We start from the raw sequence: 72,089 nt of genomic DNA, 5'->3' as shown, positions 1-72,089 counted from the left end.
AACAAGGGGTCTTGAGTCATACTTGTAGATTTTTATACAGGTTCCCTATCACCAGTTTCACAAAAGCTCTCATGCTTGCTTCATTAGCATCAGGGTAATCAGCATAAAAATTCAGATAATCGTCGCCACCGATGCTAAATAAGTAGACAGCATTGGTCAAAACCCTCTCGGCTTCTGCATCGCCGACTTCCTTTTTCAATAAACCTATCATTTGCTTGAAGAACTCACCTGGACTGGAAGATCGTTCTGAAACAATGGAGAAATAACTTTTTTTCTGATCCATGGAGATCGAAGAAGATGAGGAAATTAAATTAAAAGCTCATCAAGACTTGAAGCCTTAACTAGGGAACATACATCAGTGGTTGTGCCAAAAAGAACACAAGCTCCACCAGTAGCAAAGTTGGCTCCATCAGTGAACACGTGGCGCGTCGGCTCCGTGTACGGTGGAAGGATAGGCAAGCCCGCATACGTAGCTGCGACCCACAAATGTACAATTAATTATAGAAAAAACTAATTATTAGAACGTGTTGATGTTTTGATAAATTTTTAAAAAATGATTTGATAAATTGAAGATGTTTGAATGATTTTTCAAAAATTAATTTTAAATACATAAATAAATAATAAAATAGAGGAGCTAAATGGAGTTTTGCAAACGAAAAAATTTTAACTTCTCCAAATTAAAGTTTCACAAGCCAAATAGTGTTTTAGAAAATAAGAATGTTTGGATACATTTTTGCAAAATTATAATTTTGGTCCTAGAATTGATTCTTAATAAGTATCCAATCAGCCCTATTTAAGTAACAAACCATTTTGATTTGTGATATTAAGTAGGGGTGTTTAATTTGAACCCGTCTTGATTGACCCAATATCGTCTCGATTATATTGCAACGGATCTTATCCTGGCCCAAAAATAATCAAGACCGGACTTTACGGGATGGGACAGGAAAGAAATTCAGGATGGGATGGGACACAGAATTATCATTGGGACGTCCCATTCCGTGAATATTATATATATTATTTTTTATTTTAAATATATTAATTATGTTAATATAATTTATTCTTATATTAATTATATCAATTATAATTTCAATACTTACAGTTCTTATTTAAAACTAAGTTTTTTTGTATTGATAATTTTAATGGCATAGAGTAAACATGACAATATCTTTCTTTATAATATATTAATTATATTAATATAATTTATTCTTATATCTATCTATTTAATAACTTTTATTTATAAAGTATTTTTTGCTTTATTTTTAGAAGAGTAATTAACTTAGTGCATCTCCATGAAGCAGAAGAACAATGATTTGATATTGTACTTGACTTGTCTGTTGTTGCTACTCTTATAACATAAAGATCACTTGTATTTTTTATTATAATGTGTAGTTGTGATTAATATAATTTAATAATTGACTTTAAATTGTTGTGATTTATGTACTTGTATTGTTTTGATTTTAAATTCAATAAATTATATGATTTAAAATTTTAATGAATATTATTATCCAGATCTTTCTTCAATATTATCTCATTTATCAAGACGGTAGGACGCCCCAATCTTGTCCCGGTCCAATCCCGACTCTAACGAGACGGGACAACTTTCGAAACAGGACAGATACGAGATCAAAATTCAATCAATCTTTTTTTGGGATGGGACAAAAGATGGGGTGTCCCAATCTCGTCCCATCCCGTGAACACCCTAATATTGAGTCCTACAAGTATGCACCTTTATTTAGTCTTTATCAAATATGAGATTTCATGAATTGTTTTTATCTTTAACTAAATCAAAATAAGTAAATTTTAATGTATTAATAATACTAATAACAAGAGTATGTTATAGAATAAAAATTTATAAAAGATTCACATATTTTGATTTAATTAAAAACATGTACTTTTAAGTTTATAAGACTAAATATACAAGTTTTTGCCATCAGAGATGGACGAGATTACCGATGAAGTCCGGGGGGATACGTCCATCGGAGAATCTTCCGGTAGCACGATGGAAAAAGGTTTCGCCATAAGGCCAATAAAGAGTGGGCAGTGGGGAACTTGCCTTCACATAACGATCGTTTCCAGGATCAAACAGAGAATCCCCAAACACGAACAGTGCTTTGCGTTCAGGCTGCTGCTTATACTCAACATGGCACCTTTCTAAGTTTATCGTCACAATGCTCAGTAAGCAACATATCACATAACCAACACTTGCCATCCTTTATCATTAACCTCTTCTTCCTTCTATTTCTTCCCGTCCCATAGTGTCTATGCGTGGATATATATATATATATATATATATGAGTTTGTGTGCTTTTCTTTTGTATATGAAAACTACCCATAACAACTACAAACTCCTTGTTGATTATTTGGCACGTGCATCTGCCAATCTAACTGTCAAACATGTAGCACGTCTCCAAAAACAAAGAAGCAAGCTATGTCGGTGACAAAATTGGCTTGGTCAGGGTATTACATGTACATTTTTTTCATTTGAATTGCTTTAAATTGTTCATCTGTTTGAGAATTAATACATTTTTCTTAAAAATATCCAATGAATTAGTTGCAAAAGAAGAGAAAAGGCATGTAGCATGTTAGTTTGAACTTTGAAGAGTAGAAGGACAAAAGAAGTTGTGGTGGAGAAACAATTAATGGAGGAAGTAATACACTTGAAGCATGCACTTGAATGAATAAAAAGAGGGAAGGAGAGCAACTTGAAAGGGTAATGAAGAGAGAGAAGATAAAAGCAACGTCCACCACTAAATTCACCGCACAATATAAATGCTGCATCAACTAGCTTTGCTCAAAACGCTCATTCTATAAGCTTTTAATATCCCAGTGTAAGTTTGGGCCATTTCAATTTTATTTTTATCTATACAAAATTTTATGAACTATTAACATCCTAGTCTATGTTTGAGCCATTTCAACCTTGGTTGGAATGTTAACCAAATATAGCCTGAATCTCTGAATATGAATAGGGCAACATGTTCTCTTGCAAACAAAAGAAACAATGGTAGATACTCTTTTTGGCTTTTATTATAAGATATCTCTAACTATTTTATTAGAATTTATAAGGGGTTAATAACTAAATAATTTTTTTCAGAAGGTGCTCTATAATAGAGGCTGAAAAGAGTATAAAGATTGGCATTTAAAACAAAGAAACATAACTGAATCGTTGAACTTGCCATTCTGTATTTGATTTCACAGAGGGTAATTAAAATTCAAGGAAAATTCTTGGTGATATAAGCCATTGCGTTATTAGCACTTAGCGGATTATCTGTCTTTCCATATTGTTTGTTTTCTTCAAAATTTCATAAATTTTTACTGCATGAACCTTGAGTATGTCTAATAGCTGCCATCATATTTGGGTCTGGTTTCTATGCTAGGATGAAATCTATGATCCAAATTTAATATATTATTATATATTATATTTATTAAAATAAAAATTTATAAAAATTATAAAATAATTTTAAGTAATCTTTTATTTTTAATTCAGTATAAGTTTAATTTAGTGGGTTCAATTTAATGTTAAAATTTTATAGTTGATGTATATTAATTGTGCAAAATACATAAGGATAATTAATATACATCAACTATAAAATTTTAATATTAAATTAAACACGCTAAATTAAATTTAGATCAGATTAAAAATAAAAAATTATTAAAATTATTTTTTAATTTTTATAGATTACATTTTAATAAATGTAATATATAATAATATAATAATAATAATTTAAATTTAAATCATTTAAATTAAATATTTAAGTGGTTCATATTTCTTTCAAGGAGGGATGAGTGGGACCAATTCCCGCCATATTCGCGTGTACAGCTTTTGTCTCGTCTCTTTGAGTGGGGAACCAATTCCCACCGTATTCACGTGTACAGCTTTTCTTTGTCTCTTGCCGTTTTCTCTTGTCTTCAAATTCGTGCACTGGGCAAGCGTTTTGGAATACTGATAAATTAAAAGCAAGAAATGGGGTATGCAATGGGCTAGAATTTGTTTTCGGAGCAAAGTCTGAACAGTAAAAACAACCCGCTGCAAACAAAAGCTTAAACAATTCCTCTCTCATTAAACCCCATCTCTGTTATGAAAAATGGCTTTTTGAATAAAGAGACAAAATACGCTATTAGAATTAAGCACTACAAACAAAAAATATTATTTAGAAAAGCTCAATAATCTGCCTCTAATTAATAAAAAATTTCTCTCTAAATAAATAGAGACAGATTTAAAAATGAGCATTATGGTATTTCAAAAAGGGACGTTACTAAATAATTAGAAGTGAATTTTTTAAGCTGTCGTTGATTAAAGATGAATTTATTCTATCTCTGAATAAAAAGATACTACTCTAATTTTCTTAAAAAATTTATTGTTATAAAATATTTTAAAAATTATATAAAATGATAGAAACGAAATAAAATAATCTCTAAATCCTTCTCTAGAAAAAATAAAAAACTAAATTTTTTAGATCTGCACTGTCATGTCAGTGTCATGTCACCCATCACATGTAAATCAACTAATGCCACATCACTTAACACCTCACCAGCCACATGTGGATTTGCACTTGCCAGCTCACCTGCCAATATGTGGGTCAATTAATGTCACATTACGTTATAAGTCATATTGTCACATTACGTCATGTCAACCTCCACCACATGTCACATCACGTATTATCATCAATATATATTTACAAATCTTATAAAAGGAAGGTGATTAGTGATAAATCTTTTCTCTTCCATTAATCAACATACATTGATATAATATTAAGTATCTTATTCCATTGGTCTATTAATTTTTGTATAATTAATTTAATATTACTACTTCAATGGTTGGTGTGATTAGATTTTTTTTATTGTTGTCAAAATTTCATTTAATTTTTCATTTATTGTAATTGATTAGAGTCATCTATCATGAGAGCATTAATTATGTTATTTCTCATGCTCTCAAGTCTTGCTAGAAAGTTTATGTTCCCAATACAGGAATATCTTTATGTCTCTCAATCTTATATGCCTTAATGGATGATTGATCAGTCATTCTCCTAAATGAGTTTGTTGCTAATGGTGAAGGGTTGGGGGCTCGGAGTAGAGGAGTTTCGCACCTCTTTCCAGCCAATCTCAGGAAGAGAATGTTGGGTTCATCCACATACTTCCTGAAGAATTTGAATCTCACAACTTCAATCTGATTGATTAAAAAAATGACTCTCATCAGTTAATAAAATTTAGGCCAATGTTAATATGAAAATATCTCTTGACTCATTAATGAGATTTAAATTATTTTTTTATTTTTCATATATTTTTAGTCTACTTTTATGAGAGCATTGATTTAATAGTAGTCCTATTTTTAAATTTCCCTTATCGTTAATATAAACTCCATTCGACTATCCTTTTCTATTTGCTATACTTTCCCATGCCTTTTCAAATATCCTAATTAATGAAATTTAATTTATTTTTCTATTTTCATATATTTTCAGTCTACTTTCACAACAGTATTGATTCAAGAGCAATTCCATTTTTAAACTTCCTTGATTGTTAACATTAGCTTCATCCAACTATCCCTCTACATTTGTTGTATTTTTTCATACTTTTTCAATTTTCCTAATCAATGACATTTAATTCATTTTCCTATTTTTCATGTATTTTTTTTGATTTTTTATACTCAATATCAATCAACTTTCATCAAATATCATTCATAAACATTATCTATAAAAAGAAAAAAATAAAAAAAAGTTTAAGTTTGATTGGGATCATCAATCCTTATTTCATAGCCATGGCCCTTCAAATTGTGCATGTTTCACCATACATTTTGAGTTGACAAGATAACACGGCGACTCTTCATCTTTTTACATCGAAAAAACAAGATGGGAACGATTTGACGAACAATATATATTTAATTCTTTGATCATACATACATACATACGTATAAAAGAAAAAATATATCTCTTTCCTTTTCGGTGAGGAAGATAAGAGTGTGCTTTCTTATGCATTTTATGCACAAATCCTTTTCTTCCTTCTAACCTTTTAATATTTATATTTATAATATTAATAAAGATAAAAAATGTTTAATAATTTAAAATATTAGTAATAAATTTTAAATTTAGCCAAAGACAAGATGTGTATAAATAAAATATCCGAGAGGCAAAATGATTGAATAGAGAAACTCTAAAAAATATAGTCATCTCATATGTGTCAATATCAATTATATAAATGATATTTGTTTTAAATTTCTTTACACACGAGAAACTATCGAGTTTATTACAAAATATGCCAAGATTAAGGTTTGATCCTTTAACCTTCCCACATTTCAAACTTTAAATCCTCTTTTGCTCGTTGAATTGAAATGAATATACAATTATTATATGCAAAATTAAATATATATTACTTAACTACATACACATATATAAAATAATATATTATTAAAAACATATACTCTTTTATTAAAAAATATAAGGTATTTTTAACTGTAACATCTTGATTTTTATATAATAAAGAAATTGTGGAATTTAGGTTTTGAGGAAAAAAATGATAATAATAGGAATTTATATTATTTGAGGTTATTTAAAAATAATATTATGATTAGGTATTTAATTATAAATTTAAAAATTTAAATTTAAAACCACATAAGCAATATTTAGTTAAGATATAATACATAAATAATTTTTTTATGTGTGTGTTAAAAAAAAGAAAGGTAGAAGGAACAAAAAAAAGGGGGGGTGGAAGGTTGTTGTTTCTAAGTCCCACATTGGTTAGATGAGGAAGAGAAGAGGTGCCTTCATGTATAAAAAGGAGGGGGTGTGTGCATTAGGAAGCATGAGAGGCTAAGATGCAATTTAGAAAAATTGCAACTTTTGGCCCAAAGGTTTGAATAATTAAATTCAAACCTATAGTTTTTTTTAATATAATTTTGGGACTCACAATCCCATTTTTATATTATTTTTCTCTCTTCCTCTCACGTTGCTCGGGGTTTTTCTCGCAAGGGAGGATTATTTTCTTTTTCTTCAGGTATGTTCTAACTTTCCTGTTTAGATTAGCATTTAAAAATTTATTTAATTACAAAATTAATTTTATAGTTATTTTCTAAATAATATTAGCTTTCTAGTGATATGATTATTTTGTAGGATAGAGTAAATATTTTGATTAGATTTTTCTATAGGATAGTTAATCTGATGATATGATGGATTAAAAATATAGGTTAAAACTCTTAGGATATAATAAATATTATATAATATTTTCTTGAGGTTGAAACTCATGTTTAAGAATTTTTGAGTTAAAATCTAGATCTATATGGTTGAATTTATGTGCAATCTGAGATGTAGGATAAACCTATGATTATTAAATATTTATTTAAATATGAATAGGTATTTTTGAGGTTATAGAAAGGTGATTTGAGGCTTCAGGATAATTTTAAAATTTTTAATTTATTTTTAGATGAATTTTTAGAATATAGAAGGATGAAATTGTGATACTAGAAGTGATTTGAGGATAAAAAAAATAGTTTATTAGGGTATGAGAATTTTAGAAAAGAATTTGGGAAGTTAAATGAGGCATAAATCTTAAATTAGTGTTAATATGGATTATAGATCTAAGACTTTCTAACTATTTAAATTAGAGTTATTTATTTTAATGTAAAATTAATATATAGTATTGTGAAATAATTATGTAGATTATATTGACAAAGATAGTGGTGAAAAAGGAGTTGTGAAGGGGAACTTGTTATTCAAGACACAAGGTAACCATTATTAATGTGTTGTGATGGGTGTGTTTGTGAATGGTTATGTGTTGTTTTGTTGTTTGGAAAAATTATGAATTATTAAAAATAAATAATGTTATATACTTCCGTGAAATTATTGCCAAGTGGGTTAAAAATTTATTTTTTGTTTATCATGATGAGATATTATTGTTCGGATATATTTCTGTTTGGATATTTGAATGATGCATGACTTGTCAGGGTTTTTAATGTATGGTGTTAATGGGAATTTCTGTTCGGTTAATTATTACCACGTGGTAAGCCCTCATTGGACCCAATGAGTGGCATGTCGCTTGGTCCAACTCACCTTTGGCCGGGTGATTTGGCGTCCGAGCATGGCGAAAGGAGGATATAAGGTGCAGTCATGCAAAATAAATACTTGTTCGGTTTGTTTGAAAGTATTGTTCGGTTAAATGTTTTGTGTGCCCACTTAGCAATCACATGATTAGTTACATCCGCATGCATCATTACATATTAATTTTTGGTTACTGGGACTTTTAAGTCTCATTCCCTGTTAATATTTTTACAGGAGCGAGTCCGGCTGAGAAAGCACCAGAGGTGTAACTGTGGTGTATGAGACACCATCTTTTACGTTGCCTCTTATTTTAGATTATACAATGTATCTTGTGCCAACTTAGGACATATCTTCTTTGTGAAGCATGTAAACTCTAATCCTTTTTATTAAAAGTATTTATATGACCAAGAGGATTATGTCTGTCCCTCTTGATTTATGATCTGATTTGAATAACATGCTATGAGGATCATGTCTATCCCTCATGGTTCTAATTTTTTTTTTGAGATATTTTAAGACCTGTGGTATATTGTCTTGGATGTATCGTGGTAGAAATTTTTCTACCATGATAAGGGTTTAATGAAAAAAAATAAAAAAAAGGATTTGTTGAATTAATAACTTGTGAAAAATCGGTCTGTAAATTTGAGGGTGTTACATTAACCAAATCTTACCCTCTAATAAAGTAGTTACCTACTTTTCAACTAACTCTATCTTTTCATATTTACCTCTATTAAACACCTTACAATAAATATAAAGTTATTATTAATAAAAATATTTTTTTAAAAAGGTAATGATTATACCTCAAAAGATTAAAAATGTCTTATATTTTTTAATATTCAACTCCTCAAAAAAATGTATTATATTTTGGAACGAATGGAGTACATATATTATATTTTATTTTCAATTATTAATATGATAAAATTATGTTTATGACTATTTATATTATATTTGAATAAAATATTATTTTTTTAGGAAAATGAACTTAAAATGAAACAAATTTTTAATAAAAAATATTATTTTCCAAATGACAATAATTAATTATATAATTTATTTAAAATATGTATTATTTTACTTTATATTAAATATTTTTTACTTTTATCTTTTCCATATTGCTCTCAAAAATTAATAAATAAATAATTAAATTTTTATCTTCTTTCAAAATGGTTAAATCTTTCTTATTCTTTTCTTACAAGTAAATTTTATCTACAATTTTTTAAATATTTTTAAATTATTTTAATGAAAAATTAATTTTAATCATATAATTTTTTTAATTGTCATTTTGAACAATTTTTAATTTTTTAATGAATACTAATAACTTTTAAAAAAAATATTTAAATTAAATATATATTTATATAAATATTTTCATTTAAAAATTATTTTTTAAAAAATATTTTTTGTCAAACTTATTTAATTGGGAACAAATTGAAAATTTTAAATCTCATATATATGCTATATATATGCATATTAAAATTTTATTCTATTTATAATAAATTAAATATTATTTTATTTATATAATTATATGCTATACTATATATCAAATTTATTTAATACGGAACAAATTTAAAAGTTTAAATCTTATAAATATGTTATATATATTAATACTTTATTTTATGTTATTAAATATTATCTTGCTGTTTCAGTTTGGTTTGGTTACTAACCTCGGTACTATCTTTTCTGACTTCCTTTCTCTTCCACTCAGTAGCAGGTGCCTTGCCTTTGCTGTGGAACCTTTGGTCTGTTGCGGTGTTGTCTTCTTTTAAATAAACATTTTTATACTTTTAATTTAAACTTTTAAATATTTATTTAAAGTTATTTGAGCTTAATTAAATATTATTTAATTTTATTAATCTACCTTCAATTTTTAGATTTTAATTATCTAAATTTTTTATTTTAAAAGAAACAAATTAATCATTTAATTTCTTTAGTTTTGACCCAATTATAACTCAATTCTTGAACTTTAACTCATTATAATTCAATCCCTCAAATTTTAATTAAATTATAAATTAGTTCATAAACTTTACCCCTTACAATTTAGTCCTTAAAGTTTTAAATTTTTAAAAATTGATCCCTACATTTTAAAAAATAAAATTACAAAGATTAAAAATATTTTAAACTTTTAATATTTATAAATATTAAAAGGGTCTAGTAATTTAAGTTATTAGTAGTAAATTTTAAAATATTTTAATTATTATAATTTTATTTTTAAAAATATAGGATCAATATTTAAGAGGTTGAAACTTTAGAGATTAAATTACAAGAGACAAAATTCAGGGATTTATTTACAACCAAATCAAAATTTTAAAGACTGAGTTATAAGAAGTTAAAATTTAAGAATTGAGTTATAATAAGATCAAAATTATAGGGACTAAATGATTAATTTATTCAAATATAAAAGATATCTTTAATATTTTTACACAATTGTTATTTTATTTTATTTTATTTATGCAGATCTTATAGATTCAATTTAAAAAATATTAATAAAGATTATTTTGAATAAGAATAATATAGATATATTTAAAGATCAATTCAGAAATTAAATCTTATAAAGTTTCTTTTAGTATACTTTTTATTTAGGATTATTTAGGAGAGTTTTATTATTTTTGTTAAATTATTAGGTTTTATTTTTTATGAAGAGACGCATCACATGGCTACAGGAGACGCAATTTAAACTGGAGAAGAGAAAAGAAACGGAGTTAGCAGCGCAGGAGGAGCAGAGATGGAAGTGCGAGTTCTGGCATTAGCGATGGCCATTCTTCTTTCCTTCAATGCGGGCGATGACTTCTCACACTCTCACATCATGCTGTTTGATTTTTAATTACATGAAGAGCTAAATTTTATATGTAATTAATCACAAATTATGACATTAAGTTATAAAGAGTTTTTGATATTTAATTTTTTTATTTTAATTTATTTTTTTGTCTCTAAATTTTATACTTTAATTATTATTATTGATTATAGTAACTTTAATGTATAATTTTTGAATTATAAATTTTATCTAAAATTTTATTTGTTATAATTGATTGATATAGTAATTTAAGAGTAATTTAACCTAGCTCGGATGATAATTCATGTTTTATTTTTGGTATGGCTAATTTAGAACAGTTAGGTTGTGGATTAAAGGAGATTTCAATTAATCTATACCTTAATTTTTTGTTTAATTGTTAAATGATGATTTAAAAAATATATAATAAAATTAAAGTAATAAAATTAATTTATTTTGTAAATGAAAAAGATTAAATTTAGGTGATTGAGTTATACTGTTTATTCTTAATAATTTTTTCAATTGAATTTTTTTTATTTATTTAATTTTAATTTAATTTTTTCAAATTATTTCATCATAAAAAACCATTTTATTATTTACCTTTTTATAATTATGATTTAAATAATTAATCCATTAATTCTTAAAGAGATAATTTAAGTTGTGTTTTATTGTAAAATTTAATTTAATTAATTTTGGTGTTATTATAACAAGTACTCCCTCTGTTCAAAATATAACTCATCTTTAATAAAATAGTTACCTACTTTTTAATTAACTTCATCTTTTTATATTTATTATTATTAAATAAATTATAATAAATATAAAATTATTATCAATAAAGATATTTTAAAAGATTAATAATTTTATTTTAAAAAATTAAAAATATTTTATATTTTTAATAGTTAACACTTTAAAAAATATTTTATATTTTTTCAATGAAAGGGGTACATTTAAGTGTTGAGCTGGGACATTCTGATCTTTAGTGCTTGGTCCACCCTCGCTAGTCTGCTTCTTTAGGCCACTTTTTTCAGGCTGAGTCTCCCAAGCTTTTTGTCTGATAGGTCTTTTGGTGCACATCCAATGGCTCTTCCAACGAGACTCTGGGCATGCTCACCACCGGATGCTTCTCGGACTGCACATTTTCCGGTGACTGTGGGCTACTCTATTTTGAAGTATTGACTTCTTGCGAGGTCGTTGCATTCTTTAACAGGGGGCAGTCATCTTTCTCATAACCATATTTACCACAATGAAAGCAAATCATATCGAACCCTTCATATTCCACTATGAAGATCTTCCTACGTATGACGGACCTGGATTGAAGCTACTGACTTAAATCTACTTCAACACTGACTCACGCATATCTTCCTCTTTCCACGGTCATATTTGAGTTGCTTTGTTGAGCTAGAGTATTTAAATCCACTCTCGGTACTTTACCAACCAGATTCCCCAACTCTAGCATAAACTCCTTAGAGTAACAGTGCGTAGGAAGATTAGGTACTCTTACCCATATCGCTATCTTCTTCACTCTGATGCAATACAGACTGGAATTTGGACTCCATCTCTGAACCGCAAGATAATGTCCTTGAATGAGCCAGCGACCTTCAAATAGCAGCCTCCTACAGAGTTTTAGATTCTCAGATTTGAAAACAAAGTAGTTATTTTCAAGGTCAATGACTTCGAACTTATCTGTCTTCAACATCTACTTAATTCCGTCTCTCATCATTTTTAGGTCCATTGGTTCACAAATAAAGTAATAACAAGAGCGTCTTTTCATGCTAAATACAATTCTCTCAATCTATCGTATGTCATGTTGATCTTGGGGAGACTATCTATGATGCCCTGTTGTTCCTTAGTTAGGACATGGGCGATGCCCTCTTGCTCAGCTAGCCATTCTTTCATTTGTTTCTCAAAGTCAGTATGATATTCGCCTTCCTCTTTACCAACCAGCTTCTCTTTATAGGAGATCTGCGTTCTGTTAGCCTTAGGGATGCTGTTTTGAGCATCTGGATTAACTCTGTTCTTCAGTTGTTTTTTCCGCTTCTTTCAGAGACTCTTCTTTATCCACTTTCTGGTCAACCATCACTACATCCTCCTCCATTTTCTTGATATTCTTAACCAAAAGATCTTCCTCTTCCTCTGACAAGCCTCCACTGTCAACACCCATGGCCATCCCATCGTTGATCGTCGGAACCTTGTGCACACCAGTTTTCTCGCTCTCGCTCTTGCTCACTGTTTCTCTTCAATCTCATGACGAGAATTTTCTAATTAAATTAAATTATGAGTATCACGTTTATATTTATTATTCTGTTTTGTACATTGTGCAAGGCCAAATAAGCCTCCAGGCAAATGAGGCTACTGCCATAGGCCTAAAAAAAAAAATCCTAATGTGTGTGTATCATGTGTATAATTAATGTTTGTATTATTATATATTTAATTATAAGTTAAATAAAATAAAAAGTATTGTTTGTTTTTTCAAATGAAAAGAATTTTAAACATTTCTAATATAACTTCAATTATTGGGTTAAGCCCATTATTTACTTGAAAAAAAGTAATGAGATTTATGATATATTAATTTATATTATATTATTTTATTAAAAAAAATTACATTGTAGCATTTTGCTCAAACTCTATTTTACCTTCGCGCTTTTAATTTAATTTTTTATCTTTCTATATTGATTTATAATAATGGATTTATTATTTTTTTTTTGTATCTGAAAAGGACAATTATACATGCTAGACTTTGCTAAAAAATTTGCCTTGGGCCTCTAAATTTCTTCCCACATTCCTGACAGTATCTCGGTTATCTTTGGATTAAAATGTCAGTTATGAGAATTAATTTTAAATTTTGTTTAGCTGTCCATTGTTAATTTGGGCATATATCCATAGAAAAGTTAATGAAATTTTACTCTATTCTAGAGCATCTCAGCAAACTTATCTAGTTTCATATGGTGCTAAATTGCCTTGACATTCGTGATTGTGTTTCATGGGACATCCAAAAAACTTGCCAGATGACGTCTAGTTTCTGCAGAATGAGAATAGACAGAGGAAGAATACACAGATCGAGTTGAAGGCCTAGAAAACTGGAATTTATTTCATGCAATTCTTGAACCGAGATGAGGCATAGAAGCAATTTATGTGATTGGCAAACTCAGTGCCAGGAAACTTCTGGTGTTCTGTTGATTCAAAATCCAAATAGCTGTCTTAAATTGTAAGGTTTGTTGACTCTGAGATTTCCACTCCACATCAGCTGAGAGAAAAGTTGATTAGCCTTATCTGTAGGGTGAGCAGAATCGAAGAACAAATATTCACTCGCATTCTTACATAACTTGTGTTTCTTTATCCCTCGCTTGCCTCCACAGCTACGATCTCCTCTGTAAGGGCCACCCCCACAACAAGCCACACTCGCTTCTTTGAAACCTTTCAACAAACCAGAGATCAGCAAATTGGTCGGAATATGCCAACAACTAAAGCATTTGAAGCACCATTTTCTTGACCTTTTAAGCCCTTTACATGTCTCTATTTGATATACTAGTGTGGTGCAATAGGATAACTACACATCCCTTTTGAGCTTTCTCAACTCTTGATAAAAGAAGCAACCTCTTAGATGCAACATTTTAAGTATCCGCTTTTGGTTTCCATGATATGGAGAATTTTTAATATCTTAGTACCACAAATTCAATCTTCTGAAGAGATTCATTTACATATTATGATTTGAACAGAGAACAAGTTTGCTTTAGAAATGGACTGGACGCCTATATTTTACGTCCCTTCCCGTGATATTTAAGATAGACATAATAGTGCAGCAAAGGCTTTCTAAGAGTAATTTTCACAAACAGTTTCAAGGCATACCGTATTTTGAAGGGTATTTCATCATTTGAAGAGCCGAATCGTAGAAATCGAAGACAGAATATTTGAATCCCTCGAGCTGTTTCTGCAGCTTCAGAAGCACTGTCGAGAGTTCATCATTGTGTATCCTCGCAACTTCTAACAGTTTTTCATTGCAAGCACCTTCATTTCCATTCAGAAGTATTTTCGCTACAGGAGAACAACCCGCAGGACCCACATTAACAAACCCAAATTTCCTTCCACCTGTGGCATGAATCTCCTGAAATGAACGTTACCATGAAGTTTTAGAATGATGAGGACAAAGTAAGAAGTATTGAAGCAAAAACAAAAAAAAAAAAAAACAAAAAACAAAAAACTGAAATTTAGTTAACTGATAACATACTCTGATGGCGGTCGTAAGGTTGCCAATCACAATATCAATGAATTGTTGTTGAGAATATCGAGAAACACACTTAAATTCGAGACGAAACGTGCTCCGTAGTCATTGGCTCCATGCTAACCAAGTGCACAGCTTTTGACAATAAGGCCTTAGCTTCTGTACTGCCCAGTTTCTTCCTCAACGCATCGCTCACATTCTTGTAATAGCTCACCTGGGTTTTCAGGTCTAACACCTAGAAAAGACAAGTAAGGATCTCTTACATTTTCCTTAATGACATAATCAAGCCGCGACTATATATATATATATATATATATGTTGCTGATACAGTGTAAAGTGATCTCACATATTCTGGAGGAGAAGTTTCGATCAGAGCACCCGCTCCACCGGATGCAAAATTTATCCCATAGATATAGTAATGTTCAGAATCAGGATGCAGGTACGGTAAAATCAGCGGCAACTTTGCATATTCGGCTGCTATCCAAGTAATTTCAATTACAAGTATGAGATATAAACGATATCCATGACTGCAATTTTGTGATAATCGCAGAGGATTCATAATGAATGAGCGTACCAATGAAATCTGGAATAATACGGCCATCAGAGAATCTGCCAGTTGGGTAGTTGAAGAAGGTTTGACCATAGGGAGGATAGTTGACCTTCTTTGCCGGAAAAGAAGGGCTGAGATAGTTATTGATTCCTGCGTCGAATAGCGAATCTCCAAATACAAACAAGGCAGCTTCTTTCTCACGCAACAAGCATGGATTCCCAAAACAGTTTGTGATTTGGATGCAATACAGGAACACTATCCAATACACAAACATCATCCTCAACGTTGCCATAGTTCCACTTAGCTCACTGAATTTGATATATATGTATTATTACTTTCCCGGGCTTTGGGTTGCCGTAAATGAATATAATAATAGTCAGATAATGCATCTAGTCAAGTATGTAGCAGATTTCAAGACACGTTTTCTCAAATAAGTTAAAATATGGACAATGACATAGCGAAGGCGTAAGGACTGCGCTATAGTCTGAGCTCTGAACCAAGCGTATTTAGTCGTGATTTTTCCCACACTTCTTTTAACTTCACTCGAAAAGATTTTTTATCGGTAGAATGACAAGAAAGGACCCAGTAAAATATTAATGTTAAATAAAGATTTTTTTTCAACGCTAACGTCTTCAAATTCAAAACTCCTTCTCTTATGTTTTGAGTATTAGAAATCTTGATTTAACGTTAATTTTCTTATAAATTTTTTACTCGTCATTCTCCCTTTTTTTTTTTTCTCTTATGAGTTCCCCATCAAGCCGTCACATGGTCTAGTAAGTGAAATAAGATTTAAGTATCTGGATAATTTTTGAAAGTACAATTAAATTATATTTAGGATGTGTTTTTGCTAAATTCAGCACATAGTTGGATCTAATAAACAGATTTCTGTTAAATGTAAACTGAAAACCAAATGTTCACTTAAAACTTCATCTTCTCCCTCATTTAATAAAATAGTCTTGTTTTCTTTCAAATCAGTGCTTGTACCTTTTGTGTTTTATTTTTCTTGAATGAGCTCTCTTTTTTGATTTACTCCCTTCAATATTTTTTTAATTAATTCCCTTTGATTTTTAATATTATTAGAAAAACTAAATTAATTTAATGCTTATTAAATTTATTTTAAAAATATATAATTTTTTAATTTTATTTTTCTTTACAATTAATAACTATAATAAATAATTATTTAGGAATTAAAATGATAATAAATAAAAAATAAAATAGGAAAAAATATTAATTACCCTAACTTTGTTTTATACTAAAAAATAAATTTAAAAAATTTATCTTATATTAAAAATAAAGGGAAAAACTTACTCATAATACTGCACTTCTAATTGAGGAGTGTTTAATTCAACTAGTCGAAATAGTTAAATTAGCTTATTTTAAAATTTTGAGTTTGACTTTAATGGGATATAGTTGTATTAAATAAATATATCAAAGATATTTTTAAAATATTTATAAAACTTTCATTAGTAATAACAATTTCATACAACAGGATTTATATTAATCTAAATAGGAAGTGATAATATTTCAAATTTTTAGGATACTATATAATGAAATAAATAAAAAAAATCGGCACTTCCATGCACTCCGTCGACTGGATTACTGCATGTTGGATTGGAAAAATCTGACAGGGAGTTGAAGGCTAATTTTTGGCCAAGTGGAGGCGGTTAAATAGAAGAACCATGACAATCCCGGAAACACTGATTTTTGTTTTCCTGAGAGCCGTCTCACTAGTGCTGACGTTGACTAACTATAATTCATTATTAACTTTGACCAACTTAGAGGGCTAAAAGCCTAAAATCCGTATTAGCTGGGAAGGAAAAAAATATAAACATGATTTAACTAACTATAAATTTTTTATTACAACAAGCAGCTTCATCTCAAACATGGGAAGCAAACATTTATTACTAAATAATGAATCAACGGAGAAATTAAAGTTGGAAGAGTTGCTTCAAATTGTAAGGCTGAATGAAGGTGAGATTGGAGGACCACATGAGATTGGAGATATGGTGATTGGCCTTGTCAGTGAGATGCGGAGAGTCGAAGAACACGTATTCATTCACATTCTCACATAACTCATACTCTCTTGTTCCTCTTCTTCCTCCACAGCTGTCATCTCCCCTGTATGCTCCTCCTCCACAGCACGCCACTTGTCCTTCTTTGAATCCTGCTCCTCAAAATTCAACCAATTCATCAACTCATTCATTAAAAAATAGGAGAAGAAGAAGAACCTTCCGCTCCCCAGAATTCAACCCTGAAACTGAAACAGGGGGATCCTCCTCTGTTTTTCTTTGTTAACACTCTGCTTAGTAGCTCTCTCCTAATCCAATTTCATCAACAAAAAACCTACTGTTGGAAATAAGAGTTTCAAGACACGTACCATATTTGGAAGGGTGTTTCATTAATTGAGAAGCTGAGGTGTAGAAATCGAAGACTGAGTATTTGAACCCCGCGAGCTTTTTCTCAAGTTTCTGGAGCATTCTTGGAAGTACAACGTTGTGTAGCCTTGCAGATTCTGTCATGTCTTCGTTACATTTATTCCCTTTTACGGAATACCTGATCACCGGAGTGCATCCTATTGGACCTATATTCACAAACGCAAACTTCCTTCCTCCCAGGTTGTAAATTTCCTGTAGAGCAACGTTAAATTAAATTTTAGATTTCGGAACAAACCAAATGGGCAGTGCCGACAGAGAAGAAAGTAAGAAACTCGGACATTCACACACACAACCACACATACTTTGATCGCATTTGTGAGGTTGCCAATCACAATATCTACGAACTGCTGTTTAGAATAACGGAGAAGAACACTGGATTTTGTGACGAAACGTGCTCCATAGTCATTGGATCCAACGCTGAATAGGTGCACAGATCCGGACAAGAAGGTTTTGGCTTCTTCATTCCCCATTTTCTTCCTCAGAACATTTCTTACATTCTTGTAATAACTCACCTGTGTATGCAGGTCTACCACCTGCAAAATAACAAAACGCAAGGATCTTGTACGTTAGTAGTGTTAAACTTCAGCAGAAACAACGATAACAAAGATTTTTAGCAGAACAGAATCTGAGTGGAAAACTAAAATAATAAATGGGTCTTACAAGTCCTTGGGCAGTTTCAACGAGAGCACCGGACCCTCCAGATGCAAAATTTACGCCGTACGTATAGTATTGCTCAGCATCAGGATGCATGTATGGAAAAATCAGTGGCAACTTGGCATGTTCAGCTACAACAAAAAGACAATGACACATCTTAATTCCAAAATATATATCTTTCATGAATACTATTTAAGCTCAATTTTATTTAACGTGGCACTTCTATCATTTGGCTCATGCCTACTCTATATTCTACGAGGTAGAATTTAAAAGCACTAGTACGAAAACACTATTGAATAGATTGGGTGGTGAATCATGTACCGATAAAATCAGGAATGACACGACCATCAGAGGCTCTGCCACTTGGGTAGTGGAAGAAGGTTTGACCGTAAGGAGGGAAGTTTGACTGATAATCAGAGGTGGTGTTGATGTAGTTATTCATTCCTGCATCAAACAATGAATCTCCAAATACGTACAAGCCTGCGTTTTTCTCAGGCAATAAGCACTTGCTCATCCCATAGCAGCTTCTGATTTTCACAAACAACACCATCAAATACACATAAATAAGCCTCATACTAGCCATTCTAACTAATCACTCAATCCTCTCTTAAGTTATGATGATGCATGCTTCTGATATTTATATCAATGAATGAGCTGTATTTTCCTTGTTGCTTGTTTTCCCATTATTCAAATCTGATGAATTTTCTAAGGTACCTGCTTTAGACCTCTATTATTTAGAACACGGTATAACGACGGACAAATCCACATTATCGAAGGTTTCAAATAATTAATTTGGTTATTGGGGAGAAATAACTGGCCTTATGTTCCAAATTTACCCTTTACTACTTCATTCTAGAACAATGATATTTGTGTCTAAAAAATTATTCCCATTTTGTGAATAGTGTCCTCATATCTTTTATGTGCGATATCGATGATCAATGAAGATAATGGTGGTTAATTTCAATTACCTGTTAGTAGCAATAAGGTGGGGGCGGGGAATTGTCCCATTTTCAAATTTTGCTAGATAAATAAAATAAATATGAGCATATCTAAGGCTGTGCAAAAGTCCTCTATTCCTTTTTGACTCAATTCAACTCAAGATGGTCCTATCATGTCCAGTCCTTGTAAACGTTGATCATTTAGGATTAAAAAGACTAAAAAAATTAGACTATTTCTTTGAATTGGACGAGACAGGAGATTGGACATTTGAATCACTTGGTCTAATTCAATCCTATTAATTTATTTAATATAATTATAATGAATTTATTTTTGACAAATGCTTCAAGTGTAATTTACGTTAAGGAGATGATTGCATGAAGATTTGTTGAGTATGTTTTTAAATTGTTGTTGTAATGTAGTGTTGTTGAAGTTTGTTGAATATTGTTTTTGTTGAATTTATAAATTTAAATCATTTAGATTGTAATTGAAATATTTTTTTTTGTTGAAAATTATTTTGAATTTATTATGATCATAAGTGATCTCATTATCTTAATTGAATTTATTAGGTTGAAATAGATTATTGCCTCTCATAGATAAAAAAGTAAAAAAAAAATTGCTAAGTGAGTACTTGACTAACAGCATCAGTCTTTCAATCCTATGAATTCAGTCTAATCCTGTTAATTCTCAAATTTTCATTAGACAAGACCAGGCTACAGATTATCTAATCCATTCCTTTTTATAAAAAAGACTAAATTTTAGATTAGACTAAAGTTCAATATCGTTTAGTTCTTTATGCAGCCATGAGCATAACATATATCAAGTAAATGTATGCACTTGCATGTTTTTCAAAGCCTCCCCTTTTGAATTGGTTTTGAAATACATCACAACGACTTTACCGAAAAGCAGTAGACCAGAAAGGAGGATTTCAAAATACAATTATTTGTAGAACCAATCCACTCCTAAAGAAGATTCAACCATATATGGAGGGAAGCTTGCTTGAATAGAAATGTTGGTGATGTAGTTGCTTTTTCGAACATTATAACAAATATGAATAAGCTATAAAGCTACACTATTTTTAGTTGAGATGAGCAGTATTGCTCTCAATATATATGTAAATAGTGTCCTACTTTCCTAACTGTATCTTCTATGTGCTATTTATATTGATGATTAATGGAGAAAATGGTGATTATATTAGGCTTATACGTTGGGCACCAACATTAAGGGGGAAAATTCTCCAATTTTCAAAATTTCGCCAATAAATATAACCATGTTATATATTCAGTAAATGGCTAATGCAGAGAACTTTTACTTTTTCAGAGCCGCCCCGGCCATTCCAACTTTAATTTCTTTTATGAATACAAATTAGTCTGTTTGGTGTTGTCACCTAATATGCTTTGCTTTTACGACTGAAATGTGTGATATAATATAAATAAGCTCTAACGAATTCAAATTGACTCTTTCCATTTCTTAACAACCATCTAATATATATCTAAGCAATGAATGTTAGTTTTTTTTTTTGGCGATCGAGAGAGGTTGATGTTCCTCTTGGAAAGCAATAAATAAATAAATATATATATATATATATATAAAATAAATCATAAGGAGAATATTATTCTAGCTAGCTGTCCGTAGAAGGAGAATATAATACACAGTCACACACACACACACTCTCCTCTAATTCATTCTTCTCCCCCTGACTCCCGCGGTTTATCTCTACGGTGTGCGTGGGTCGTCAACTGACTTTGCAAGGAATCATCTTGGGTGCTCATCAGAGTGATGCAATCTAGACCATTAGATTTTTAATTTTAATGGTCCAGATTTAAAAAAAATAATTTAATATTTTTATTTTATATTTTTAAAAATAAAAATTTATAAAAAAGATTTAATAAATTTTTTTGACTAATCTAGTCTATATTTAACTTAAAGTGTCTAATTTAATATTAAAATTTTTATATTCTTATATTTTGACTATCTAGATGTATTCTATACAGTTTAATTTTAAATTTTTGATTTGTAATTTTTTTAAAAACATTTTTTAAAATTTATAATTAAAATATTATATATATTTTATTTTTAAATATTATATTCATGAAAATAAAAAAATAAAAATTTTAAATTTGAACTGTTCAGAATAGATGTAGATAGTCAATTTAAAAAGTTATAATATTAAATTAAATTATTTAAATTAAATCAAAACTATTCAAATTGATGGTGAATCTATTTATAAAAAAATTATAAATTTTTATTTTAATAAATTTAAATTTAAATTAAAAAAATTTGGGCCATTCAGATTTATTCTGAATGACCCAAATTTTTTTTTTATGGATGAGCACCTCGGTGCTCAACAACTTGTTGAGCACCGAAGACGGACCCACTTTGCAAATCTTGGATTTGATAAGATTCTGACTTGGCAGACTCATTTTTCATATTATTATTTTATATATAACATCCTTCATTGGGAGAAAAATTTAGAGCCATTATTTACACTTGTACGTTTGGGGGAAAAAACATGGTAATAAAAATATGAACACACAATCTCAATCTTAAAAATAATAGAGGTGAAAATCCGGCCCATATGGGTTGAGAGAAAAATGAGTTGGGTTAGGTTCAACCTGTTTTTATATATATTAAAAATATTTCAATTCAACCCTTGAGGATTGGCAGGCTAAATGGGCCAACCCACCAACTCTTTTTTAAATTTATTTTTATAATTTTTTTAAAAATACATTTAAATAATAAGTTTTAATTTAATATTTCTTCATAATTCACTATAAATGTACCAAATTATTGTTTTATAATGTTTGTGCAAGATATATAAATTGATACAGCTAAGTAAATCATGCCTAATATGATTTATATTCATAAAAATTTTTCATTTTTAAATTTTTTTAAAAAATAATATGCGTTAAATGGGCCAACCTTGACCCATCAATATTAACCCATATAATTCACTAATTATATGTTCCGGGCTAAAAAAAACCTATTTTTATTTGAGTTAATTTTTTTTAGCCCATCTCGACCTTTATTACCGGTTATTCAGGCCAATCCACATAATCAAACTCATATTCTCTAAAAATAATTTGGCTCAGATATCAATGAAGGATATTATAAATAAAATAATAGTTTGAAAAATGAGGCAAGTAAGAGTGTTACCATATTCGGATATTGTAGAATCTATTCGACTATTCATGCTAGAGAGGACTACCAGAGTCCTTTCTTTGATGCACAACACATGCACCATAGAGAGAGAAAGAGAAGGAGAAAAGAATGAATACTGATGAGAGTAATGCTTGTTCTGGCCTCTGGGATGAGCTTTCCCTTCACCCCTCACTTAACAAGTGCATAGATATTTAATTTTTTTTAAAGTAACAGTGCATGTTATAATTTTTTTTTTTTGGGAGCAACCCAGGCTTTTTTAGGATACTAAGTGATGAATTTTTTTTTTAAAAAAAGGAAGAACTAGAGCACGTACCGTATTTGGAAGGTATTTCATTACTTCAACGAGGGCACCGTAAAAGTCAATGATCAAGTATTTGAATCTCTCAAGTTGTTTCTCCAGCTTCTGAAGCATTGTGGGAAGAGCTCTTCTGTGTAATCTTGCAATTGCTGAACCTTCTTCTTCCTCGCACGCATCTATGCTAGTTCCATTTTCAAGCATCCTTAGTATTGGAAAGCAATTTATAGGACCCATATTAAAAAACCCAAATTTTCTTCCACCTTCCTCGTAAATTTCCTGCATGAATATTAACGTTATCGTAACATACGTTTGTGCATAGCTGTTGAAAGAGAATAAGTTGGAATATCTTTTGCATACCTGGATGACGCTTGAAATGTTGCCAATCACAGCCTCAACGAATTCTTGAGGGTCTGGAAGAACAGCATTGCTTGAGTTTCTGAATAAAATGTCAGCATAATCATTGCCTCCAACGTTAATAATGTAGACAGCTCTTGCGCGCTAGAAATGCCTTGGCTTTTTCATCTCTTAGTTTCTGCTTCAATAGCTTGCTAACTTGTTTGAAGTAACTTGCCTGAGTTTTTAGGTCTATCACCTAAGTATGAGAAAATAATCTTTAAAGGCTTCTCAATCATCACAATACTCTGCAGCACAGGACAATATAATGAGATTAATTAATGACATACAGATCCTTGACGAGTTTCAACCAGAGCTCCAGATCCTGCTGAAGCAAAATTAGCCCCAAAGATATAATCATCAAAATGGAACTGACGGCAGTTACTTGGCATATTCAGCCGCATCCACAACAAAATGAAACTAAAAAAACTTGACAAAGCATCAAAATGAATGTATTATTGAATAAAGCAGATAGTTCTAGAGCGTATATATTGAGATTATCAGCCACGTGTACCAATGAAATCTGGGATGACACGTCCATCGAAAAATCTTAGGGTAGGATACTTGACGAAAGTTTCGCCCTATGGTTCGAAGTTTGCCTGACCAGAAGTGGTTGTGTTGGTGTAGTTATTGCTTCCGACGTCAAATACTGAGGCTCCAAATGCGAAAAAGGCTGCTTGATTTTTCGGGAGGCAGATTTTGCTTTCTTTGCTTCCAGTGATTTGAATTGAACCGATTACATATAAAACCATGAAATACATGGAACTTCCCATGTTTGCACCTTGTCTCGTATGTTGCTATGGCTGAGATTTGGTTGCAACTTGCAAATGGCACAACATATAGGCCTCCCTAAAGGCTTCACAATAATTATATTCTCCCAGAAATTTAAAGTTTATGCTAAGGAGTAATTCTGTGATGTAATTTTTCAATTATATCACTGTAAAAATGTAACAAAACAGAGGCAATTTGACTGTAATACTACAAAAGAAAAAAAGAAATTATTTCTCCATATGCTATACTTTCAAAGGCATTTCCCCGTATGCTATAAATTTGGATATTAGTTTGATGCAAATCGAGTTCCAATTTTTTTTTTTAAATATGAAAATATGGGACTTGGTTTCAATTAAGCTGAATTCTATACTTTATTAAAAAAAATAAGTTGATATGATAAGCTGACAGTCTTTGCTCTCCTTTTTTCTTTCCATGAATAATTATCTATTTCTCCTTTATTTTTAATTCTATTGTTTGGTATCTTAAAAAATTTAAAGGTATCATCACCTCATGTTCAGACTAATGTGAACTCCCCCAAGTGTGTGATTGTTATCTATGCAAATTTGGATATGAATTTTATATTTAAAATATCACATTTTAAATTTGACATTTTAAAATTATTTATTTTGGTAGTTTAATAATTTTTGAATGAAAAAAAAAGAGATAAGTTGATATTTGAAACAAAAATGAAAATTTGAAAGTGATGTGTTAACTTTTATTTTTTTAATTGATGAGAAACATGAATCAGAGATAAAACATAAAGACATCAATAATAAAAATATGAGAAATTTAGATTAATGAGTTTATAAGTATGTTTGTTTAGGTTAATGAGAATTTGGATTGAATCAAATCCAAATTTATCTATTTCTTATTATATTTCTTCTGTAATTTTAAATTTCTTTTATACCATAATCAATTTAAAATTTCAATCACATTAAATATTTTATTCTTATGTTTTTATTATTGATGTTTTTATGTGTTCTTATTTCTCATTCTTGTTTCTCATTAATTAAAAAATAAAAGTTAACACGTAACTTCTAATTTTTCAGTTTTGTTTTAAATATCAACTTGTCTCTTTTTTTCATTTGAAACTTTTTAAATTATTCAAATAAAGAATTTTAAATACATGAATTTTAAATGTTAGACTTGAAATGTGATATTTTAAATATAAAATTCATATTCAAATCCACATATATAACAATCTCACATGAGAGGAATTTGCATTAGTCTAAGGAGGAGATGATAATACCTCCAGATTTTTCAAGATACCAAACAATAGAATAAAAAACAAGTAGAAAATGATAATTATTCACACAAAGGAGAAAGGAGGAAGAAGGCTATCAACTTATCACATCAATTTTTTTTTTAATTAAAAAGTATAGAACTCAGCTTGATTGAAACCTAGTTCCCTACTTTCAAATTAAAAAATATATATTGGAACTCAATTTACATCGAACCGATATCCAAATTTATAGTATATGGAGAAATACTTTTGAAAGTGTAGCATATGGGTAAAAATAATTTTTTTTTTATAATGTTGTGGTCAAATTGCCCATTATAGAGATTATGTACGCATGACTTGAGATTATTTAGACAATTATCTTTAAATAACTACGGTTGGTACTTTTTTTGCCACCCATATGTTTAACATATATGTATATTAATTAAAGGATAAATTGACTTGCTGGTCCAAAAAAATCTTATATTCAAAAAATATAGATTAAATTTTTGAAAATTTAAAAGTATGACTGATTCACATTAATATATAAAGGATTTATCATTAATATATGATAATATATTATTGACAAATATAATAAATTTATCGTAATACAAAATATAATAAATGTTGACCTGTTTATTTGATTTAAAACCTGTTTGATTCAATTCCATTACACTTATGCAATGGTAATGAGTATTGCATTACCATTAGATGGGCTGTTTGGTTGCCTTTTCATACGGGCCTATGTAATCATTATTACCAAAACAATGGTAATACTCATTCATACCTCTCCCCCTATGAATGTTTATTGCATCTCACTACCATCTCTCCATTCTAAAAATATCCTCCCACCTTTTTTTGTTATACATCTCTCCCCTCTCCCTTCTTTCTTGTTCCATGATCGTTTTCTTTTGAGAAAAATCGTCCCCTCCATCCGTCTCCACCACATCAACACTCTCCCCTCATCTCCACCGCCATTATCCACCTCTCCTCCTCATCTACACTGTCAACTCCCCCCTAATCTCTGCATTCTTCTTCAGACTCATTTGCAGCGGCCTTCTTCCCTGAACCCATGGAACCTTCTTCTTCTCCAAACACGTCGGCAGCAGCGGCCATCACTTCTTTTCTTTTCTTTTTTTAAACTCACCGGTAGCAACCTTCTTTATCTTCCAACTCACTCATGGCGTCCTCCTCTTCCTTCGTCGAACTCACCAACGATGGCCTTCTTCATCTTCGAATCATCGACTGTGGCCTCCTCCGAACTCATTGGTAGCAGCCTTCTTCATCTTAGAACTCATCAATAATATCCTTCCTTTTCTTCTTCAAACTCTTCCGCGACAACTTCCTTGTTCTTTGAACTCATTGGCAATGACCTTCTTCTTCTTCAAAGTCACCAGCGCAACAACATCCTTCTCCATTTGAAATTACCTTTCCTCTTATTCTCTGATTGATTTTCAGATCTGATTGTGATTTCTTAGTTGATATTGCTGTCTGAATTCGTCACTGATTTGCGCGGGAGAAACAAAAAATGAGGGTGGAAGTTTTTTTTTTATTTTTGTGACCAAGGCTAAAATAGTCATTTAATAATTTATGGGGTATTGATTACCGAAGCATACCAAATAGGCACTAGATAATTAATATTGCATTGCATCATATTATATTACTTCACAGATGTGTGATTTAACCAAACAAGTCCTTAGTCTTATAATATGGGTTATATCTATAGAAGTCCCTTAATTAAAGAATGTGTGCAATGTGTTATGAGATAGTTATCAATTTGTATTATTGCTTATACGGTAACGGATAATGTTAATACTCCCTCCATTTAAAAATGTAAGGCATTTTTAACCGAATCTCACTCCGATAAAGTAGTTACCTACTTTTCAATTAACCTTATTTTTTTATATTTATCCATATTAAACACTCTACAATACATATAAAGTCATTATTAATAGAGGCACTTTTGAAAAAAAAACAAGAATTACACCTCGAAAAATTAAAAATGTTTTATGTTTTTAAATATTTAACTCCTCAAAAAATGCTTTACATTTTTTAAGGGAGGGAGTAATTCATTACATCTATATGTGTTTAGATTAATCGCAATCATACAATATTGTGCGGGTGTTGGTGTGGCCGTGCGTGTGTGTGTTTTGTTTTTTTCCCCCTCTTTTGGGGTCTCCAAATTAATTTTAGCCTTAGAATTCAAATAAATTATATTTCCGTTGAAAACCAAAAATTGCTGATATTATTTTTATCAACTAGGTAGATCCCTTGTATCAATATAAAATTTAAGGAGAGCCATATTATTCATAACATATGAACAATGGAGTATTTTTCTTATTTCTTTCAATTTTTTCAAACGATTAATTGCGTTTTTTTGTAGCTTAACTTCTTTTGCCCTTTGCTGGTTGAAAAACGAACTTCTTTTACTCTTTTATATATTTTAATAAAATTTTCATCTTGAAATAATGATAAAAAGAGTGGAAAATTAAAGTATTATCTATTTTCCTGTACCATAAAAAGTATTTCGTTATGTGAATTGGAGCTTTCAAGAATATAAAGGTTACGCGTGATAACTTTTTTATGTGTGTATATGCTTTGATGGATGATGATGATGCATATCAATCAGAGGTAGAATCCAGCACCAGGTACATTTCTGAACTGATAACCTGATGATACATTTATTTTAAAGTTTGACTTGACATTAGAGACCTGTTAAAACCAATTATTGAATGTGGTTTGATGGTCATTAATCTTTGAAAAAGGAATATGGAATATAAGTAGCAGTTAAAAGCTTTTTCATAAGGTCAACTTGAATTGTATAACTAATATTATTCTGGCCCTATATTTATAGGGTAGATAGAGAAAAAAATTAATTCTATTTATATAGGTTATTTATTAATTTTTAATGCCTCTCTTTACATTTCTGTTCTTATTAAATGCTTTAAATAAAAATACCAATAATAAAATTTAAGAATATTTATTTGGGATAAAGATGAAAATTTGTTAAATTTTAAGAAAAAATTAATGAGATTTCAGATTTTTCTTAGTTTAGGTGAAATATGCTAGAAGTGACTTATAAATAGAATTAGAGAAAGTATATATGAATATAGAAATTAAGCTAATAAAAAAAATACTTTTCTACATTTAGATTGTAGCTTAAAATACTCAAACATATAAAAAAGTTCATATAACCAAGTGCAGCACTAACACTTCGGGCTTTTAGACTTATTCAGATTGACTTGAATACCCAAATTATTAAATATTATACTTAAAGTGCTGCCTGAATTTTCCCAAGTTTATTATTATAGCTCGAACAAACTTGAAATAAAAAAAGTTTCTAAACTCTCAAACCTAATATAGAAATTTTTTGGATTTATTTGGGTTGATTAGTTGAGCTTGGCTTGTATCACTGTCTCTAGATCATTGTACTATTTATAACTATGATAGATGAAAGATTAATCATAGTCTAAAGCAAGGCTTAAAAAAATGGGAACCGATTTGACTAAGAACTGGCCACTGGTCCGATCTAATTGATGCTACCAAGTTCCAAATCGCAGGGTAATCAAACAGAAAAATTAAACTGACTAATGAATTCCTGGTTCAAGAAACAGATCCCAAAAAGAACATGGAAAACAGATAGAAGAAGTCTAAAGAAAAGATGGACTTCGTGAATGAAATAGATTTAAAGAAAAAGTCAAACAGCTGGGGAAGAGATGTTATTTTGTGGCTAGCCGTGTTTTTTCAGTCACAAAATCTCTAGATCTGCTATAAGTTCATTAATTATAAATGATGAACCTGTATCTCAGTACCTTAGATCCATGGCAACAAGCCAGCAAGCAAAAGGAGACGAGGAGGAACGGGAAGGAAGAAGACGAAGGAGTGCAAACAGGCTTTTGGTTTTGGGTATAAAGTGAATTTTTTTTTCGGCCAGTGTATAAAGTGATTGGAAGACCATATTATTTCTTTGCTTTACATATTTTAAATATTAAAATAGTAAATAGTATTTGTTGATAATTAAGATCAAAGAAGGAAAATGCATTTATTAATTTATTTGGTCAATGCAAAAAAGTTTTGGAAAAAAGAAATATAATTTAACGTTATTAAATGATGTATTCGATATTTTTATAATATCCATGCTACTTGTACGGTTAAGCAAATGAAATTTGATTGTTTATTTTTTTCAAATAAATTAAATAATAAAATTATAATTTATTTATATATTTAATATTTTCTTTGCCTTTGAATATTTTTTAATTTAAATAATGTTAGTTTTATAATTATTAATTATTTTATTTACTGTTTTTACATGTATATTATTAAAATTTAAAGTACATTAAATTAATCATTATTGGTCTAACCACATTTTAACTGCAGTCCAACCGTTAAAGCATAAACCAGTACGTTGTCCAGTTCAATATCCAATTCGGGTTTTAAAACCTTGGTCTAAAGTAAAATTATTTTTTAAACCAAATTATTACTTTAATTTATTATTGAAAGATAAAGAAAAACACTTGCAAACAAAATACTTTTAAATTGAATAAACTTTTCTGATGCCTTTAAAATGCGGTTCGAAATACATTACAATGACTTGCTAAAGAGTAATAGACAAGAAAAAGAGGAATACGAAATTAATTTCAGATTATTATACTTAAAGTGTCTTAATTGGTTGCGTCATTGATGATGAATATGTAAATATCAAAATGAATCTAGAATTAGGCATCTATCAGAAAATCAAGCATAGGATGAGAAATGAAACTTTGAAAAAAAAATAAAACTTCTAATTATTTAATTTTATTTCAGTTATCGATTTGGCCTTTGTAATTTGTTTACTATAGGATTAAGATTCATTATTATTCCTGGATTTTTTTTTTGAAGAGCATTGGACACCCTATATTGATATCTGGAATAATTTTCCCATGAACCATTTTTTTTAGAAGCAAAAAATCCTTACATTAGTCACCCATTAACATTATCATTTTCAACTAATATGACATGTATGTGGGGCTCACACATAGTAAGAATTAGGACTCTAATCATGTTCTTTAGTATTAATTTGTTACTGAACTCTTTTTTTATAAATGATGGACGCCTTGAAATCTTGTTAAAATATTAAATATCCTAATATTTAATAATTTAAATATTATTATTTATAAATGTCCGTCCAAAAATTCTAATTTTTTTAGATATTACTAGCTCAAACTAATTTTTCATAAATTTATAGATAACTTGTAATTTTTTATATATCAGTCATATTTTTTATATTGATTAAGTTTAAGTTTTTAGGTCTTTTTCTGTAACTTTTTTATCAACTAATGATCACCTCTAAAATATTATACTATTCAAATATAATATTTTAATATTTTGTAACTTTGTATTAAAAATGAAGGAATTGAACCTCTAAATATATGAATATATGAAATGAATCTCCGATATAACATAGAGATTTTTCCTCTCATCTCTTCATTATTCTCTTATTAAGTAGCTCTTTTTATAGAATATATTGGGTTAGGTGATATATTTCAAATAAGTATTTTTATTAGCATGTTAGTCCTAGTCTATCATGTTTTTTAATTTTATTCTTACCACTGCAGTGTACCAAGTGTATTAAACTTGGGTAGTATGATATTTTGGATGAAAATCATTAGTTAACATAAAAATTATAGAGAATAACCTAAAAAATTTAGGGAATTTAATCCATATTAAAAATATGATCATTTTTATTAAATTTTATTTTCACAAAATTTCAGGATGCCTAGCATTCCAAGAAAAAAAATGAAGAGGCAAATTAGCACCAAAGAATATTAATCAAAGTTCTACTTGTTGCTAAATGTAGGTATTATACACATGGCACATCAGCAGAAAATGACAAAATTAATAGGGTGACTGACAAAAGGAGATTTTTACTTCTTGGAAAAATGGCCTAGGAGAAAAATTGCTCCATTTATCAATATATGTAAGATGCTCGCTGCTTCTTAAAATATTTATGGATAAAAATGAACTTTAATCCTATCGTAAAATCAAGCTTATCAACTTTGCCTCTACAATGCGCCAGTCCTCCAGCATGACCTGGCAGTAAGGTTAAGTAAATACAATTAATTGAACACACTTATAGTATATGAGCACCAGCAGCAAATAAAGATAATTAACATGAACACATTTCAAGATATCATGGAAAAACATAGTCAAAATTTATTCATCACCCTATAATTCAGCTGCAAAGTAGAGATGAGGCTCTTTCCATGCATGGTGCTCACTGGGATTTTTCAAAGCCAACAATCTTGTTTGTCTCTGGCCGATGCTAGTGTGTCCTAGCCCCAAGGCATTTTTTCTTGGCTTGTGCGTTTGGGAAGTAGGCTATATCTTATATCAAACACAGGCCTACTAGACATTCTCATTAATTAAAGGCCCAAGATTTTCAATTGTAATTAAGTTTTGCATGCTAATTATTAAACCCTTATAGTTTACCAAAACATTGATGACCATTAAAGCAATAAACATAATTAATTACATTAAGTGAAATAATATGTGTGTGTGTACACACATACATATAATAAATTTAGTTTCTATGCCTTTCTATGGAAGAATTATTAATTTTAGAAGGGTTGCTTTTCAATTAGCTGCAAGTAAAAATTTGTGGAATACTTTATTCAACCAAAGGAAACAAACAACATAGTTCAATTCAATTAGAGAAACAAGAAGAAGAAGAAGCCTTATCCTAATAAATAGAATAGAATCCATTGCATGGATTGCACAAAAAAGTCAAATAAAATGGCAGGAAAAAAAAGTCAGCCAACACATGACCAGCGCAATCCTCTTAAGAAGCATGAGAACAAGGGATTTGGATTTAGTGATTATCGGCACTAAATGTCTATATTGCCTAAACCGTTGAAATTTATATCAATAGTTCAGAAAAACTCACTCATTAATCTTAAATAGAATATAAATTTAAAACTATTGATCTAGATATCAACAATTTATACGATACATGCATTTAATGCATATATTAAGTGCAATCATCTAATCTAAATTTTGAGAACAAGAGCTCCAACTTGTAGAGGAACTATCCACTGTAGCTAAAAGCTTGGAAGCCACCTTTTATTTCTCCAACTTTCTATTCTCTTTAATGCATGTTGACTTGTCATCTAATATGGTTGAGTTTATACTCTCTCAAGTTCCTTGCACAAGATGTTTCACACATTTCTCACACAGATTAAGAAAAATCATTAGATTGCTTTATTTTTTGTGTTCAAAAACATGTTGGCAACAGTGGGAAGTAGAATCACTATTTGAGTCATACTCAATAATACTATCTTTAAAAGTTATTATGCCATACTAGTGAACAAACAACAGTTTTTTAAGATGAAACAGACTCTTTTTACAAAATAAATAGGAACATAGAACAATAGAAACTTGCAGAAAATAAACTCAAGCAACAATATTGAAGAGAAGAAGGGACTTGAAACGTCAAGAGTCGGGTTATGAGTACACTGAACATTTTGAAATATATAGGCACGGACCCTGGGTGAATGTTCGGCAGCCAGAACTCCAATTAATTCACTGGTTTCAAAAAATCAAAGCACATGAGAAGTCTCTAGTTTTGAACAATGGGAGCGAAAGACCTTTAAGAAATATGTCTAAGGATTAAAGAAGACCTTTAACAAATCCTTTTAAGGATTAAGAACAATTAAGCCCAGTTAATGGCAAATAAAATTTCCACTGTTTCTGTAACCCTTCAAATTATAATTTGAAATAGCCAAAAAAAAGTTTTTATATAAGCAAAAAGTGCTGAGTAATTCTAATTTATTTTCTAAATAATAATTCTATTAAAAAGTATCAAGCATATATCTCTTTAATTCACGCAGGGAGCAAATAAAATTGACTATTTTCAACAAGTGCCTTATGTTGACTACTTGAGCTTTAATTTTTTGCAAATCTATTAACCACCCCATTTTTACTCTTTAAGATTTATACTCTTTGAGCTCTTCTTAAATAAGCGATGTGACACTTACACTACAACAAAATATGTATGTAGGCACGGTTTGCTTTTGTCAGCAGCCATGGGAAGAGATTAGCCACAATTCTGACTAAAACCGTGACTATTAGCACGATTCTATTAGTCTAACAAATACAAGCCATATTTCATTCTAGAAGATCAAATATTCAATTAATAATTTATTATCCACACATACAGTATAAAAATATTTAACAATGAATTAAATATTAATAAATTAACATGGCAAACATAAATGCGCACACTACACGGTCAAACATTGAACTATAAATAAATTAATAATTAATAAAATAACACTCAATAAAAGAAGTAATCCTAGTGCCGAGAGAAATGCCAAATATTATCAGAGATTAGAAAATTTTTCAGCTACCTAAAAACATATAATTTAAAATATTCAAACAAAATTATAACTTAAAAAGATTAATACAAGCAAATGACATGAGATCCAGCACATACCTTGACGGATTAAAAGAATGAGCACGAAACTAAATTTGAGATTGGAGAGGTTTAAATAGCACGTACAAAGCCACGGTATCAGTCAGAATTGTAGCTTTGGTTTGACAAACTGCGGTTTTCCCACGGTTTTGTCAAAAACCATGGGAATGAAAGCCTCCATTTTTTACAGAAATCAAGACAAAAGCCACAGTTTTGCTACAACCAATTTTCAGGGAAAAAAAAAAAACTTCTACCCATGATTTTTAATAAAAAAATCGGGGGAATTTTGACAGTTTATCATAATTGTGGCTAATGAACTGATGCAATCGCCCCGTTTTTCAGTAGTGTCATTCTTTTGACACGTCCACAGATAACTTCATCAACACACAACAAAACATATCAATATTCTGATTATATATACCCGTGCTTTGTACAACTTACCACACCTTGCTCAAGTTATAAAAACGCTATCAAAATTATGAAGGCAGAAATTTGAACATCATTTTAATATTCTAACTAACGTACACCTTATAATTTGGACCAGTTGTTATTCTCGAAAGGCAGCTTACACTCACACATGTATATTCATCATGTCATGGATAGATGATTTTTACAGCTATATATTCACTAGCAATATGAATATAGAATTAGAAAAGTATATGATGACTCATAGGAAAGCTTATTATCAGTGTGTGTGAGTCCTTGTATGCTCCCCCTTCTACATACTGATGACAGGTACAATATTAAGCTAATCAGCGCAATTCAAACTTGAAATTCAAAGAGTTGTTTCAGATTGCGAGAGTGAGTGAAATCATTATCTCCACTCCACATGAGGTTGGCAAAATACTGACAAGCCGTGTCTGTATGATGAACAGAATCAAAATACACAAAATCAGTGACATTCTCGCATAACTCATATTCCTCAATCCCTCTTTTCCCTCCACAGCTATAATCTCCTCTGTATGCGCCTCCTCCGCAGCAAGCCACCTCCCCTTCTTTGAAACCTTCTCAACAGCAATTATAACAAATCATTATTACTTGCAAAATTATCGCTGATAACAAAATTTAAGCATCATTAATATATATTACACACGAAGAGACTCAAGTCGATCCCACTGAAAAAGTTATTGGTTGACAAAGATTTTAGGGCTTACCATATTTGGAAGGGTATTTCATTACTTCAATAAGCGCACCGTAATAATCAGTGAGAGAGTATTTGAATCCCTCGAGTTGTTTCTCAAGCTTCTGAAGCATTTTGGCAAGAGCTCTTCCGTGTAATCTTGCAATTGCTGATGCTTCTTTTTTCTGGCATGCATCTAAGCTGCTTCCATTCGTAAGCATCCTTATTCTCGGATAACAATTCATAGGACCCACATTAAGCAGTCCAAATTTTCTTCCCCCTTCCTCGTAAATTTCCTGCAATTTATAGTACATGAGGCTCAGGATTACTGGAGGAAAATATCTCGATCGTAATAACACTCACATACATGCGGCTGTTGAAAGGGAATAACTTGGAATGATCTGTTGCATACCTGGATGACGCTTGATATGTTGCCAATCACAACATCAACAAATTCGCGAGGGTCTCGAAGAAAACCAGTACTTGAGTTTGAGAACAAAGCGAAAGAATAATCATTGTCTCCAGCGGTAATAATGTAGACAGCTCTTGCTAGAAATGCCTTGGCTTCTTCATCTCCTAGTTTCTTCTTCAGTAGCTTGCTAACTTGTTTGAAGTACCTTGCTTGAGTTTTCAGGTCTATCACCTACAAATGATCAGTAAGTAAATAAAATTATCATGGAGGCTCGTCAACCACAGTCCACAACTGTTCTCTACAATAATAAGACCAATGACATACAAATCCTTGATTAGTTTCAACCAGAGCTCCAGCTCCTGCTGATGCAAAATTAACCCCAAAGATGTAATCATCAAGAGACGATGCTGGGTGCAGATATGGCAGTAACAGTGGCAACTTGGCATATTCAGCTGCGTCAAAAACAAAACAAAGCTCAAACAAACACTTGACAAAAACATTAATTATGAATCTTAGTGAAAAAAGCCAGACAACTTGAAAAGAATGTAGTCAGATGATAATCAGTCACTCATATACCAATGAAATCTGGGATGACACGTCCATCGGAAAATCTTCCGGTGGGATACTTGAAGAAAGTTTCGCCGTATGGTTCGAAGTTTGCCTGAGCAGAAGTGGTGGTATTGATGTAGTTATTGTTTCCGACGTCAAATTGTGAGTCTCCAAATATGAATAAGGCTGCTTGCTTTTCCCGGAGGCAGATTTTGCTTTGGCTGCCAGTGATTTGAATTGAAACAATAATTACAAGAAAAAAACATGAAGTACATTGAAACCCTTAAACTTCCCATGTTTGCACCTGTCTCGTTTGTTGCTGTGTCTTAGATTTGGTTGCAAATTTCGTCACAATTCGTAGGCCTCATCAGTAGAGTTTTTTTTTGGGTTAAATTGTATATATAACCTCTTGAATTTTTGGTTAATTAATTGCAAATAATATATTTCTTTGACTGTTAAAACTTGAGGTAAAAAAATCTCCCTAAACTTTTGAATTTTTGTAGATGACTAACTTCCTGTTTGTTAGCTGTAACATGACAAAAAAGTTTTCTTTGCACATAGTCTACAATTTAGATAAATTTGTATCTACACATAACTTAAGGTTTCAGGGAATATTTACCATGAAAAAAAAATATAATATAGAAGAGTATGTAGCTGATGACATATTCCATTGGTAAAATAACAGAATAACTAATGCTAAAATATTTTTGTTCAAAATTAAAAGTTTATCAATTATTAGCATTGCGTATACGTTACCGCATAAACTAGACTAAAATAATTAAATTGTAACGGCTAATGTTAATATTCATTATCAATTCATATTGACTTTCTGTTTAGCACTCTAAAGGCATTGACTTTGTATTTAGTATACAAAAGGCGTTGACAATGAGTTTAGATTAATTGTGAAATTTCAGGGTGTACATGTGTGTATGTTTTTTATTCCCTGGGTTCCATATTTTTTTTTTTTAGTCGTAGAATTTCAATAAGTTGCTCCCCCCGTCCACGATATAGATATTTTTTTAAGTTTTTATTGATCTAAAATACAAATCTTATTTAATGATATCTCAATAATTTTTTTTCTTTTTCTATTTACCCTTGTATACAATTAAATATTATATACGAGTAGCTCATCTGTCATTTAATGTAATCTTTGACTTTTAAAAAGAATACTTTTGAAAAGTATTATTTTTTTGAAAAAATATAATGTTTGATCTCTATAGTATTAAGTTGTGCTTTTAGTCTTTAGATTAAAAACACTAAAAAAATAAAAATTATAAGAACTTTAAAACAACCCAATATTCTGAAATTATAGAAAGTAAAAACATGATAAAAAATATATAGGGACTAATAAAAATAAAACTCGATGAAATTATAAAAATTGATAATTGTGTCTTTCCTATTTTTTTTACATTTTTATTGAAAATTCAAGGAAACACACTCGCAATCAAAATATTTTTAAATTGAATAACTTCTTATACAATAATAAAATACAAGGGGCACTTGGACAAAAAGTAATAGACAAGAAAGGATGATATTCGAGATGAGTTGTGTTGTTCTCAACTTGTGAATAGTATCTTTTATCTTCTATATGCTACATATTGATTATTAATGAAAGTGATGGTGTTTGCATTAAATTATACGTTTTAATTTGTAGCAACAAGTGGGAAAATATGCCTATTTTGAAATTTTCGTAGGTAATTAAATACGATCGTATCAAATATTCAGTAAATGGCAAAATGCATAGCACTTGTACTTTTTCAAAGCCGCCTCATTCAAACCTCAAATTTTTTTATGCTATTTAGTGTTGTGACGTAATATGCTATTTGAAATGTGATATAATATATTTTAAGCTCAAACGATGTGAAAAAAACTTGTGCCTTGAGCATTTCCTACATATATTATATCATTCAAGCAAAGAGGTTTACCAGCCATATGTTCTTCGATTCTAATCTGGTAAAAGCTGTAAGACTTATGCAGCAAGGAAAAAAATCTTGCACTGAATATACAGGAATGATGAAGCACAAGCAGTAATGTTGTCTGTTTATTTAAAAAGATAACACAGCTTGGAAACATAGCCTTAGTCTCTACACGACGGCTTCAAACTTGAAATTCAAAGAGTTGTTTGAGATTGTAAGGATAAGTAAAATTACTGTTTCCACCCCACATGAGGCTGGCGAAATATTGAGCACCGGTCTCTGTTGGATGAGTAGCATCAAAATATACAAAATCAGTAACATTCTCACATAACTCATACTCTTGAATCCCTCTTTTCCCTCCACAGCTGTAATCTCCTCTGTATGGCCCACCTCCACAGCAAGCCACATCTCCTACTTTGAAACCTTCTCAACAATTCCATGAGATCATTTGTTAGTTATATAATTACAGAATTACTATAACACAAAAACAGGCTACATTATATTCTTGATTAATTCTCCCTCCTGTATATTAATAAATGGTATTTCCAGGACATTTATTTTCCACACAGATTTTGTGAAATTATTTTAGTGCTTTTTCTAAAATAATGCTTTTTCCCTCCTGTATACCCTGCACTTAAGTTTTCCACTTTAAATAATACTGCTCCTTTCGTTTCTAATTACAGGATAAAAATTTAAGGGGTGAGGCATCATTTATTATAAGACAATTTATACATTTTGAAAAGTAGTGAATATTTTTTGGAAGTTATCCACTGTTTAAATTTCTTAAGCGTTCAAGGTTAACCAAACACTAAGCATATAACATGGGCAGAATTGGAAAAATTGAAACAAGTTTAAGACATAAATTAGTTAATTTAGTTTAATTGGTAGTGTAAATTAGGTAAACTTATCCCATTATTAGGAATGGACAACCATTTGACTTCAATTCCTATATTAAATGCTAATGAGTGCATTGATAAAAGAAAAAAAAAGAAATAAACTATTTAATAATCCATTGAAATCTTGAAATGATAGTACCAGACTACTAACATTTACTTTGAACCATGTAAAAGTAGTTTTTGATTATGCTTTCTCTGTCCTAATTTATAATTTTTTTTACAAAATAAAAATACCGAAAAACATTCATTAAGTACATCTTAGAATATTAATTTTTCTATAAACTTTTCAAAATACTATATATTCCTTAATAATAGAGAGAAGTAAGTAAATTTATTTAAGAAGTGAAATAATGAGGGATAATATTAAAATAATCATTATTAATTAAATTTTATTTTTTTAAATATCTTATATTTTAAGATATTAAATAATCACCTCAAAAAATATATTATAAAATGGTATGGTTGGAATATTTTTAATGATTTATGAGCCAAGAGTACATCAATCAGGACCGCTAATGTTGCATTAATTAGTCTTACTGAAAAAGTTGTGAATTGACAAAAACTTTGAGCCTGTTTTGTTTTTATTTTTTTATTTTTAAAAATTACTTTGTAATATAATTTTTAAAATTATTTTTTCAAAAATGAAATTAAAATTTGTTTGATTATGTCAATTAAAAAACAGTTTTAAAATTAAAAAATAAATTGATAGTAATGATTATAAATAGTTATCGGTGGTGATTAATAATAAAGATTAGTTAAGGTAATTATAATTTTAATAATCAAATAGTATATTTTAAAAATAAGAAAAAAAAAATAAAAAAAATTAAAATTGTTTTTATTTTTTTATTTTTAGAAATAAAAAATGAAAATATTTTAAAAATAACTAAAAACATTTATCTAAGCAAATTTTTAAATTTTTCTATTTTAAAAAATAATTTTTAAAAATAGAAAACAAATAAGCCCTTTATCATTATTGCTCGGGATAAATTCAGTTGACTTATGAAAGATAATTCATGCCTTTATTAAAAATAAGATTTCTCCTCTTAAAACCGTCTAAATTAAATTTCTTGTGCCACGTAAGTGTTACAGTAATTTTTCAGGGCATACCATATTTGGAAGGGTATTTCATTACTTCAATAAGAGCACGGTAATAGTCAGTGAGAGAGTATTTGAATCCCTCAAGTTGTTTTTCCAGCTTCTGAAGCATTTTGGGAAGCGCTCTTCTGTGTAAACTTGCAATTGCTGATGCTTCTTCTTTCTGGCACGCATCTAAGCTAACTCCATTCGTTAGCATCCTCAGGATTGGAAAACAGCTCAAAGGACCCACATTAAATAGCCCGAATTTCCTTCCACCTTCCTCGTAAATTTCCTGCAATATTCATATGTATGTATGTATGTATATGAAGCCCAGGGTTCTATAGCAGTTGAAGGAGAAGAAAAGTTCAAGTCATTTAGCAGACCTGGACGAAGACTGATATGTTGCCAATCACAACATCAACGAATTCTTCTGGAGGGTATGGAAGAACAACAGCACTTAATGAGTTCGCCAAGAACGGAACACCATAATCATTCTCCAACGTCTATGATGTATATTGATCTTGCCAGTAATGCCTTGGCTTCTGCAACTCCTAATTTCTTCCTCAATAACTTGCTAACTTGTTTGAAGTAGCTTGCCTGAGTTTTCAGGTCTATCACCTGAAAATGAGTAAGAAAATAAAATTATAAACCATGAAGACTTGTCAATCAAAGTATGTCCGATTTGGAAAGTGACGTTTTTTTTTTAAAGATAAAATTAACTTTTCACATCTATTTTGTTTCACTTTCTACACCATCAGCTTTATACTCCGTGTAAAAGTGAACACTTTCTTGACTGTTAAATTCTAAAGTCATTTTTAATTGATGAAAAAATTGTTTTTTGATGTAATCATTGTGCGCTCTATAATAATGAGACCAATGACATACATTAATTCCTTGATTAGTTTCAACGAGAGCTCCAGATCCTGCTGAAGCAAAATTAGTGCCAAGGATAAAATCTTTCGGGTATGTTGCTGGATGCAGATATGGTAATAACAGTGGCAACTTGGCATATTCAGCTGCATCCACCAAAAAATGTAACTAAAAAAGCTTGACAAAACATAAAAATGAATGTATTATTGAATGAAGCAGATAGTTCTGGGGCATATATATTGAGATTATCAGTCACGTTTACCAACGAAATCAGGGATGACACGTCCATCGGAAAATCTTCCGGTGGGATACTTGAAGAAAGTTTCTCCATATGGTTCGAAGTTTGCCTGACCAAAGGTGGTTGTGTTGATGTAGTTATTGTTTCCGACGTCAAATAGTGAGTCTCCAAATACGAACAAGGCTGCTTGCTTTTCCGGGAGGCAGATTTTGCTTTCCTGGCTTCCAGTGATTAGAATTGAAACGATTACATAGAAAGCCAAGAAATACATGGAACTTCCCATGTTTGCACCTTGTCTCGTATGTTGCTGTTGTGTCTGAGGCTTGGTTGCAAATGTCACAACATATAGGCCGGCCACCCGAGGGGCTTCACAATAATTAAACTAAAGTATACTTTTAATCTTTTAATTTTATATAAAGTTTTAATTTAATCTTTTAATTTTGTAAAGTATCTTTTAAACTCTTTGACCCTAACATTGTTAGTTTATCATTATTATTTTTAAAAAAATTAAACTTAATATGTCAACATTTAATAATGTTTTGTCAATATTTGAAAGTTCAATGTAAAAATTTGTTAAGATAAAACTAACAGTATTAAGATTAATGGACTAAAAAAAATACTTTATACAGTTAAGGGACTAAAATAAAATGTTGTATAAGGTTAAAGGACTAGATGTATATGCTAATTAAGGAGTACTTCTGTGATGTAATTTTTCTGTTATCTCACTATAAAAATATAACATAACAGAGATTATCCACGCATGACTTGAGATTATTTAGACAATTATCTTTAAATAACTACGGTTAGTACTTTTTTTTGCCACCTATATGTTTAACAAATGTATATTAATTAAAGAATGCGTGGCAATATATTATGAGATACTTATCAATTTGTATTATTGCGTATACGTTAACACTTACTAAAAATAAATGGTAACGGATAATGTTAACAATTCATTACATTGACTCTATCTATGTGTGTTTAGATTAATCGTAATCTTACAATATCATGCGGGTGTTGGTGTGGCCGTGTAGGTATGGTTTTTGTTTTTGTTTTTTTCCTTTTGGGGTCTCCAAATTAATTTTAGTCTTAGAATTCCAATAAATTATATTTCCATTGACAATCAAAAATTGCTTATATCATTTGCATCAACTAGGTAGATCCCTTGTATCAATATAAAATTTAAGGAGAGCCATATTATTCGGAACATGTGAACATTAGGAGTATTTTTCTTAATACTTCCAGCTTTTTCAAACGACTTATTTCATTTTTTGCAGATTAACTTCTTTTACCCTTTGTTGGTAAAAAAAAAAACGAATTTCTTTTACTCTTTTGTATATTTTAACAAAATTTTAATTTTGAATTAATGATTAAAACAATAGGAAATTAAATTATTATCTATTTTCGAGTACCATAAAAAGTATTTTGTTACGATGACTTACTCCATTAATATAGTAATTACTAATAATAGATAATTAACTATTAATTAAGGTTGGTATGAATGGTAAAAGTTTTAATTATTTGAACAAGTTGGCATGAATGGTAGCCCTAATGTGAGAGAGTTCTTCACTTAAATTTCAAATTTAAGTTTTATATCATTTGGCCTGGTTGATAACGTGGATGGTGGCTTTACCTGATACTTTTTCTGACTACATACGTACATGTTTCACACACACACACACACACACACACTAGTTAAAGAATGCGTGGCAACTTATAGTGAGGTACTTATCAACTTGTGATTGTCCTGCATACGTGTGCGATACTTATTGGACAAAAATATTCTCTTTCTTTTTGGTGAGGAGGTTTCAAATTTCTCTACTTGAGAGTTCCTTCTTTTCCTTGCCGGAGTCTTGGAATTCAAATTAACTCTATTTCCATTGAAAACTACAAATCGATTGTATTAACTATACTACCTCCAACCTTAAATATAAAACAAAAGGTAATGGTACTTCACGCACTAATTTCCAACTATGTCATCCATCTTACTTGTCCTGATTTAAATTTTCATTTGATGCCTAAAGATGTCAAATTCAACATTTTAAAATATAATTACTACTGGTTTTCAATAATACCCTTAATGTATAAAGGGCATTAAATAGGCGTACGTGGTTAAAACTTAAAACAGTGTGACATAAAAAAAATTAAAACAATGTGGCATTAAATGGAGGGTAAAACTAAAACGGAAATATTTACCAAAAAAGTATTATTTTCTCCTTATTAGGTCTTCATCAGATTAAATAAAGGGTACGATGGGAAAGGAGATGTTAAATGAAATAGGTAGATGTTACCTTTTTCTTATGCATGAGACCAACAAGCCTCCCTTAAGATTTAGTTTACACTTACACATATGTATGAAACAAGAGGGAATAATAGATAAACGCTTATATCGATATAAAGAGTAAAATTTAAGGAGAGCCGTGTTACTTACAAATTATGAACATTGTAATTTTTTTTTCCTTTCAATTAACTTTCTCTGCATATTTTCATTGAGTTTCTTTTTACTTTAATTTAATTATTTTACTTTTTTAATATAAATAAATATTAATAAACTTAAACATTATATTGAAAATAAATTATCATGTGAGTCGGAGCTTGTAGAATATAAAGGTTAGTGTTATTATGAATTTTATGCATAGATTGTTGTAGAGGTAGGAATTTAGCAAAACGAAATAAAAATTTCTGAACCGATGCTTTTGATATTAAAGTTTGACTTGACATTGGAGAACTTGCCATGAAAACAACTATCAAGTTGTCGTTTGAATTACAATGGCTTAGCCAGAAAGTAATAGACCGGAAACTAAAGGAGGAATTCGCAATTAGTCGCAGGGCAGATTATTATTATAAGATGTCTTAATATGTTTGTGTCATCGATGACGAATTTGAGGGGGGACTAAAAATCATAGATGCCAATTGTTGGCAGTTTCGCCAGGAGACTTTTCACACAGATTAAGGAAGTCATTATATAATCTAAGCTTTTTCAAAATTATTTTACTTCTTTTCTAGAATATATCCCACACTTAAGTAGTGCATTTAAACAATACTCCTGCCGTTTCAAATTATAAATTATAAAAAAAATTAGGATATCCAATTATATAATGCACTTTATGAGAGAAGTAATTAATATTTTTCTAAATTACCCTAATTTATTCCTATTTTTTACACTTTATGAGCACTAAGGAGTTATAATGCAATTCTAATCACCTCATAAAGACAAAATAAATACTCCCTCTAATCCTATTATAGGATATACAGAGAGAGAAGATTTTTTATCCTATTTATAAGTTATGTTATTAAATTTTTATCACAAATTAAATTTTTTCTCTTACTTCCCATTGAAAGCTAGAGAGATAAAATAAATTATTGAAATATGTATATTTAATGAAAGCAAAGTTGAGAATTTATTAAATTTTTAGACAAAGTTAATGTGTTTTAAGTTTTTTTTTAATTCTGATGAAACATGTTAGAAATGAATTATAAATAAAACCAAAGGAGTATGGTTAAGTCATTTATTTTGTCTGAAAATTGAATAAATTTTAATTTTACCATTATTAAATATTTTTTTACTCTTTTTGCGATACATTTACTTTCATAATTAATGACTTTAAATATAGATAATATTAAAAATCTTAATTACTATACTATCCCCATCAAGTCATTTATAATAAAGACTATCAATCTTTTCTAAAAAGGGCCTTGTAATAAAAAGTTGTGGTATACTCTCTCCGTCTCGATATATAAAAATTTTTAATTGAATTATATAAATCAATAAAAATTAATTATCTACTTAAAAACATAATAACATTTTAATTTTATCTCTAATTATTATAAATTAAAAAATAAATCTCATTTTTTTAAATAAATTAATAATAGTACTTATTATTTTTTTTTTAATGTAATAAGTGTATAACGGTATATTTATTAAAAAATATATAAATAATTTTTTATATTTAAAGATAAAAAATTTTAAAAAAAACCTCTGGAGGAAGTGTGTGTGTGTGTGTATCATTAATGTTGCATTAATTAATCTCGTGCATTAAGACAGTTATGAACTGACAGACTTTATTATTATTGCCTGGGCAAAGTTATAAATTCAGTTGACTTTTAAAATAGAATTGATGTCTTTTAAAATTAAAATTTCTCCTCCAGTTAACAGCAATCTAAATTGTTAATTGTTGCCTAGCTTTTTTTACTTACTCTAGTCTTATTTACAAATCACTTTAATATATTTTTACTAAGATTAAAAAAAATTTTAAATCTCATTAATTTTATCTTAAAATTTAAAAAGTTTTCACCTTTACCCCTGATAAATATTCTTAAATCTCATTATTGGTATTTTTATAAATAAGAGCAAAAATATAAAGAGGAGCATTGAAAATTGATAAATGTCCTATAAATGAGACCAATTTTTTTTTTATTTCTCTGCCCTATAAATAAAACCAGAGGAGTATGTGTTATATTTTCTCTAATCCTATTTATAAATCACTTTTAAATTTTAATGTGTTTTATTAGAATTAATAAAAATTTAAAACTCATTATTATTATGTCTAAAATAATTTAATAAGTTTTCAATTTTGTTGCAATTAATTATTTGAAAAAACATAACTTTACACCCCTACACTTTGCTCGCTCTTTATTATAGGTTTTTATACTTTTTTGATATTTTAAATCCTTACACTTTTATTTTTAAGTGTTCTAGATTCCTAAATGGATAAAATGTAAGGACTTTGAGGGGACCTAGAATACTAAAAAACATGTAAAGATCTATAGTAAAATATAAGAAAAGTATAGGGGTCCAAAGTTATATTTTTCCTAATTATTAAATATGAAAATTTTAACAATTTATTTTCTCTTACCAACATTTAATGGGGAGTAAAAGAAATAAAACTTTAATTGCATGACTTATAAATATGACTAAAATATTTATCTCTCTATCTTATAAATAGGACGGAAGGGTAGCATACTATACCTGAAAGGGTGTTTCATTACTTTAATAAGAGAACCGTAATGGTCAGTGAGACAGTATTTGAATCCCTAAAGTTGTTTTTTCCAACTCCTGAAGCATTTTGGGAAGAGCTCTTCTGTGTAAACTTGCAATTGCTGATGCTTCTTCTTTCGGGTACGCATCTAACCTCACTCCGTTAGTAAGCATCATCAGTATTGGAAAACAGCTCAAAGGACCCACATTAAATAGCCCAAATTTCCTTCCACCTTCCTCGAAAATTTCCTGCAATTTATATATATATATATATATATATGAAGCCCAGAATTCCATAGCAGTTGAAAGAGAAGAAAAGTTCAAGTCTATGTTGCCAATCACAATATCAACAAATTCTTCTGGAGGATATGGAATAACAACAATACTTAGTCTCATTTGGTTATTAGAAAGGAATGGAATGGAATAAATTAAAAATATAATATGAAAATAAGATGATCAAAAGAAATAGGTGATCACCTTCATAAGGGAGAGGGGTATTTAATTAGTTCATAAAGTTCAGAATTATAATTCATAAAATTTTTCAAGGGTGTAATATTGATTCCCACATTTATAATACATATTAATGAGCTTTATCATGTTTATAAATGTAAATTAGCTCATTTTCTATGTTGATTTTTTTTTAATTCATTCCATTCTATTCTTTTTTGGTGACCAAATGAGACAATAATGAGTTTGCCAAGACCAGAACAGCATAATCATTACCTCCAACGTCTATGATGTATACTGATCTTGCCAGTAAGGCCTTGGCTTCTGCTTCTCCTAGTTGGTTTCCCTGCCTCAATAGCTTGCGATTGTTTAATTTGAAGTAGCTTGCCCGAGTTTTCTCAGGTTTATCACCTGAAAATGCGCAACAAAAATATGATTAAAGCCTTATCAGTCACATTAGACAATTCACCATTAATTATTATGTTAGGTTGTGCATGTATGAGTAAATCAGAGTCAATGTGAAAAGTATTGTATAGGATAAAATTGAGTTTAATAAGTAATATATAATAAAAGAAAAGACCTGTATACTTGAGCTTAGAAATTGTGAATTAAGATATATTGTAATTCCACTAATCTTTTTCTTTTCCCATGTTTTCAGTCGATCCATTCCTAATATATTACAAAACGACTTACAATTCCTGATTAGTTTCAACCAGAGCTCCAGCTCCTGCGGATGCAAAATTCCCCCCGAAGATCTTTAACTAATCCTTTTATTTTCCCATGTTTTTAGTATGTTGCGGGATGCAGATATGGTAATAGCAGTGCCAACTTGGCATATTCAGCTGCATCGATCCAAGACAAATTCACCATTAATTATTATGTTAGGTTGTGCATGTATGAGTAAATCAGAGTCAATGTGAAAAGTTTTGTATAGGATAAAATTGAGTTTAATAAATAATATATAATAAAAGAAAAGACCTGTATACTTGAGCTTAGAAATTTTGAATTAAGATATATTGTAATTCCACTAATCTTTTTCTTTTCCCATGTTTTCAGTCGATCCATTCCTAATATATTACAATAACAATGAAATCTAGAATGACACGTCCATCGGAAAATCATCCGGTGGGATACTTGAAGAAAGTTTTGCCGCATGGTTCGAGGTTTGCCTGAAGAAAAGTGATGGTATTTGACGTTGTTATTGTTTCCGACGTCAAAAAGTGAGTCTCCAAATACGAACAAGGCTGCTATTGCTTTGCATCGAGGCAGATTTTGCTGTGGCAGTGATTGATTTGGATAAAAATGATCGCATCAAAAAAAATCATGAAAACCCTTAAACTCCCCATCTAGCCACTTGTCTTTTATGTTTCTGTGTCGCAGATTTGGTTGCAAATTCACAATAGTTCACACACACACACACACACACACACACACACACACATATAGGCCTTACCAATCAATCAATGAATATGGTGAAAAAGAAAGTCATAATTAAGTGGGTTTATCTTCGGCTTCGCAGAAATGGATGAGACCCAGTGGCAGTTTAGTCAATGATGGTATTATTATGGGTAAAGCAAATTTAGTCACAGATTATTTTTTAAAAGCATCTGATAGTTTAATTATCAGGTGATACGAAATAAATCTTCAACTTTCAAAAACAGAGCATTCAGTAGCTTGGTGTTAACTTTAATTGACGAATGTTATGTGAGCCTTATAATAACATGCACTCCATAGGTACTCTACATCAGCATATATAAAGGTGCAAATTTAGTCATGAATTATTTTTTGATAAGCACTGGGTAGCCTTTACTATAAAAAATGAATTACCCAATACCTTTCCATCAATTTTGATCAAACATCATTTATTTTCATACTTATGAAACCCACAACGTATTAATTTTCCCAATCTTCTTACCCTCATTCTCAATCTCAGTTCAATAAGAAGAGGTTGAAGAGTTTTTATCTGAAGACATTCACAAAGACGAAACCAATAAAATAGAAGCTTAATTTTACTATGCGTTAAAGAAGCTTGATTATAACTTCATTTAGCCACGAATTATTTCTTCTACTTCGTTGGCATCATCTTCGTGAATGTTTTCAGATAAAAAACTCTTTAAATTCCTTCTTCTCGACTTGAAACAAGAATGAAAGTAAAAAGATTAGAGAGATTGACGAGTTGTGAGTTTTATAAATATAAAAATAAATGATGTTTGGTCAAAATTGATGGAAAGGGATTGGATGGTGGTTTTTTTTTTTATAATAGAAATTACGCAATACTCCTCGAAAGATAATTCATGGCTCAATTTACACTTTTACACATGCCGATGTGGAGTGCTTCTGGAGTGCCATGTGTCATTTGTGGGCCCCATATAACATCCATTTACTGAAATTAACAGTAGGCTATTGAATGTTCTGTTTTTAAAGGTTGAGGATTTATTTTATAGCCTCTGATAGTTTAGGTATCAAATGCTCCTAAAAAAATAGTAAGAGGCTAAATTTAATCTGCACCTTTACCCTATTATTATCTAGTTAATATAATCTTCTTTATGAGAAATTTTTGCATGGATCAGGTACACTCCATCATCTATGGGTTGACCAATAAAATCACACCATATTACACTAGTTTAATCAAATAAAATATTGTATATTATTATTTTAATGACTTTATTTTCAGAATATGGTGCCTCTAATTTTTTAGCTAGCTTTTCTTTCTCTATAATTATTAATGACAGAATCAATTTATATTTTTAATTATCTAACATGGCAAGCTTTTATTGAACAAATCGATCATAGATGATATGATGCAATTAGTCCATACAAGAATTTCTCTCTATTTTCTGTGGTTATCTGTTAATTAATAAAATGTGGGAACATATCTATTTGTATTGAGTATACCTGACGTTTACCCAGAATTGTAGCTAAGGCTCTCGGAATAAAAAAATCACACCTAAAGCCCAATATATTTTAAATTATTTTTGGAGGCCGAAAAACCCCTAATGCAAGTATCTTTCTTCATGAAAAGGCACATTTGTTTTTAACTATATAGACTATATATAATAAGTAGATATTATGTTATTCACATATCAAACTTGTCAAGTTTTTTACGGGACATTATGTTTATATATATACCTAAAAAACTCATACATTTGAGATAAATGAGTTTTTTCAAAAAGAAATATATTTGCATTAGGTGCAAATTTGTCATTCTAAAGACCTTAGGTGCACGATTCTTCCAATAAAAAAATGTGGAAACGTGAATGTTAAGATACATTATCAATTGGTATTGCATCCATATATAGTGTGTGTGTCAGTTACTTCCAATTAATCTTGTCTCCGAATAAAAAAAAAGGGCAATAATAGTTATCCTTCAAAAGTTTGAATTTAATGAAATTTAGATTCCAAAAAAATTTATTAAATGATGAGTTGCAGTTGGCCCAGAACAAAAAAAGATGAGTTGCAAATAATACTGTTTTAAACAATATTAATGTGAACGTATTATAAGATAAAAATAAAACATTTAAGGGCCTGTTTGGTTTCTTTTTTTTTATTTTAAAAAATGTTTTATAATATAGTTTTAGAGTTGTTTTTCAAAACAAAACAAAATAAAAATTCATTTGGTCATATTAATTTAAAAACAGTTTTAGAATTAAAAAATAGAATGATAGTAATGATTATAGGTGGTTAATGATAGTGATTTATGATAAAAATTGATCAACATAATTTAATTTTTAATAATTAAATATAGTATATTTTAAAAAAAAAACAATAAAATGAAAATAACATGAAGTTATTATTATTTTGAATCAGACAGGTAGCTCCCAACAAGTGAGGCCAAACTTCGAGGCCCACTCAGCACTAATGCTTTGATCCAGTGTGATCCCTTTCAGATTATGCAGCATATCCATTCTTCCAGCGTGCCTTGCAAAAAAGGCTAAGTTTATTAGGAGGGATTACATGATTCCATATCTCACGTGATAGTTTACAAAGACGAAGAATGTGATTCACATCTTCCTTGTCGACCTACAATAAGCACATATGCAGCACTAGGCGCCATATGCCTTCCCACACGCTCATTATTTGTTAGCAGGGCCCCACAAACAGCCAGCCATAAGACTACTCGAATTCATTGTCAAACGCAAGAGTTAAATGTGCTTCAAGGGTGACTAATTAATGAAGGTTCGGCATGTCTAAAAAAAATTTAGATTAGGGAGGCCTTATCCTCTCCTAGGTAGTTTCATGATCACTTTTTGAAAAAAAATTGCGAAAAAGAATCTCATCAGCAAATTAATTGGAAAAAAAATATATCCCTGATTCAATATCTCCGAATTTTCTTCTGTGACACGCATTTTATTTTTTTCCCCATGATTTTGCACTTTTCTTACTTATTCTGTAATTTAATTCCTGTTCCTGGTTAATTTTTTTTTTGTTTGGATGATTTAAATAAAAAAATATTATAAATGTACTATTAATCTTTTTTTCATGTGAAGAATATGATACTTCTTTGGTTTTATTTATAAGCTAGAGATAAAAGATTTATTTTGATCCTATTTATAAGGCACTTTAATGATTATTATATCTATCTATACTGTTTTGTCCCTATTCAATATTAGATAGATCATTAAATATTATAGTATTTTATTTTTAGAGTAGATATTTAATAGGAGTAAAGTTAAAAACTTGTTAAATTTTAAGATAGAGTTAATGAGATTTAAATTTTTTTAATTTCAATAAAAATATTGAAAGTTGCTTATAAATAGAACTAGAGGAAGTAGTTAAAAGCTTTTCATAGGGTCATTGAATTGTATAATCAGTAATTATCTTGGGGATTATAAAAATAGAATCGACATAATAATTAAGAAAAAACCCTATACCCCCTCAACAAAAACAAGAAACGGAATTAAGTAATCACTGTGCTATAAGACTGCGCAGTTTTTGAAAGATTATTATAGTTTAAAATCAAATAAATGTTTGAGTTAAACATGTGATTTGGACCATCAATTATAGGTTCAAAGGAATTTGAAACCTAAACTCATATTTAGTAGATTACAAACTTTAAATAAGTAAACTTAGGGCAATTTCAACCCCATCATTAAATTAAAAAAAATCCATTATTTAAAGCAAAAAATAGGGCCTTAGATGCAATTTTTGTCAAAAGAAGAGAGATAGGAGAGTAGAATTTGAGAAAATTGCACCTCAGCCTCAATTTTTTTATAAGTTACGATGTTTGTTTTAATTTAATGGTGAAAAAGAATTGCTCAAATTTAATTACTTAAAATTTAGAATGTATCAAATATGAGTTTATGATTTAAATTACTCCTGAATTTATAGTTTAAGGTTCAAATTAACTTTAAATTTTTTGATAGTGACCAAATTATTACTATACTTTATTGAAAAATTCAAGGAAAAACAATTGCAATGAAAGAAGTACTTTTTAATAAAATAACTTCTTCGATGCCTTTAAATTGTCATTACTTAAAACCGGCATTTGAACTAAATGCATGACTTGCAAAAAAATTAGTGTGAGATAGTTGGCATTACTCAAATGAATGTCTTGATCTGTTTTTGTCATGCATGGATCCAATGAATTTGAAGAGAATAAAATAAGAATTCATAAGCTAGGATATTTTCATTTCTCTTCCATCCACACAAGAAACCTTCTGACTTTCTGTACTCTACAATTAATTAATTACTAGTAGTAGTATAGATACTATTAATAACTAGCTTATTTTTCGTACTGATCTGATCACGTAGAGCTACAAGAAGCTAATCAGCACAAATCAAAATTGAAATTCAAGAGTTGTTTGAGATTGTAAGGATGAGTGAAATCACTATTTCCAGTCCACATGAGGCTTGCAAAATGTTGAGAAGCTGTGTCCGTCGGATGAATAGAATCAAAGAAGACAAAATCAGTAACATTCTCACATAACTCATATTCTTCAATCCCTCTTTTCCCTCCACAGCTATAATCTCCTCTGTATGCGCCTCCTCCGCAGCATGCCACCTCGCCTTCTTTGAAACCTTCTTAACACGTAAGATTATTTTTACAAACTATTCAAAAAAAATAGTTTTCAAAATAATGAAAAAAAATTGTTTTATTTTGATTATTTGCAAGAGTCTAAACCAACATCATTAAAGTTCCACAAAATAATTTTTTTCAAAAAAAATAATTTTTTCACAAAAAAATATTTAAGCAAACATATATAGTTATACTTCCTCTACTTTGATCGAACCCGATCACAATGTAAATAATTTTAGTACATATAAATATAATTGAATGACTTCCCTGCCATAATAGATCATGTATTAAATATTGATTTTATAATTAATTGAAAAATGATTATTTATAAAAAGTTCTAGGGTCAACATGTGTTTAAGATAAAATAGCATTAATTTGATTATTTAGGACATAATGGTGAATAGTAACATTTCAGGCATACCATATTTGGAAGGGTATTTCATTACTTCGACCAGAGCACCATAAAAGTCAGTGATCGAGTATTTGAATCCCTCGAGCTGTTTCTCCAGCTTCTGAAGCGTTGTGGGAAGAGCTGTTCTGTGTAATCTTGCAATTGCTGAACCTTCCTCTTCCTCGCACGCATCCAAGCTGCTTCCATTTTGCAACATCCTTAATATTGGAAAACAATTCATAGGACCCACATTAAGCAATCCGAATTTTCTTCACCTTCCTCGTAAATTTCCTGTAATTCAAAAATACATGCACGAGGCTGGTTCAGGATTGTTAGAGGAATAACAACCTACCACGTACGTACATATATGGCATGCAGTTGAAAGGAATTATAACTTGGAACTTTCCACATACTTGTATGCCGCTCGATATATTGCCAATCACAATATCGACAAATTGTTGCTGGGAGTATGTAAGATCAACAGTGCTGGAGGTTGTCAGGAAAGGTGCAGAATAGTCATTTCCTCCTACGCTAAAAAATATACACAGCTCTCGATAACAATGCCTTGGCTTCTGCATCTCCCAGCTTCTGCTTCAATAGCTTGCTAACTTGTTTGAAGTGACTTACTTGAGTTTTCAGGTCTATCGCCTGATTAGAAAGTAAAAATGTGAGGATTGGGGTCTGGGGAATGACAGCGACAACCCAATAATAACAAAGAGTGGAGGATGTCATATCGTAATTCAAAAACTCAAAACTCAAGTTTACGTATCTTTATATCTAGCTTTCTATATCATATCAGGCAAAAACAACTTACTGATCCTTGATAAGTTTCAACGAGAGCCCCAGCTCCTGCTGACGCAAAATTCACCCATAAATATAATCCTCATGGTTTGATGCAGGATGCAGATACGGCGGTAACAGAGGCAACTGGGCATATTCAGCGATGAAATCTGGGATGACGCGACCATCGGAAAATCTGCCGGTGGCATTTCTGAAGAAGAAGTCACCATAAGGAGCATAGTTGGCCTGAAGAAAAGGGATGGCATTCCATGGCATTTCTGAACCGGTTCTGATGAAGTTGTTGTTTCCGACGTCAAACAGTGAGTCTCCCAATATGAACAAGGCAGCTGCTCGCTTCTCCGGCATGCAGATTTTGTTTTGAATAACAGTAATAATCACACAGAACACCATGGAATACATCAGCATCCAAGTTAAACTTGCCATAGTGTTAATATTCTGCTTCACTTGTTTCTCATGTTGGTCTGTCACCAAGAATTTTACCCCTTAAAACTTATAATTAAATTTTTTTATATTTTTATTAAAATTTTATATAACTCTAGAATTAACTACATAATTTTTGTAACTCAAAATTAATATAATTATGTTGTCTTCTAAATAAATTTATACATACAGAATTTTATAAAAATTTAAATAATGAACTAAATCAATTTTTTTAAATTTTAGCTAAAAATATTAAATTAAATTTTCTATAAATTATAAAATATTTTTATTTTGGGAAAGTTAACATTCATTATTAATTTTATTTTTAAATATTAATATATTTAATAAATTAAATTATAAATATTTGATTAAATTAAATTAAAGTATAAAGACATAATTTAAATTTAAGCAAATTATTAAAACCTACAGATTTTTCTTTCTTTAATTTATTAAAAATAGCTTATATGAAAGTAGCACGTGGTCCGGGTGACCACCGGCCAGAAAAACACTATTCTAAATGCGGCATGCACGTAAGCCAACTAGTTTTTGGAAGTTCTGACCCCAAAAAAAAAAATACTAGTTTTTGGAAGAAAAGGCCAATTCATGGTGACGTGGCATGCTCTCCTCTCTCGGATGATGCGAACTGCGCAGATTGGAGGAGCAGGATTAGAATATAATATATGAATGTGAAAAATGTGGCATTTATTTGGCATCACGCATCAAAGTAGTAGGAGATAAGATTCGGGTCACTTTGATATTTGTAGTGTCCACAATCCATAGATTCATGAACCGTCCATCACAGGTAGAGTCAGGGTTTAAAAATAAAAGAATTCAATATTAAAAAATATATATATATATATATATTATAAATTTTTCATAAATTTTAAAAAAATCAGAAATATATAATACTTATATCATAAAAAAATTTAAAAAAATTGAAAGAGCCATGATCCCTATTAATCCCTCCTCCTTCCGCCACTGCCGTCCATCTTTTTATTAGTGAGATTAACATTTGACAGAATATTGGATAGACATTCCTGCATGCATGCTGGTCAAAAAAGGGGAGACATTCTTACGTGGTAGTATTAGGTAACCACAACTGTATCACGTGGTATTAGGCAATGTATAATATCAATTTTTTTTTTAATTTTACCCTCGTTTTTTTTTAAACGACGCGTTAGTGTTCATAGCGTGATCAGTAGGCTTTCGCATTTACACCACCATTCTTTTTGATAGTAATCTTTCCATTTTAAAATATTTTTAAATAAAATTTTTCATACGGATAAACTTTATTAAATATAATTATTAACATTAATTTTTTTAACATAAAAATATAAATTTTTAAAAACACTCTTAATTTAATATATTAAAAAATAGACATAAAATAAATAAAAAAAGAGTAATATTAAAATAAATTTATTTAATAAAACCTTTAATCCTCTTAATTGCTGTGCACGAGATCAATGTTGCAATAAAACCCTAAATATTACAGCCTTACAGTAATCATACCCAAAGGATGGTGATGAAGGTTGCTGATAAGATTATCAACATCGTACGTTGTCCGAACAGTGTCGGCATCAATGTTTTGGTAGGGAACATCATGGAGACTATTATTAGTCCTTCCATTTTAGGATCTAACCTGAATTCTTTCTTAATACAAGACATGCCCTTTGAACAACACGCCAATTTCCAAATCTAATTTGCAAACCCATTCTAACAATGTTCCCTAAAAGATCAAACCAATGACGGTTAATGGAAACAGTTTTATACATAACTTTACCAAATTAAAATTTAGCGAACATGCATCTTGCTTTCCAAATCTTGAATATATCCCCCAGCAAAATGACAACAAGAACCATCCATATTCCTCATAATCTAACAACAATCTCTAAGAACAAATCTGATATAAACCCCATAACAAAGATAAGAACACTGAAACATACCACTGGTGTAAGGCATTTGCAGCTTCCAAAGTTCTATTATCCTTGCCACGCTCAGTATCTCTTAGACAATGTAGATTAATGGAGACAAAACTCTAGCGAATTGACTAAATTCCACAAGATTAAACAATTGGAGGGATGCACTAAAACAAGCAAGTAACCAACAGATGGTTTGGAATTTGGATGCTAATCACATCTTTAATTGTACATTAAATTTTAATTAAGTAATGTCACTTATTTAGTGATTGAATGTATATGTGTAACATACGCATACATGTGCATGAACTTAAAATATAGATCAACAGCCCGCTAAAATATAGATCAACAGCCCGCACAAACGCACGCGCGCCGAGCACATATGAAGGATTTAATATTGAAAGAGTTGTTTGAGATTGTAAGGGTGAGTGAAATTGCCATTTCCGGTCCACATGAGGTCGACGAGATGTTGAGCAGCAGATTCTGTAGGATGAATAGAATCAAAGAAGACAAAATCATTAGCATTATCACATAACTCGTATTCTTGAATCCCTTTTTTCCCTCCATAGCTATAATCTCCTCTGTATGGTTCTCCTCCACAGCAAGCCACCTCTCCTTCTTTGAAACCTTGAGAAAGCAATTAATCTTAGTTGTATAATACTTGTACATATGTTATCATATTTCAGTCAAAATACAATATCTTGTATGTATATATTTTAAGGGCACGCATATATATACCATATTTTGAAGGGTATTTTATTACTTCAAGCACAACTAAAAAAATTCTATCACTAATAAACAAAATCTATTACTAATTTTCATCACAAATATGGTGTCACTAATTTGGTGATAGAAACAAATTCGTCACTAATTTAATGACGGAAAATATCCATCATTAATTGATAAACTTTTGTCACTAATTTATTTTATAATTAAATTTTTTTTGCAGGTCCAATAATACTGTCATGTCACCTCTCATGCCACCTCACAAGTACATATTACTTATCACCAACCACATCATTACCACTTGGACCTCAATGCCATGTCACCACTATGCTAACAATTTATTTTAATTCTTTTAAATTGTGACATTGCCTCATCTCAAATCCAAAACCTCTCTCTTTATATACATGTCTTTTGTCAGTAGAGCTGTGATGATTTTTTATTCTTGATATGCAAAATTTAATATATATATATATATATATATATTATATGTATATTTAACTTAATGTTTATTTAAAATGAAATTTCATTCTTAATTGAACACATATATTTAACTTAATGTATTTTTATATATTTAATATAATTAAAATATTTTCATGTGATAAAAATTTTATTTTATATTTAAATTTATGTAATAAAATAAAAAATTATTTTTTTATTTTATATCATTTTATATTATATATTTTACTTATAATAAGAGAAAAATTATTTGTGTAATTATTTAATTTGGTGATTTTGAAAAAAAAATTATGTGAATCTCTCTATGTATATTATAAATTTTTTATTTTTATAAAATATTTAAGCTCATTTACTATTTTTTAATCAAAATATTTATCAAATGTAAAGATTTAGTGACAGATTTAAATATACTACTAAATTTAGAAATTTAATTAAAATATGACAACATTCCATGTCCATCCCTAATTTATATAATTAGTGACATATTTTAGTCTGCCACAAAATTTTTGTTACTAATACCTATAATTAGTAACGGGTTGAATGCCGGCTACTAATTAATTTTTCTAATAGTGAAAGAGGGCACTGTGATAGTGAAAGACTATGTATGTGAGGCCCTCGAGCTGTTGTTGCAGCTTCTGAAGCTTATTTGGAAGAGCATTATCGTGCAGTCTTGCTAATGAAGCAGCTTCTTCTTCCTGGAAACTGCTCACGCTGCTTCCATTTCTCCTTAATAATGGAAAACAGCTGAATGGAGCAGCATTCACTAACGAGAATCTTCTCCCACCTTCCTCGTATATTTTCTACTGTTTCATTACTTCTTGTCAGCTTCATCAGAATTATCCAACCAGAAATTATTTAAAACGTTTAATTAGTTACTGTTATCAGTCCAATATGGAGAAACTTTCCCACATAAATATAATGGCCTCTCTCATACATTTATGTGGGCAAGTTTTGGGATTTTGTTCTCTTTTTAAATTTATGCTCATAATATTTATGCTTTCCTTGAGAAGTCAATGTCACAGCAAAAGCCATTCATGGAGGTCAAATGAAATGTTGTGGAATTAATGGAGCCGCTGAGGATATTGACTTTCAAACGGGACTCATTTTTAAGAATCTCATGATGGAAACTTCACTGGATAAATTCACTAGATAAATGTACTTTATATGTGTGAGAGGTTGGCTCATCCTTTTAAAATATTAAACTCTCATTTTAGATTTGTGCTCTTAATTTCAGTTAATATATCATTTTAATTATTGAAGTTGAAATAATCATAAAAGAAGCATGCATATGTACTTGGATGACGCTTGTCGTGTTTCCGGTCACAACATCTACCATGTCTTGTGGAGCGTATGGAAGGACTACGCTGGAATTTGTTGGCGAGACAGGGGCAACATAGTCATTGCAAGTCAGGCTGAATAAGAACTAAGAAGAGAGCTCTAGAAACGAGTGTCTTGGCTTTTCCTTCGCCTAATTTCTTCTTCAATTGCTGGCTCTATGAAATAACTTGCTTGTTGCTAAAGAAAAAGAAAAAAAAGAAATAACTTGCTTGAGTTCCCAAGTGTACCACCTATTGAAGAATAAGACAACAGTATAAGTTTATAATTCCCTGCATAGTAAACACCTTTGAGAGGAGAGTTGACTAATATATCATAAAAATAAATGAATATAAAATTTAAAACTGAGCACAACTAAAAATCAATCCCAATGAAGTACTAAATTTAGTTAGTATAAAGGAAAAACATTACTTTTGATTCATGTATTTTATTTTAATTTTGGTATAGGCTCCTCTACTTTGTTTTTAATATTATAGATATCTGCACTTTCTTCCGATTGCAACATTAGTTTCTATATTTTTAGAGAGACATTGATATGACTCAAATAGTGTTAATTAATAATACTGACATATTAATTAATATTATTAGTTTCGTGATTATGTATCAAACTGATGTTGACAAGAAATTTTTTAATAAGTAAAAATTAAAAAAATCTACATTGGGTGAAACAAAAAGGCTGGCCTACATGCTTTCAGTGATCAAAAAAAGACACAACTACCATGTAGGCTTTTTTTGTAAAAAAATCTTATTAAAATTTCCATGTTAGCATAGTGTCTTATAAATAGGGCCAAAGAAGTATAATATTATTACATATCACATATATATAAGTACCTTGATAATAATAATTGAAATTTTAATGTATAATTTTTTTAATAGAGTAATAAATGAGATAAATGTGTGGTTAAAAAACAATAATAAAAACTACTCAATGTCATAGATTTTTGATAAACAAATCAAAAAATATTTTATATTGTGGTTAGAAGAAAGTAGTTATATTTGGGTTTTTTTTTTTTGGGCCAAAGAGTTATATTTGGAATTGGAGGTAGTATATGAGATTATATTATTATATTAACACACTGTTCCCGGACGTGTTTCCACTAGGGCCCCAGCTCCTGATGATGCAAAATTTACTCCATAAATGCAATTATCATTGTATGTTCCAGGATACAGATAAGGTGGCAATAATGGCAACTTGGCACATTCAACTGCATCAAACAAAACAAATATTCAGCTTCAAATAATCAAACAAGCTCAGAAATTAAATATGGGATATCGAACATATATATACCAATGAAATCTGGGATTACACGTCCATCAAAGAATCTTCCGGTGGGAAACTTGAAGAAAGTTTGGCCGTACGGTTCGTAATTAGAGAGAAGATCAAAGACGGTGTTGATGTAGTTGTTGTTTCCGAAATCAAAGATTAAGTTCAGGCCAAAAAAAAAAGAATCAAAAATTAAGTCACCAAAAGTGAACAGAGCTGAATGATTTTCCGGCGCAAGCGCTTGAAACAGCCATTAATAATGCTATCGCCGCCAGTGATTTGAAACCAAACGACCGCACAGAAACGAGAAAGTACACAAGAATGCTCTCCAACTTGGCATAGTTTTAGAACAACTACTTTAAGATGCATCATTACAATTAGGGGGCAACTTTATTTATAGGTAAGCAGTTTAATTTGTCATTAGGATTTATTAATGTCAATTATTAAGGCTGTTGTTACTTATTTTTTCGGTTTTTAATGTAAGACGAAATTCAAAAGTTTTTTTTTGTCTTTAATATAAAACTAAGTTAGAGAATGTAGTGTTCTTTTAAAATTTTATCTTTTGTTTATGTATTGTCATTTGAAATCCTAAAATACAATTTGTTATGGTTATTAATTATAAATAAGGGAAAAATTAGAATGTTGCATTTTTTTAATAATTTCTAGGATATGCTCCTTTGATCTTATTTGTAGAACAAAAAAAAAGATTAATTTTAATTTTATTTATAGGACACTTTACAATTTTTTACATTCATCTTTACCTTTTTATCTTCTGCTAGAAAAATTATTAATAATAATTCTTTTTGTTTTTATTGGTATTAGAGTTGGAAACTTATTAAATTTTAAAATATATTTAATAAGATTTAAAAAATTTTATTTTCATAAAATATATTGAAAGTGATTTATAAATAAATTTAAAAAAAATAACTATCATTTTTTCATAAGAGTGAGATGAGTGAGAAGTGAGTTTGTCATTTAAGTTTTTCTTAATAGCAAAAAGTAGTTAAATACAAGAGATATTTTTAAAACAGACTGATTTGGTTCTTCTAGCAATGCCAGAGACAACCATGTGCCTCAATTGTTTTGAGTAAAATTTCGGAATTATCGGTAAGTACGTAATGGAAGGGAATTGAAGAAGTATTTATTAATTAATCAATTAAATAAATAGAATAGTCAGTTAGTTTTGAGGAACTCAGACGCAATAATTTGACCAAATTGTGTGAAGTGTAATGATTCCAGTGAATTGCATGTGCTGCGTTAGATTCCATCTTCTAATTTTAATTTTTACCTCTCCGATGAAAATCTTTGAGATTGGGATTGGTACATTTATATGAAATTCTTTTAATATTTTCGTTCAATTTATTAATTTTTATAAAATATAAAATCTTTTTTCCTACCTTAAAAAAGAAAAGGGAGAAAGAAAAGGGAGAATGACACAAAGTCTTCCAAATCAAAGAAACCTAAAGCTCAATATATTCTGAATTTTTTTCAAGCCCAAAAACTTTATATGCAAATATATTTTTTGATAAAAAGACTCATTTGCTTCTTATTTAAAAAAAAGAACGTCATGCACACTACATAGGATATTGCATTGTTCATGGACATTGTTATTTTTATGGAAATTCTGTTGTTTAATTTATACACCTAAAAAATTTATATATTATTATTTAATTAAATCATACAAACTAAGTATAATAAATAGATATTATATTATTAATATTTAGACCTTATCATGTTATATAAGGACTCATGATATTCATAACCCTAAAAATTTTGTACATTCTATTATATTATATTGTTTAACCCTAAAAAGTTTGTACATTATATTATATTATATTATTTAACTAAACCACGTGCATAATATATAATGAACGGATATTTGTATAATTAATGTATAAATCACATTATGTTATATAATTTTATTGTTCATATACTTAGAGTGAATATCTAGAGGACTTGTACTTCAATGTTCAACTAAGTCACACAAACTATGCCTAACGGATATTATTTTATTATTGTATAAATCTTATCATGTTATATATAAACATTTTATTATACGTACACATGTGAAATATGCATTTCAAATGAGGGGCAAATAAGTTTTTAATCAGAAAATATATTTGAATGGCATTTGGGCCTATAAAATAAATTCAAAATATATTAGACCTTGGGTGCAAATTTCTTTGATTTTGAGGCTTTAGGTGCCCTTTTCCCAAAAGAAAATTTCACATAAATTTATAAGTTCCTATTTTAATCGTTAAAGCTGCCTCTATTACATATTAAAATATTAATACTTCATTAAAGTTTTGTCATGACAAGTAAGAAATACTATAGTAATAATTAAATTTCGAAAATGGTAATGCTTCTGTTTTCCAATATAGGAGAAATTACATTATGTTTCTTTGTTTTTTATTATAAACAAATCTACAAATTTTATAAAGCATGAAATCCTGTTTTTTTTTAAGTATCCCTCATAAATATTGGATAGTATCATTAAATTATTTGGAAAATGTAAACATTAATTACAATAGCATTTTATCCCAAACATTTAACTTCCAACATAATTGTTAGAGTAACTAGTTAACTAATTTGCTTAAACTGTACAAGTTAATTAAAATTTTTTTATATTTAAAAACAGAGGGAGTGATTAATTATGCATTGAATCTATAAAACGATAGCCAAAATGAGGCAAACAAATTTGCTAAAGTCACAATTAGTATGAGATGGAAGGAATGCTTTTCCATTTGTGATATACTCCCTCCAGTTCCTATTATAAAATATCTTTAACAACACCTTGCTGGAATCAAGGAGATTAAAGAAGGATAAATCATTAACTTTATCTAGAAATAAAATAAACTTTTAACTTTACATCTATTTAAATAAAAAATTAAACTTTCATTATATTCTCTTTCATAATTAATAATTTTAAATAAGGGTAATATTAAAAAAATAAAATTAATATCCCATCAAATATTTTACATTAAAAACTAAAAAATCCTTTTAAAATGTGTCTTACGATAAAAACTGCAGGGAGTATAACATTCATACTATACATAATTTATGTAAGTCTTCTCATTTTATTAATTTTTTATAATATAGATGACTAGTGTCTCGAAATTTTATTCAGAGCTGGACATATATACTTTAAAGTTCAAAAATTACTTACATAAATATTTATAAATTGTCCACCATTCTCACATGCTTTGTGAATTAAATTTAAAGGTTATCATTATTTAGATCCCAATTATAGCAGGATTCCTTTTTCTTGTTTTTTTTCTTTTTTTATACAACATAGCAGGATTCTTTTGGTTTTATAATTTAGAAGTTGGGCCAGCCTTTATGAAAGAACAAGAGCAGAAAATAAATCATGATGTCGTCCCAATTCAAGGTTAACGTTTACAAATAACTGAAACTCGGTTATTCAAGTTTTTTGTGATGGATTACTGAAAAAGAATACATAAAAATACACTCAAATTGGTCCTTGCAATGTTCCTACTTCTTATGACGACCAACAAGTTATTGATACTGACGACAACAAAGAAAAAAAGAAACTGAACTGATGAACTTGAAAGGTACATTTCCCATTGCGCGCACTTACAGATCAGAATATATCTTATTTTTATTGATTTACTATATAGTCTGTAATCTGTGTTGCTAGTTCCTGTTCAAATGCCCAGAGTTCAGAGTTGAAATAAGGTCTTTAGATTATAAGGGACCGTACTATTGGAAGTTCCAAACCACATTTGGTGAGCAAAAATCTGATTGGCCCTTTCTGTAGGATGAGAGGAGTCAAAGAACACATGATCATTGGAATTCTCACACACCTCATACTTCTTTCCCAATCTTCCTCCACAAGTGTAATATCCCCTGTAGGGCCCACTTCCGCAGCATGCCACCTTCCCTTCTTTGAAACCTACCTCCACAAATCAAAACCACAATCCTCACTCCTTATCATGACCATACAAAGAAAATCCTCAAGCATTAGGCTAAAGTATGTAAAGATGGTGTAATACAGGCCAACTTGCAAATTGCGAGTTGGTGGGACAGGCAAAAATTAGCCACCTCCTGGCAGGATGGGAAAATGCCAACCCAACTCGCTGTGGATGGGTTGATGCCTAACCCATTTTCCTAGCCTTATCAGCAGGTGAATGAATATACTTACCATATTTTGAAGGGAAGTTCATTAGCTCCATGAAGATATCATAGTAATGGGTGACTGAATACTTGAATCCCTCAAGGTAACGCTCTAACTTGTGGAGTTTTTCAGAAAGTTCAGTATTGTGCAGCTTTGCAAGTGTAGATGCTTCCTCCAAGCATGAACCTTCACTTCCATTTGCATGGACCCTGAAAGATGGAACACATCCCAATGGAGGCATACCCAGAAACCCAAACTTCCTTCCTCCAATCTTGTGTATCTCCTTCAATTCAAATCATATCATTATTTCACTGACAAATTAGAGACACTCAGACAAGCAAGTTGAGGAAGTTTATAACTATTTGGAAGAACTAGCTAGGCTTTACTTACTTTGACCACACGAGTCAAATTGCCAACCACCATGGAAACATACTTCTCAGGAGTGTAGGACAAAAGGAGGCTTGAGTTTTGTAGGACCCGGGCCGAGTAATCATTGAACCCTATGTTAAATAAATATATGGCATTGGAAACTAAATTTTTTGTTTCAGAATCCCCATGTCTCTTCCTCAGTAATCTGTTGACGTTTTTGAAGTTTTCGAGTTGGGTCTTCAGATCTGTCACCTGAAAATCAAACATCAAGTTCCTACAATATAATTATCCTTGCCCCCAAAGACAGTACTGAATCTGACACAGTTTTACAGTCCATAATCTCATCAGAACCAGAAAAGTATGATGTGTTTTTAATAAAAGAACCAGAGAGAACATACGTATCCTTTGTGAAGTTCAACGAGAGCACCAGCTCCTCCTGATGCAAAATTCACCCCATGAGTGTATTGTTGGTAATTTGGATATGCATATGGAAGAGTGAATGGCAAGTCTGCATACTCAGCTGCAACAAAGCTCTCAGAGAGATGTGTGTGTGTGTGTGTGTGTGTGTGTGTGTGTATTGTTAGTTTAAGTTGAAACTTACACAAACAGTTCATTGAAATAAAGAGTAAATAATGTTACACTGATTGAATTGCTGTAATATATCTTTGCAATTTCAAGGAAACTTAAAAGAAGAAAAGGAATTATACCAATGAAATCTGGAATGACACGGCCATTTGAAAATCTGCCACTAGGGTACTTAAAGAAGGATTCCCCATAGGGCCAGAAATTAGCTCTGGCATTACGAACGGTATTGATGTAGTTATTGCTTCCAACATCAAATAATGAAGCTCCAAATACAAATAAAGCTGCCTGTTTTCTTGCCACACATTTCTCAGAAGCAGAGTAGCCCCTTCCCACAAATATGATCATCGCACACAACATCAACACACCATCTTTCCTCACCTTCATTTTGACCCAGTTATCAACCTCTATATGACAAATTTATATTTTAACCAACACACTTTATATTCTATACAAGAGCGTCTTAGTAAGAAAATCACATGACAAATTTAGATAAAATAAATGCATTTCTTAATCTTCCAATTATATACAATTTAGTTTATGATTCATAATAAGATTATGATAACTATCAATTAAAAAATAATAAAATAATTAAACTAAATTATTTATTTAAATTTTAAACTATCAAAAGATACCAAAAATTTAAACATCTATTAAAAAATTCAATAAATTCAGTCACGTATGGTTCATCTAATTTTAATATGCACCATCTAGATTGGTGAGGTGATGAGTATGTTGATTCTCATAACACTAAAGTTAGTTAATTTTCATATAAATATATAATTGATGTGGGTAATTTGTAAAGGGTGTGTGTGTAAAGACAGATCCAAATGGTGACTCAGCATATCAAAGAGAGTAACGTACATGATTGCCTTCGCTAATTATAAAATAAAGGAAAAAGACAGTTCAACGGAATTGTTAAATGAATGATTCATTGTATTCCTTTTGGCATCTAAAGGAATTGGTTCCCTGATTTTGCACTTTCTTAAGATACTCGATGGAGGCTTTTGACTTTTCAAAACCGGACAGGCTGGGGCCGGTTCAACTGATTGGATTGGATCGGCACCAGTCACTGGTCCTGTCCAGTTGAGGAAAAACAAAAAAAAAAAGTGGGGGAGGAATTGAACCGGTCAACAAACCGGAAAACCCGTAAAAAGCGAACAGTTTGCTGATTAACCGGTTTAAGCATTAAATCTGAAAAAAAAAAAAAAACATAGAGGAGACGCCACGCGAAAAAAAAAAAAAAGGATAAAAAGATGGGGGCGAAGGAGATGCAAAGGGAAAACAAAGAGAAGTTATTTTGCAACAAACCATCATCCTAGGCGTGCTTCTGCAGTTACTGAACTATCAGATCCGCAATAAAAATAGTTAGATCCAGCGAATATCTTCAACCTGCCAAGACGACCGACGCTGCGACTGAGGGAAAGAGAGAGGAGGAAGACAGGGATGGTTTAGAAAGAAGATAAGATAATGGATGTTTTGTCTTTGAGTATAAAATAAATAATAATAATAAATAATTATGTTTCTCAGAGCACGTGTAACCTTGACTTTTTAATAATATTAAATTTAAAATTAAAGAATGGAAGGGGAAGCGGAAAAGCAATTTTTGACCAGCAAAGCGGAAGAGCAATTGAGGAGGTGAAAATTAATTGATTTTCGGTTCAATGCAAACAGCTTTTTTCAGAAAAGAAATTCAATTTAATGCTACTAAATGCCTTTTACATTACGAAATAAATAGGATGAATCATACTAGATACATACTTTTATTTTTTAAACAAATTAAAAGATAAGTTATATAAAATAATTTATAAATTTTCTTTGACTTTAAAAAATATGTTTAATTTTAATTTAAATGTTATTTTAATAATTACTATTTTACATGTATTATTATTATTATTATTATTATTTAAAAAATATTAGATTAATCATAATAAATTGAACTACAGTTTGATCACGACTAAATCATTAACTCATGGATTAGTTTCCTATCTGATTTAATAACCAGTTTGGTTTTGAAAATTTTAGTTTTAAATAAAACATCATTTGATTTGAAAATGGTGCTTGCATCACCGCGTTCCAGTATAACGGTTTTCCTAATTCGGGCGTATAAAGTGCAAATTCAAAAAATAATGTGCATTTTTTTGATAGAAAACTCAATTGTTTCGGTTGCCTTGTATATTTCTATATATAAGATGCACATGAATGTGAGAGATAAATATATTCCAAATATATAAGAAAATGTATACTTCCCCCTGTATATATAACTTAATTAAAATATTCTCTCTCTATCAATAGGCATTGGTCATGGTGAAAAGAGTTATAGCAACTTAAATATGAGTTCTCAAGTACCCCTAATTAAGTCCAAGAATGCTCAAATATGATTGAACAACAGATAGCTAATTGGAGGATTATCAAATGATTCTAACTATACGTCTTCCTAGCTAAAAGATCATTGATAACTTTGTTTCATACATTGCCTGGTGTTACAAGGCTTCAATGCTAGTAAATGCCAGTGTTAATTTTTGTTTCATGTGTTTAGCGTTTCCACATGTTTTATTACCAATGTATTTACAGAGGTCAAAGTAGCAAAAAAGACTTGAATGCAAACGTGGCCATAGCTTCCGCATTAACACATGATATTTCTGCATGGAAGACATGTAAAAGTAGATCAAAATGTCTCTGCTTAAAACATTCACCAATATTTTGTAGCAAACAAAGATACATAGCAGGACATATTAGAGTATAAGATGTATTCTGTTATATATTAGTTACTGTGTAATCATAGTTGGTCTAGTTAACTACAGTCAGTTACACCTTGGTTAGATTATGAGTCACCTGTATAAATATCAATGTACTGTTCATTAATAATATAATTAACACTTTCTACATTTTCTCTCTTTCTCTCGCTTTCACACATGGTATTAGAGTTGATCTGTTACTCAACGATGGCCTTTGCTAATTCATCTTCCGTCAGCTCCAACAGGCTTGTCCGTCTCAACGACAACAAGTCAAGTGACCTTGTCTCTTTTACTCACACTATTACCTCTAAATTGGATGAGAAGACTTATTTGATCTGGCAACAGCAAATTTAATCTACCATACATAGCCACAGTCTCTTCTCCTTCTTAGAGACCGGATCATGGTCAGCGCAGTTCAAGATCGCTAAAGATTTCAAAGCCGGTCATCTTTCCTTTGAGTACTTTCATTGGTACAAACAAGATCAACTACTTTTTTTGGATCCAGTTAGCAATTTCTAATGCTATGCTTTTGAGACTCGTCAGCTGCACCACTTCATATGAGGCTTGGAAAAAGACGAATTTTTCGTTGCACATACTCATGCCAAAATTTATCGATATAAGAAGGAATTGCGAAATACGAAGAAGGATGATCGAACAATTACTGAATTCATCCTCCATGTTAAAGCTCTTGCAGATGCTCTCATTTTGATTGGTTATTCTGTTACAGAACAAGACCAAGTTTAATTTTGGACGGTCTTCCTGAGTGTGATTCTATTGTTGCCTTTGTGAACTCTCTGTGTGATCCTTTCTCTCTGAGTGAAATTGAATTGCTCCTTATTACGTATGAACTCAAGCTACACAGATCTCTGAAATCAGCTATCGATGCTGTCAAACCAGTTGCTAATGTGGCTCACGCACCGACTGATTCCAATCAAAATGCTTTTCGTCCTCCTATTGGCAACCTTAGAGGAGGTGGTAGTCATGGTTCTTGCCATTAAGGCCGTGGTAGGGGTTATGGTTTTGGTAATTAAAACAGACCTAGCTTTATGTGCCAAACCTGTTCAAAATTAGGTCATATAGCTCAATTCCGCTATCACAGGTTTGATCAGACCTCTTATTCCTCTCCTTCGCCTCGACCTCAAGCTCATTTTCATGCTATTGCACCTCCATATCTTACTCATGCCTCTCCTTATCATTTTGATCCCTATGCCTATTACTCACCTGGTTCTTTCGTTGATCCATTTGCCTCTAATGTTATTTGGTCAGTCACCCGATTATTTAAGTCTTAAAGTCTTTGGTTGTGCATGTTATCCTCTTTCACGTCCATACAACTCCCATGAGCTATCTTTTCATTCGGTTGAATGTACCTTTTTGGGTTATAGTGCTAGTCATCGTGGTTACAAATGTCTTGGTCCATATGGTGGCATTTATGTCTCACATGGTGTGAAGTTTAATGAATATGCATTTCCTTTTTAATTCTGGTCTCCCTTCCTCTCTTGCCACTTCCATGCCTTCTCATCCACATTTTGCTCACATTCTTTTATTATCACCAGCTTCCACACCCTCATCCACCTCTTCACCTAACATTTTGATTCTTCTTCCAACCTCTTCTTCTTCTTCCTTTTCTTCTTCTGCTAATTTTGTTTCCTCTGCATCCTCTCATCCTTCTCTGCCTAACCCACCTCTTACCCTTAATACTCATCACATGACAACCCTGCCAAAGCTGGCGTTCGAAAACCTCGCTATTTCTAAGTCCAAGACCTCTCCATCATACCTACTGATCTTTATATTGCACTCACTATTCCTTATTGGCAACAAGCCATGACTGAAGAATATCAAGCCTTGTTGAAAAATAATACTTGGTCTCTTGTTCATCCCCCTCCAAATCGGCCTGTGATTGGTTACAAGTAGGTCTTAAGAACAAAAGAAAATCTCAATGGTTCTTTGAACAAATATAAGGCACACTTAGTTGCAAAAGAATTTCATCAAACTCATGGTTTTGATTGTAATAAAACATTCTCCCCTGTTGTTAAACCCATTACAATCCGCACTGTTCTTAGCATTGCTCTACATTACAATTGGCCAATCTCACAAATTGATGTGAATAATGCATTTTTAAATGGTCTCCTTGATGAATAAGTGTATATGAGTCAAACTCCAGGATTTGTTTCTACTGGCAAAATATCAAATTGCATACATCAATCTTAGATATGGGAATATAAGTAGGATATTACGTTGACATGAATAAATTGTTATAAGGGTTTCATTGTATTAGAAAAAATGATCCAAATTAAAATGAATATTTTCTTATCCAAACTAGATAACTCACTAATTAAATGAGCTAACCCTAATCAGTTAATTAGGATTGGTCTAATAAATCCATATGATTTAAAAAATTACAAAAAATGAAGAATAAAAAATGCAAAGACTGCCGTGCACCAAACACCACAAGACAAGTGGATTTGAAATGAATTATAATATGATAGATCAATCTTTTATATTCATAATATGAATTTTCTATTATCATTCAATGATATGAAATATCATATTGAAACTTACTTCTTACAAACCACAATATATATATATATATATATAAACTGTTATTAACTAATTTACATTTCTAAAAAAATTAGTTAAAACCTTGATTTTTAAAAAATTTTCAAATCTTTCTAACCCATGAGTATAATAAATATAAGATTTTACTCATTCAAAATACTCTCATTAATTATTCAATAAAGTAAGGTTATAATTAAAAAAATTATAATATATATATATATATAGTGCTTTATATTTTGAATGAAGCGAAGTTTTTAGAAAACTTGTGGTCTAGAGGAAGTATTATTAATGTATAATTTTATTTTTAATAAAAACTCATGCAAAATAAAATAAATGGGCTGGCTCATGTGACTTAGGCCACAAATGTTGGGTTGGGTTTTTTTCAACTCATGTAGTCCATATATTTCACGCTGGCCCAGAAGAATTCAAGATATGTAGCATCCAATGTTATAGACAGAGACATTTTTAGACGATAAAATATGTGAGAAATACCTCTCCTCGACTAGTTTCGAAAAGAGCTCCATAACCACCACCAGCAAAATTGGCTCCCTCAAGCCATTGTTGATAAGCAGGATGCAAATAAGCAAGAGCCAATGGTAGATTCGCATACTCTTATCTGCGCAAAAAATTGATCTTAAAAAATGAGGGCATGATCCAGAGCCCAAATTCAGCCACCCCTAAAAAACAAAAACCCGGAAGGTTGCCAACAATATCAACAAAAGTTCGTCCATCGCTATATCTGCCAGCAGGGCAGTTGAAGAAGGTCTGGCCGTAGGGCGACCGGTTAGCCTGAAAGTGAATGCCGGGGCTGATGTAGTTATTGTTTCCGACATCGAAGAGAGATTCCCCAAAATATGAACAACGCGGCGTCGTTCGTTGGTCGCTGGCATAATTTGGCAAAGCAGCGAGTTGGGATGACAGAGACAAGTGATGACAGACAGATAACTAAACCAGAAGGTGTCATCTCCTCAAGTGTCTGTTCTGCGATTGAGTAAAGAAATTTGAAGGTCAGTGTTATGTGAAGATACTGAAATAGAATAGTTGTACATGTGCGAACAAAAATCACCATTCTAACTGATTTTCTATTCCATTATTGTCTTCACACTTGATACAGCACACTTACACGCATTCCACTCAACATACGAGTAACATGCTCGTTAGGCCCAACTCGACATAAAATCCAGGAAGGTTCGGATAACGTAATAGTGCTCTTCCTATCCTATTCTAAGTATATTTTACGTACTAGTTATGGCCTTTTTTTCCTTACCTTAAGTGCCAAAAGCTAATAAATTGAATTAGAAAGAGATTATTTAGGTAACTGACATTTCAATGGGGACATCATGTGAGAAAGCAATGATGGGACAAAGGTGAACCATGAATGTGTAAGCTGGACGATTCTGTTTACATAAAGCTGATAATAATAATTGTCCACTCCATCTTGATGGGAAAAACATGTCAAAAGATTAAAGAGCAAGAGCCTATTGAATATATAAAGTTAAAGTAATAAAAAATTAAAATTATAATTATAAATTATTGATAAAATAATTATAAACAATTAATATTAAATTTTATTAATAACACATAATTGTTTAACTATCAAATATGTAAAATAGTTATAAATTAATTATTTAATTGATATAATATATATTTAATATAGGTATTATTGTCTTTACAATCTAATTTTAAATTACACTCAGGTCTCAAGAGACCTGGTTGTGAATCTTAAATTTTGTAAGATTTATTGGTAAATAAGTCTACTCTACAGGACCTATATATGATTTTCTCTGTTTAATATTATAAAATAGAAGTTGCTTCTTATAACAAATCTAGGAATATCTTTTTTGGGAGGCAAATTTTATTCTTTAATTAATTATGGAGAGACAGAACTTAGTAAAAAAATTTATTTTTAACCTGATTCCATAGTTTTCCCACATACTAATTAAAGGGGAGAGCATATTTTTTTTTATAATAGAGAAAACAATAAAACAACAGGAACTACCAGAAATTAAAGAG

At 30.3% G+C, this 72,089-nt stretch overlaps 3 protein-coding genes and 6 pseudogenes across 6 annotated transcripts; all 9 read right to left on the bottom strand.

Annotated features, from left to right (window-relative positions):
• LOC129291287 (GDSL esterase/lipase 4-like) overlaps nucleotides 1-2,239 on the bottom strand; it is a 3,425-nt pseudogene extending 1,186 nt beyond the window's left edge.
• An 11,604-nt stretch (nucleotides 2,240-13,843) lies between these two features.
• LOC129291284 (GDSL esterase/lipase 2-like) lies at nucleotides 13,844-15,888 on the bottom strand (annotated as a pseudogene).
• Nucleotides 15,889-17,326: 1,438 nt separating this feature from the next.
• LOC129291285 (GDSL esterase/lipase 1-like) lies at nucleotides 17,327-19,261 on the bottom strand. Its single transcript, XM_054928566.1, has 5 exons — nucleotides 18,962-19,261; nucleotides 18,647-18,771; nucleotides 18,289-18,519; nucleotides 17,929-18,178; nucleotides 17,327-17,715 (listed from the first exon to the last, which is right to left on the bottom strand). Exons 1-5 carry the CDS (start codon nucleotides 19,221-19,223, stop codon nucleotides 17,480-17,482), a joined length of 1,104 nt encoding a protein of 367 aa, XP_054784541.1. The 5' UTR covers nucleotides 19,224-19,261; the 3' UTR covers nucleotides 17,327-17,479.
• A 3,996-nt stretch (nucleotides 19,262-23,257) lies between these two features.
• Nucleotides 23,258-24,202, bottom strand: LOC129290931 (GDSL esterase/lipase 5-like; annotated as a pseudogene).
• A 10,122-nt stretch (nucleotides 24,203-34,324) lies between these two features.
• LOC129291586 (GDSL esterase/lipase 5-like) lies at nucleotides 34,325-36,260 on the bottom strand (annotated as a pseudogene).
• Nucleotides 36,261-37,952: 1,692 nt separating this feature from the next.
• LOC129291587 (GDSL esterase/lipase 5-like) lies at nucleotides 37,953-41,272 on the bottom strand (annotated as a pseudogene).
• Nucleotides 41,273-51,978: 10,706 nt separating this feature from the next.
• On the bottom strand, nucleotides 51,979-54,022 carry LOC129291585 (GDSL esterase/lipase 1-like; annotated as a pseudogene).
• A 3,638-nt stretch (nucleotides 54,023-57,660) lies between these two features.
• On the bottom strand, nucleotides 57,661-60,065 carry LOC129290930 (GDSL esterase/lipase 5-like). The gene is made up of 4 exons (XM_054927993.1): nucleotides 59,996-60,065; nucleotides 59,721-59,912; nucleotides 59,510-59,637; nucleotides 57,661-57,897 (listed from the first exon to the last, which is right to left on the bottom strand). Exons 1-4 carry the CDS (start codon nucleotides 60,063-60,065, stop codon nucleotides 57,661-57,663), a joined length of 627 nt encoding a protein of 208 aa, XP_054783968.1.
• Nucleotides 60,066-63,078: 3,013 nt separating this feature from the next.
• On the bottom strand, nucleotides 63,079-66,240 carry LOC129290454 (GDSL esterase/lipase 1-like). 4 transcript variants are annotated; one of them, XM_054927227.1, is made up of 6 exons: nucleotides 66,094-66,240; nucleotides 64,908-65,189; nucleotides 64,599-64,720; nucleotides 64,222-64,452; nucleotides 63,859-64,114; nucleotides 63,079-63,609 (listed from the first exon to the last, which is right to left on the bottom strand). In XM_054927227.1, exons 2-6 carry the CDS (start codon nucleotides 65,167-65,169, stop codon nucleotides 63,377-63,379), a joined length of 1,104 nt encoding a protein of 367 aa, XP_054783202.1. In that variant the 5' UTR covers nucleotides 65,170-65,189; nucleotides 66,094-66,240; the 3' UTR covers nucleotides 63,079-63,376. The 4 variants fall into 4 exon arrangements, with proteins under 4 accessions (XP_054783202.1, XP_054783201.1, XP_054783203.1 ...); XM_054927226.1 differs by having other exon boundaries at nucleotides 64,908-65,163; XM_054927228.1 differs by having other exon boundaries at nucleotides 64,599-64,636; nucleotides 64,908-65,163.
• Nucleotides 66,241-72,089: the final 5,849 nt, after the last annotated feature.

The sequence above is a fragment of the Prosopis cineraria genome, unplaced genomic scaffold (assembly GCF_029017545.1).
Source record: "Prosopis cineraria cultivar Desert tree isolate PC_DT_omini unplaced genomic scaffold, ASM2901754v1 PC13, whole genome shotgun sequence".
NCBI classification, from domain to species: domain Eukaryota; kingdom Viridiplantae; phylum Streptophyta; class Magnoliopsida; order Fabales; family Fabaceae; genus Prosopis; species Prosopis cineraria.
The sequence above is the reverse complement of the archived record's forward strand: the minus strand, read 5'-3'. Positions and strand labels throughout refer to the sequence as shown.

Excerpts from the sequence above, each read along its gene's own strand:
- LOC129291285 (XM_054928566.1), bottom strand. The coding sequence starts at position 19,223 with ATGGCTAGTATGAGGCTTATTTATGTGTATTTGATGGTGTTGTTTGTG. Across the intron at positions 18,179-18,288 it reads ACCTCACAAATGCGATCAAA|GAAATTTACAACCTGGGAGG; the intron begins GTATGTGTGGTT and ends GTTGCTCTACAG. Across the intron at positions 17,716-17,928 it reads GAAACACCCTTCCAAATATG|GATTCAAAGAAGGACAAGTG; the intron begins GTACGTGTCTTG and ends TTTGAGGAGCAG.
- LOC129290930 (XM_054927993.1), bottom strand. The coding sequence starts at position 60,065 with ATGCATCTTAAAGTAGTTGTTCTAAAACTATGCCAAGTTGGAGAGCAT. Across the intron at positions 59,913-59,995 it reads TTGTGTACTTTCTCGTTTCT|CTCTGTTCACTTTTGGTGAC; the intron begins GTGCGGTCGTTT and ends AAAATCATTCAG. Across the intron at positions 59,638-59,720 it reads TGTAATCCCAGATTTCATTG|TTGAATGTGCCAAGTTGCCA; the intron begins GTATATATATGT and ends TGTTTGATGCAG.
- LOC129290454 (XM_054927227.1), bottom strand. The coding sequence starts at position 65,169 with ATGAAGGTGAGGAAAGATGGTGTGTTGATGTTGTGTGCGATGATCATA. Across the intron at positions 64,453-64,598 it reads TTGAACTTCACAAAGGATAC|GTGACAGATCTGAAGACCCA; the intron begins GTATGTTCTCTC and ends TTTGATTTTCAG. Across the intron at positions 63,610-63,858 it reads GAACTTCCCTTCAAAATATG|GTTTCAAAGAAGGGAAGGTG; the intron begins GTAAGTATATTC and ends TTGTGGAGGTAG.